Source organism: Protopterus annectens, chromosome 3.part1, assembly GCF_019279795.1.
Source record: "Protopterus annectens isolate FY-2018-M chromosome 3.part1, PAN1.0, whole genome shotgun sequence".
NCBI classification, from domain to species: Eukaryota; Metazoa; Chordata; order Ceratodontiformes; family Protopteridae; genus Protopterus; species Protopterus annectens.
In genome coordinates, this window is record NC_056732.1 from 830,206,710 (window position 1) to 830,278,798 (window position 72,089).

Consider the following 72,089-nt stretch of genomic DNA (forward strand, 5'->3'; position numbering starts at 1 on the left):
CAGTGCAAATGTTATGACCGCATCTAAAATATCAAATAAGCAATTCAGTATTAAGTGTAATTATAATATATATATATATATATATATATATATATATATATATATATATATATGCATGCACACAAACAAACCACAGTTAATTATCTGTCTATTCAGGGAACTGTATTCGTTTAGACCTAAGGAAGCTTGGGCATTTAATTTCAGTTACCACAATAGTTCTCTCTCCACTCACCTTAATGGCCAAGCCCCCCCCCCAATGTCTTGTTGCACTTGATCAATAACCATATACCAAAATTCATGATCAGGGTACTCCATGACATGTCTAGCCAGGGCATTATTATGATTGGCTTTAGATATAATGTAATGATCTTCATAGATGCATTGTTTTACACAATGTTCCATTTTTCCTATATAGAAACTTGGGCATAATCTTTTACTAGGGGTATGAAAAAATGTGGGCACTGCCACTATTGTAAATATATAGAAGTTACTACTAAATTTAAAATTGGTGGCAAGATTTTTAACATCAATGGGAAATATACATGTGAAATAAAAGGTGTGGTATATTTGGCTCAATGCCAATTATGCCCAAGTTTCTATATAGGAAAAATGGAATGCTGTGTAAAACAATGTATCTATGAACATCAGTATGGCATCATTAAAAATAAAGGATTTTCTGTTTGAGAAACTCAGGGCTCCTGTGACTGAGTTGTTTCCTTGTTGTGCATGCCAAATGTACCCCGTATGACTTAGAGAGGTTTGCAGGTAAGAGGCGATGGCAGTAATAAGGTGCAACCTTGTGGTTCAAGCAAAATCGTCTAATCAGTTGGGGAACAAACTAAAATAGAGAATGGCACTCCTACATCACCAACGGCCATGGGTACAGCAGATAGAGGCAGACCGAGAGAAAGAAACATTTATACATGGTCTGCAATATATAATGTTTGCAACTAGATGTATCAGGATGGTTTATTTTCATCTATATAAATGTAAGATTGGCTATATTATATGTCATAATTTAATAAAGTTTCTTGTTTAAATAAAAAAGCACGATCTTTACTAGATAAGAGGAAACAATATGACTACTTTCACTAAACTTTGAGAATTACCATATAAAAAGGTAGGAATATTCCTTATAATATTAACTGAAACTGCCAGCAAATTCCTCTGTATATGTATTTAGATAGATAGCTAGATGTATTTTTATATCATTACTAGTAGTATTTTTATTATTATTTATTCACTTTGCTTTACTGAAATTCCAGTAGCTACAAGGACCTTGTGTGACTCTGCAAAGGTAGCTACTAGCTATTTAAATATGACTAATACATCCTTCTTCCTTCTATTTATTTTTATTATTCTTTTTTCATGTGACCAGCTCTTCAGAATTCCCTGCCTTAAATACCATGGAATTCAGGGTTCCCTATTACATGATGGAAACCTTAGGTTATCGAACACCTAAAGGTCGATCACTAAGTGTCGAAGTCTGAAAATTGCAAACAGCTGTTTCCACACAGGGAAACAATTTGTTTCACCATTACACAGAGTTTGTTCTTTCTCCGCTGTAGAGCGATCTTGGAGTTGGTATAGTTAGTTAGGGGGGTGTGGGGGTCAAAGCCCCCCACTTCATTCCTGTTTAAAACTTTTTTTTTTGGCCAACGACATTGTTTCCCTATGTGGAAATGGCCATTTTCAATGTTAAGGGTTTGATATTTCATGATCGACCTTTAGGTGTTTGATAATTTAAGGTTTAGATTATGTAATATAGACCCGGAATTCAATATCTGCTATCAGCCTTACTCAGGATGATGGGACTGTGATTTCACATTTATATACCCACCCTCTGGCATTCTCAGAAGTCACAGAAAGGAATTGATGCAAATGAATACTAAGTTATTTTTATTTATTTTCTCTTGTTTTTACAAAAAAAGAAATTGTATTAAGTGATGTGCCACAAAAAATCAACTCATGACAAATAACTGTGTCTTTTTCACTAGTCCTAACTAGGGATTTCTTCCCTACTCAGATTCCTTCACTTCCATCTTAAGTGTTGGACATCCAGAGCTAATCTACAATCCTGGTGCTTTCTGTCTGTCAACCAGGATGCACGTTAATTCTACCACATACTTGCCCCACATGTCAACAAGCCAGGTTAGCCACCAGCTACCAACAATTTTAAAATCGCCTCTTTTCAGAGAATTTCCTTTACACTGCTTTGCTCAAGGAATTGATAATAGTTAAAGTTTTCCTCATAATACAAATAAACATGGTAAAACTATACTGTCATACACTTTTGACCCCTCCTTATCCAGGGATTATTAAAACTTCTACCTATAAAGCTCATGAAGCCTTACGCTGTTGTTACCATTACTACCCAGTAGTCTTCCATTATCCATTTAATGTTTCTGTGTGTGTGTGTGTGTGTGTGTGTGTGTGTGTGTGTGTGTGTGTGTGTGTGTGTGTGTGTGTGTGTGTGTGTGTGTGTGTGTGTGTGTGTGTGTGTGTGTGTGTGTGTGTGTGTGTGTGTGTGTGTCAGGAGGTATGCACAGCAGATGGCATCCTATCAAACATAATGACACACACCCTAGGAATGTACGTTATGCAACAATATGGTAAGAAAGTAGCCTCTGGGCTTTCTTCCAAAATGGTGAAATACCAGAAGGATGACTGTTTGGCAAGTAAAGGATCATGGCTATGCTGAAAACAGAATCCAAACCTGTCAACGGCATGCATGATATCAATATATGTGTCACCCCTTTCCTCTCAGCCATGTTACTACAGTTACCCACTATAGCCATGGCTAATGACACCATATAGAGCCCCATGAAACTCTACAGAGGATGCATATAACAGACCACACACTGCAGCAAGAAACAACATTGAGTGTGTGCTTGGAGTGCTGAAATCCAAATTCAGATGGCTTGACACATGCTGGGATGCACTGCAATATACACACTTGAAAAGGCAATGCAGATGATTACTGTGTGTGCCATGCTACACAACATGTTAACAGCAAAACATGGAAGCTTGCCAGCTGTAGGTGTAGGTAATTTATCCCAAGAACTCCAGATGTCTGAAGATGACATTCCACAGCTATCAGAGGAGGATTAGATCATGGGGGTGGGGGTAGAGGTGGTTGGGGTTGGCATGGGGGATGACGGATGTGGATGCATGTCCTAGCTCAGCAACATGGCAGCATCTAACACACACCTTTGAGTCATGACTGACCACAGGGACATAAGTACACAGCATAAACAATGATATTCATGTGTTGCCTCAAAACAGCAGTAGAGTTTACAACTAATGGAAATCACCCATCATTTGTACAAAGTGAACATCATGCATAACCTAATCTTAACTTATAGCACCATGAACATATGCAAAACACTAAAAGAAAACAGCAGTCCAGGAAGACTGTCTGCAAGGAACATCACCAAAGAGAACATACAGACAAGTGTGGGATGCAGGAGGTGTTCACAACTGAATTACTAACTGGGCAAGTAGGATATCATTATACAGAGTAATGCCATAGAACATTACATGTCCAATAGGCACATTCACAAGAAAACAAGGTCCATCACGTACATGGGAATGCATCAGCAAATGCATACACAAAAACACTAGCTGTACAATAATAGTGCTGCCTCACCTGCATATGGTATTATTGCAATGTAGTTTGTTTCCATGTAATATATGTGCGCACATGCAGAGCAGCAATGACACTGACCACACAGCATACCTGCAACATACATCTGTGTAGTTGATATAGCAACACATTTACCTATTCATATACATCCAAATTCAGATATAAGAAGGCACCAATGGGAAATAAAAGTAAGCATTGTGATTGAAATGGGAAAAGTTATTCAGAAAGGTATTTAGTTCTAGTGTTAGGTGTACACAGGGTGATATTAAAATGCCATACATGACATAGGTATGTATGCAGAGGCATAGTTGTGCGTGTATGAATGACACAAAAAACAAGACAAGGAAAACAGCAATCATGTTAGTTCACTAACAAAGATGCAAACATTAAAGCAGGATGTCACATAGCACATTACTACTGCCAATATCATCACTAACATGTTAACTAGATAGTACATATCCACAAATGATTCTATCCATGTATGTCATAAAAATATATGACAAACCTGTGGCATTATGCATGTCAACAACCACAGACTAATTTCTGTGTCACTGGTCAGTACAGTGCTCATCATTGCCACAGGGTCAGAATGACACAACAGAAAACACATTGGATCAACTGTTAGTATTACTCTGCTCCTTAGGTTCATAGGTTCATAGGTTCATAGGTTCATACTAGGCTATCTGCCGTAGGGCATTTATAAGCCTAGCCAGAATGTGTTTCGCTTTCGCCACCCATTTTAAATTAATTTTTCTATGCCCATTTTTGAGGTTAGTATATTGTGCCTCTGTCTAACAGTGACACAGAAGTGATACCCGGGGTAAACCTACGATCTCCCATCCACTCATCAAGATTCCTCTTGAAGATAGTCAATGAGGGACTCTGCCTAACCTGGACTGAGATTTTATTCCAGAGTGAAGGGAGCCTCTGGGTTATGAATCTGTCCCTCCAGTATGTCCTATTTATTTCAGTGCTGATGTTCAAGTCTCTCGAGCATGTAGCTCGATGGGATTTGGATTTTCTGAGGTGCAGCATGTCCATTAATTCCGGGTTGGACATGGCTTTATACATCAGGCACAGATTGCCTCTGAGCAGGCGGTATGCCACTGAGTAGAGCTGGAGTTTCTTTAACCGGGCAGCATATGGCATCTGTTTGAGCCCTTTGATCCTCTTGGTGAGGTACTTTTGGGGTCTTTCCAGTTGCTGCAGGTGTCTGGTAAGGTATATCCCAAAAGGGGCATTGTACTCAATTATGGGCCTAATGAGGGATGAGTAAAGAGGCATGATGACCTCCCCTGATCTAGATGTGAATCCCTTCATGATTAGGTGGGCTATATAAAATGTTTTTCTAACCACTTTGGCCACGTGGTTGTCAAATGAGAGATTGCTATCAACTTGGGTCCCCAGGTCCCTAATTACTACTTCTGTACTTAATGGATTACCACCTATGTGGTAATTTGTGGGCACTTTGTTTTTGCCAAAGGGGATGATTATACACTTTTTGGCGTTTAGCTTGAGGCCATGGCTCTGGCACCAGTTGTCTGTTTCTATGAGGCCCTTTTGGAGGATGCTTGTGTCGGCTGGAGAGTCAATTATGGCGCCCAGTTTGCAGTCATCTGCGAACTTGGTCAGCCACAGTCCTTCCATGTTGGCCTGTACCTCCGAGAAATATATACCGAACAAGAGAGGTCCCAGGACTGAGCCTTGTGGGATGCCACTTGTAACTGGTTTGGAGTCTGACATGGCTCCAGCAATTCTAACCATGTGGGTTCTGTCCTTGAGCCGGTTTGCATCCCATCTAGTGACATAGGGGTTTATATTTAAGCTGGTGAGCTTATCTATAATGCCCGAGTGGGGTATTGTATCAAAGGCTTTTGCGAGGTCCAGGTAGGCTGTGTGGACCACCTTCCCCTCATCAATGGCCTTGGTGACTGTTTCAAAGAAATCGACCAGGTTTAAGAGGCGGGATCTGCCCTTAACAAAGCCAAACTGGGTAGGATCCAGTGTCTGCAGGTCCCCAATATCTTTATTTATGAGGTTCATGATGATCATTTCCATAGCTTTGCAGACCAAGTAGTCAGGCTTATGGGGCAATAGTTTCCAGGATCCATTGAGGCACCACCTTTGTCGAGAAGGACCACTGTTGCTGTACGCCACTCTTTGGGCACATATCCTGTAGTAAGGCTGAGATTGAACAGTATTTTTATGTTTGGGTTTAGCTCTTCTTGGAGTTCATGTAGGACGCAGCCCGGGACACCGTCTGGTCCTGTTGATGCTGTGTTTTTTGCTTTGGAGAGGGCAGCTCTTACCTGAGCATCTGAGATGTCGGGGGGGGGGCATCACTCTGCTGGGATAGATATTTGCCCTTTTGTTGGGGAGGGAGAGGAGAAGTTTGCACTGAACCTGTTGGCAATGTCTGTGGGTTCAATGTATTTTTTGTCATTTTGGACTAATTCTGAGCATATCTGGGAATTCCCACCCAGGTTCCTAACATAACTAAAGAAAGCCTTGTGATTATCCTTAGTGTCCTGTGCAATTTTTCTCTCGAAGCTGGCCTTAGACGATGTTATGAGTGCCCGTAGTTTTTTGCTAATACTGATCAGAGATGCCTTCCCTTTTTGGGAATTTGCTCTATCATGTAGTAGCTTCCTCCTTCTATTGTATAGTTTGTTTATGGCTGGGGTCCACCAGACAGGACGTCTGCCTTTGGAGGATTGGGTCTTGGTTTTATTTGGGATTGCATGATCCATGCATTCCTGAAGGTGTTCATAGAATGCGTTTATAAAGGATTCTGCGGTCTGGGACGTATTTTCCAAAGGCTCGGGGGCTTTGAAGGATTCCACCTTGGTTTTGAGGAGTGTGAAATTTGCTTTAGAGAAGTTTTTCACTGTGGTTTTCTGGGCAGGGGGTGGGGTCGGGATGTGAATATCCAGTGAGATTAGTTTATGGTCTGATCTTACCAATGAGGGATACACGTCTGGTCTGGAGCATAGAGTCCCCATGTTGGTGATGATCAGGTCCAGTATGTTTTCCCCTCTTGTGGGAGTGGTAACAAGTTGTTCCATAGCATTTGAGTTTATAAATTCTAGGAACCTTTGGGCTAGGGGGTTGGAGCAAGAGTAATGCTCCCAGTCTATGTTTGGGTAGTTGAAGTCGCCCAATATGATGGTGTTTGGAGAGACCTTCATATTTTCCAGTGTTCTCAGGAAGGCCGAGTGGGGTTCCTGGGTTTGGGAGGGTGGTCTGTGGCAGGCTATAAACTGGAAGGCAGTTTTACCCACTGTTAGTTGCACATGGATAGTCTCTGATGCTTCGTGCTGTGCCACCAGCCTGGAGGTGTGGGTATCTTTGACGAATATTGATACTCCCCCTCCTTTTGTGGTTCGTTCCAAGTTTTGGGGCCGAAAAGCATGGTATGAGGTATAACCTGGTAGTGCTGGGGTGCTCTTGGGAGCCTTGAACCAGGTTTCTGTTACTGCACATATATCGATGTTCTCCATGCTAAGGAGAGTTTTGAGTGCGTGCATCTTGAGGTTTAGACTTCTGGCGTTGAGTAGCATTACTCTTAGTTTCTTATCCCTTGTGATACCTATGGAGGTGGGTTTATCTTTTGAGCCTTGCCTAAAAAAGGCACTATGGGGAAAGCAAGACCCTTTGCCAATATCTGAAAGCCCAGGGGTGACAGGTGCAAGCCGTCCCTAGCGAAGCATCGTGGCTTGTCGAGCATGTCATCCCAGGCTGACAGGCATTGGATCCCCTTTGAATGACACCAATACTTAAGCCAATTGTTGAAATTGATCATCTTGAATTCATATTGTGGCATCATTCTAAGATGCTACTCAAGGTCAGGGTCATACCGGCCTGGGCTACATGCTCAGAGAGCTTCTCTATGTCTCTTTTCATGTAGTCCAGGGAAGTACGTCTCAGGTCATTCACACCAGCATGGACAATGACCGAGTTATATTTGTACTTGCCTTGGAGTGACCTGAGTGCTTGTGTTATGTGGCGGATCCTAGCGCCCAACAGGCAGCTCACCGTGACCTTCTCCTTGTTCAGCCTGGTGAGCGGGACCTCAGTATGCCTGACGATAGAGTCACCTATTACAAGTGTATCAAGTGTGTTGTTTAGCCTTACGGGCTGTGACAGTTCGGCACACTGGCTTTGTGAGCTATGTGTTGCATGTGTTTTGTTTTGGGGTAGCGGTTGTTTGGGTGTCTGCTTTGGAGGTCTCTGCTGCTTAGGCAGATTTTTATTTAGAGCCTTCGAGTATGTTTTTGTGTGTTTATGTATTTGGTTTGCTGTCGTGGTAGGTCTATGTGAGACTGGAATTATAGTGAGTGTGGTTTCTTTCTCTTCCTGACTGGTTACACCAGTACTGAGTTGAGAGAGCTTAGCCTCCAGTTTGGCTATATGGTTGCATCTCTCACATATGTTGGAATTTGTTGGGAGGAGGAAAGGGTTGTCTGTGTACATGAGGCAGTTGTAACATTGCCTCAAGTTTCCCAGATTCACCAGCTGGACTGGAGAGGAGATTGACAACTGACCTTTGGACATGCTAGAATAGTATTGGGAATTCCTTTCTAATTGAAAAAAAAGGGCCAATGGGGAAAAAGGTACTCAAGGGGAGTTTGTGAGGATGTAGTGCTTTTAATTTTTTAGTGCTGACTTATATAATTGCTTTAGTGAGCAAGTGCCAGGTAACGTAAATGCAATGTGTTACAGGTAACTTAAATGCAAAAATGACAAACAGTAACTTTCTTTCAAGTGAAATAAGGAAATAAGTACAGTAAGTAATACAGATATCACTAGGGATCCACAGAAGCACTGAAAAGCCACGTTTTAGGTGGAATTAGCGTTTCAGGGAAATAACAAGCAAACAAACAACAAGCATACAAACAAAGCTAGATTCAGCAGGCCTGGATCTAGTCTATGCTACAGCAAACAAGGTGCACCAATTTCAGTAAGAAGCTGTTCAGATATGCAGGCACTATAAGCCTTTAACCAGAAATTCCTAGCTCAGAAGGGCAGAGTCCAGCATCTCCTCCCACAAGAGTGCAGACCACGAACCCTCTTAATGAGAAATAACTGGCCTGAAGCCCAAGTGCTTAAACCAGAATTAATACACTTTTAGAATAACAGACACTGAGCCCTTAGTCAGCAGTTCCCAACTTAGAAGGATGTAAGCTACCTGTTCTGCCACTACAGTGCAGACCACAAACCTTCTTAATGTAAAACAACTGGTCTGAAGCCCAAGTGCTTAAACTAAAAGGCTTAGAATGAGTTACACCAAGCAGTAATAAATACATGCCATGTCAGGAAACACTTGGACCATGTTGCTCAATAGAGGAGCTGGATGTGGTGACATTTGCAGGTGGTGCAGTATGTGAAGTAGCATGACTGTGATGTGACCATCTAGATGAACCTGCTGCGCTCAAAGTGGAATGGCTATCAACAGATGTGCTTGCACACTGTAGGAGAGTCATCAATGTCCGGTGGCCAAGTGTGAACTTAATGAGAGGAGGTCAGCTGCTGCCCAATAGATAGGTTCATAGGTAGGTACTAGGCTATCTGCCTGAATGCATTTATAAGCCTAGCCAGAATGTGTTGGCTTTCACCACCCCCTTAGAATAGTTCCCTGTGCCTCTGTCCAGCAGAGCTACTGAAGTGATCCCCGGGGTAAACTTTCTGTTTCCCATCCACTCATCAAGGTTTCTTTTGAATAGTGTTAAAGAGGAGCTCTGCCTAATGTAGAGTGGAATCTTGTTCCAAAGCATGGGAGGTCTCTGTGACAGGAATCTATCCCTCCAGCACATCCTATTTATTGCTGTGTTGAGGTTTAGATCTCTAGAGCGCGTGGCTCGAGGGGATAAGCTTTTCTTTAGGTGGAGCATGTCCATCAGTTCTGGGTTGGACATGGCCTTTGCCTATGTCAGGCAGAGATCACCTCTGAGTAGGCGGTATGCAACCAAATGCAGCTAGAGTTTCTTCAGTCAAGCTGCATAGGGCATCTGTTTGAAGCCAGTGATCCTCTTGGTGAGGCACTTCTGTGGTCTTTCCAGCTGTTGCAGGTGTCTTGTATGATATATCCCAAATGGGGCATTGTACTCTATGAATGGTCTGATGAGCGATGAGTAGAGGGGCACAATGACCTCTTTTGATCTGGATCCAAAGCCTTGTGTGATAAGGTGTGCCATGTAGAAGGATTTTCTAACCACTTTGGCAATGTTATTATCAAAGGAGAGTTTACTATCTACTTGGGTCCCCAGATCCCTTATTACATCTTCCGTATTTAGGGGACTACCACCTATGTGGTAGTTTGTGGGTACTTTGTTTTTTCCAAAGGGGATGATTATGCACTTTTTGGCATTTAGCTTGAGGCCATGATTTTGACACCAGGTGCCTTCTCTGTGTGGAAGATTTTCAGTCCATATATCTCTAGTTAATCACTGTATATTAATCACATCAGACAACAGTAGTAGAAGTAGCGAACTTAAACTCGTCTTACATAAAAATAAATAAATAAATAAATAATAAAAAATATGTAATTGTACAGAATTACTAAGTATTCGAAAGTAATCCAAGCAAGGCAGGCAGTCTGTTTCCAGTCGAAAATCATTTATTAAGTGCATAGACAAGCGATCCAAGTAAAACAAAAAGAGTAATAGTTTCCTCACAAGCTTTCTAAATATATGTATACTTTTTATCAGGCAAGGGAGAGGTTTATTGTGCTGTAAAACAAAGTGGAAACAGACTGCCTGCCTTGTTTGGATTACTTTCGAATACTTAGTAATTCTGTACAATTATTTATTTTTTATTATTTGTGTTTTGACTTAAGATGAGTTTAAGTTCACTACTTATACTACTATTGTTTGATCTGATTAATATACAGTGATTAACTAGAGATATTTGCACTGAAAATCTTCCACACAGAGAAGTATCTTTGACATGATCTTCAATACCGACGTAATAAAGATATGAAATGTCTTACCATGTATGTCATTCCTGTATGGGGACTGTATCATCAGTGGTATTGTAGATCCTGTAGGATGATAAGGCACACTAACTTCGATATATGGGATTTTTCAATAGTCATGACTTCAGGGAGAGGTACATGCCAACCACAGTACAAACTAACAGGATATTGAGACACTCATGTTACAAATGGTGAACATGTTGTCCAGTTGTTCCTATGTATGGCAACAAACATCATGAATAACATACATCACAGTTGTGCTTAAATTGCTTTACCTTATAAAAAGGTGGACAACCATACTAGGCCTGTCTCTAGGTGCATATTCATAGGCCATGTCTTGAGATGATGCATCTATACTATGCAATGGCATACAGAAATTAAATTGTGAGCATAATCCAATGTCATGACAGGTGACAGCTTACCTTTGTACGTAACTGGAAGGCAGCTGTACCTGAGATTGACTGCACATATGTATGCTTTTAAATACAATTTGCACCATACATTATTAACAACCTTTATTAACCTTCAAGTTTTGGAATCCCATTTGCTTATGACCACATAACTTTCTGATATTCGGTGCATTAACCAATAGCTCAGTGCAACGGGAAGGTACTCCATGCAGCCACCCAATAGGTATCAGTAAATTAGACTATTTCTGTCACAAGCCCAGTGCACTCTAATAGTCTGATATCATCTTATTTGTACCAATTTTAAAATGTGATTTTGATACATGTACTGGTCTTACCATTGCTACCTGCGAACTGAGCGGGGCCTTTGTTAGAATTTTCAGAAGGCATTTTTGAGGATAGTTCCTACATCAGTAGTGAATATATCAACTGTGTTGAGGCTTTGGAGTGTCAGAGCATCAAACTGGATGGAGGAGACCACCCAGATGCTCACTGTATATTCTGGACTTGAGCAGAGGATGTGAGAATGCCCCAGGAATTTCACTATGATTGAGATAGGGAACCAGATGGTGAGTGAGCACTACCAGTGGACTGGGATTTTCCAGACTGGTGTGCAAGTCTGTCACCACTACAATGACCTGTATTAGAGGGACACTGAGAATCTTCACTGGATGGCTGCAGAGTTCCAATGTCAGCTTGTAGATGTCTATGGTGAATTTCATCCACCACAACTTAATACCTACCTTATAAACAAGTATGTGTGTGTGCATGGGAATGCTTTCATTTCATTTCATGGCTGCCTGTAATGATACTACTAATACTGATACTAATACTAATACCAATACTAACACTAGTACTAGTACTAGTACTAGTACTAATACTAATACTAATACTAATGCTAATACTAATACTAACACTAATACTTATACTAATACTGATGCTAATAATAATGCCAATACTAATGTACTTTAATATTATACACATACAGCTGTGAATGTTATGCCATAAATACTCTTATTATAAGCAGGACTGAACAGTTATGTCAGTTAGCTCAACTGATTAAGCAATCCCAGGGACTGATAATCTCTTATGTCTGGGTTCAAAGCAATGCCAGGTAATCTTGTAAATATTGCTGTTTATGTAGTTGATATTGAACGTAAGCAATTTAAGCCCTCTATTGACTTGGCATGCATACAGTACATCTTTTCTAAATATATAGAATGGCTGGGTTTTAATGACTCCTATAGCACATAGGCCTTGGATGACTACGCATTCTCCATTTTCTGTAATGGTTCGACTAGCATAACACAGTATACGTCTATATGTGTGAATGCTGAGGAATACACACATACATTATTAGTATCTGCATTATAAAACAATTAAACATTGGTACATAGTACTACTATATGACAGAATATGTTATAATGCATTAGAAATAATGCTGTAGATTCTAGTTCATCGTGCTGTCTGCTTGCTCAGACTGTTGAGTTCCATGTCAATGTGAATGTTTTAGGGATACATCTGGGTTTAATTCCTGTTATTGAGTATTTGTATTTCATTTTGATACTTACTTATTGGAGAAGAAATGTAATTTAATTGCTTGTTCAGATATGCAGTATAGCTTTTTACTTATCTACAAATCAGGTGGTGCACTGACACCTATAATGCCTTGGCCCCAGATGAATACTTATTTTTCTGTGATCTATTATATGTTACAAATATTTCTCAGTAATCCTTCATGATGGAGTGATTTTTCTGTCACCTAGCTTAACCTATTAAGCAATGGTCCAATCGGAATGTCTCAGTGAGAAATGTGGATTTGAATTATTGAGGTTATGTCTATATTTCAGTAAACACAAAATAAAAACAGACATGTCAGATACTAGTTTGCTCAATTATGCAGTATGGCTTTCTTTTAAACATCAGGTATGCATGAGTACATTAATACCTATAGCACTTAATTAATGGATAACTACACATATCTCTGTTATCTGCAATTTTTCTGGAAAGTTTCCTGTTCTGTCAGTTTGGCTGCATGTGTATCTGATTGCTAATATATAAATATATATAGATAGATACATATTTATATATAGATATAGATATGGATATTTTTAGCTGTACATCCCTATTGGCACAACATATTCAGTACTATTTTGGAACTGATTAACCCACTACATAAATGAAATGGTTGCATATGTTCCCATTTCCAACAGTGATGTACATGTTTTTTTGTTTATATACATCTGTCAAGTGCTCACACAGGTTCTACTGCACTGCTTGAAAATGTGAATCTGCAATATTACAGGTTTTATTTAGTGCTGTGACTAGTGTGATGACATTCTCTCAGGATTGCATTTTCTATTTCAAATGCACATCACATGTTTAAAGCTGCCCTTTTACCTCAACATTACTGAACCCCATACCTCCAGATTTTTGCATAATGTCCAGATTTTTGTTTTATATTTTTTTCATAAAATTGCAGTTTTTCAGGCAAATCATGGAGAATTGAAGTCAGAAAATAATGACAAAGATCTCAGTTTCAGGCTTTGAATCCATCAGAAAATTCATGCTAATACAACACATGTTACTCTATCAACTTTCTAAGTTTGTAAGAGCAATATTTAAAAAATGTCCCAATTTTTGGGCCTTTTGTCCCTTCATTATTTATGGCTTTGTCCAGATTTCTTGCTGTAAGAGGTTGAGAAGAATATTGATCCTTATCCGTGAATCTTCCCTGCATAGTCATACATTTTTATTATCTAAGCTACATAAACCTATGCTGTCACAGCCTTGATGGATTAGTTAGTCAGATAGGTGTCAGTGTGTGTTCCTCCTTTTTGTAGATGTTACTCTTCATGTGGGAAGCAGTGACAAAGCAATTAGTGAATGTGAAAAATATGAACTTGTGTGTTATGTCAAGACTAAAGAACATGTGGCGTTCTGTATTCTCTACTGTTAATTCTGCAACAGCAAATGCTATACAATCAAATGATAGAATCCTTCTATTCCAATAAAAACTTATTTTTTTATTTTTCAGGCAATGATGACAGAGCCAGGTATTAGACCCTATGCATTGAGCAGATACACGGGCTGGAGAAGCAGTCTAGGGAGAGGGATATATGTCCTATCTATGAACATTAATTTCCCCAAAACAATCATAACATTGTTAAAATGCTGCTTTTGTTTGAAGAAACAGGCATACTAATGTAGCTCCCACTGTATTTCATGTAGAAGTAATAGGCTGTAGTTTTCCATTACACCACAAGGTGGAGGTCCTTTTTAGGAATATAAAAGACAATTTTGAAAGTGAAAGGGGAGACTGGAACACTAGCTGAAGGAAGGAAGACTGAAACACGTAGCTGAAGAGAAAAGGACTTTGCAGCATGAATGGATTTTCTTTTCTAGTGCTTTGGGACAAGGAAGTGAAGTAGCAGATTGTGTCTGTCTCTGGCTGAAATCCTGGATGATGGTATTTTGTGGAATCAGGAGAGAAGTCTGAAACCAGAAGCTCCACGCCTGCTATGATTCAGCAAGAAAAGGAGTTCCCTTGGGCCTATAGGGGTGTCACCAGAGTCAGGTAGGAAGAAACCCATATCTCTTCAGCTACACCTGTGGTTGTGCTACATTTGGGGGCTCGTCTGGGATTTCTTATACTGCCTTGGACTCCACCCTATTCCCCTGTATGTGTGGAAAACAAATCCAGCAGAAACATGAACCCAGAAGTAGCCGCTAAGTGGTGCAAACAGCACAATGCTCAGTTAGAGCTTTGCTTAGTTGTGGTGTTGCCAGGATCACATGGACTAATATGCAAATACATCAAGTCACAGGATCCTTGCCAGTTGTGGGGCATGGATTTTTGTTGGACAGCATTGTAAACCTTACCCAGCTGAGCACATTGGCTATATTAGAATGGAAAAGTCCTTTAGTGTATGAACATATACCTTTGAGTGTACACATTTCAGGTAAGAGTGCAGTCTGTGTGGTAATCCCTGAGAAGTGCACTACCTCAGCAACAGAGAAAATACCTGTGGAAGCTATCCAAGTAGGTCAGAACCTTACACCAGAAGCTGAAGTTTCACTGCCCGTAAATACTATAGGGTCTGAAGTTTTGAATGCTTTGGGAAGTATTGTAGAAAAATGCTTAAAGTCTACACAGCCATTCACTGGGTTTGGCTACTGCAAATTGCATTTCTTTTCTGGCAAACAACCCACACCTCAGGGAGAGGAAGATTTTGAATCCTGGATGGATCAGGCTTCACAAGCCCTAGAGGAGTGGGATATCCCAGAATCTCTGAAGATGCAGCGGATAGCTGAAAGTCTAAAGGGATTAGCTGTGGATACCATACGCAACCTAAGGATGGGTAAGCAAGATTGCACAGCCAGGGACTATTTAGGAGTACTGCAGGATATGTTTGGAAGGACCGAGAGGGCTGCTGACCTACTATATTAGTTTGAACATAAATAGCAAGAAGATGGTGAGAAACTATCTGATTACATTAAGTGATTAGATAAAATGCTCCACCAGATCATCCTAAAGAAGGGTGTCGATCTGAAAGTAGCTGACCAAGTACGGATCAAACAAATTTTACAGGGAGCTCAAGCTATGGACCTCATTGTGTGGAAAATGAGGATGAGAAATAGGGAAGAGACTCTAACTTATTCTCAGTTGGTTAAAGAAGTGAGGGAAGAGGAAGCCCTGTTGGAAGCCAAATCTCAGTGTTCAACAGCAACTAAAACAGTGAGTGAACACCAGCAGGAGCCTATAGCCATGCTCACTACTCAAACAGAAGTCATAGCCCAGAGTTTCCACAATGTGGAGGTGTCACAGTTGCAGATGCAGGTGTCTTCCCTGAATGACATCATAGCTCAAGTCACCAAGACAGTCGCAGAATTGCAGAAAGCCGTGGTAACTTTAGCTGAAGGGAAGAATATATCACCTAGAACCTCCATGAAAGACCTCAGCGAGGAAGAGAATCAGCCAGTGCTCAGAGTTCCTACTGGATTTTGTTTTTGCTGTGGAGATGCAGGGCATATAAAGTGAAAGTGTCCTAATGCAGATAACTTGAAAAGAGTGAATGAACTATTATTGGCTAGTGCAATGCAGGGAAGCTTCAAAGGGCCTCAGTGAAGGAGCTAGCTGAGTGCCCAGTTACAAACAGCTCCATAAAATCTAACATCAAGAGACAGCATCCTGGATCTCCTTTCCACACTGACCCTTGTAATAGGGGAGAGAGACTACCACCTATGGACACTTCTAGCTCATCTGAGGTGAACAACCAAACTGAAATGCCATCTCAGCCAAAATCTCAGCATCTCAGACTGCAAAGCATTACTAAGTAAGAGCCTTATCCGTTAAAATGGTGAGGTCAACCAGCGGTACCTCAACCACATGCTGACTGTCGTACAGCTGAACAGCACCAGAAACAGAAACTACCCGATGGCCTACTGGGACCGTCCCCTGTCATGTCAGTAAAATTAGAAGGAGTGTATATTAAAGCACTGTTGGATACTGGTGCACAAATCACCATTCTGTACAGAGACTTCTACCAAAAATACTTAAAGCATTTACCACTTGAAAAGTTAGAAGATTTGGAGATCTGGGGGCTAAGTGACACAAAGTTCCCTTATGATGGTTATGTCTCACTCAAGTTAGAATTTTCCACTTCAGTTGTTGGGTCAACAGACGTTTTTGAAACACTCGCTGTTGTGTGCCCCAGGCCAAAAGGAAAGGATTCAGCATCTATTTTAGTGGGGACAAATACTGACCTTGTCAGAAGAATGCTAATGCCTCAATTGACCCAGGAACACCCAACACTACATCCTCTCCTGAGACCAGTTTTCTGTGCCCTTCAAAGGGAGAAGGATAAGAAAGATGAAATTTGTCATGTGTGGACCCTGTCTAGGAAAGAGCATATAACTTCCCGGTCAGGCCACCTGCTTGAGATCCAAAGTGAGGATGTGTGGACAAACAGTTTCCTCTCACCTCATGATGGAAATGGATACAGAAAGTGACTTGTCACCGGGGCTGGAACTAGTCCCAGAAGTTTGGCCTGCGGACAAGTTAAATCATTCTGATGACACCTTGACTGTGGGGTTGAAAAATAAAGGAAGTACTTCCATTGTCCTGCATTCACAGGTGCGTTTGGGAAATGTTTATGCTGCCACTCCCTTACCTGCTTCTGTGTTGACAAGGAATGAGAGCAGACCCAACGAATTGAAGCTGGAAGGTATTGAGATAGGAGGTGATCTCTTGCCCCCTGAGTGGCTAACCAGAGTTAAAAAGCTACTAATGAAAAAGAAAAAATGTTTTTCTACTACTGAACTAGATATGGGCTGTGCAAAAAGTGCAGAACACTGAATAAGAGTAAAAGAGGACCGGCCCTTCAGGGAACGTTCCAGAAGAGTAGCCCCAGGAGAGCTGGAGTACTTAAGAAAACATTTGGAAGAATTAAAAGCCGCAGGGATAATTCGAGAGTCAAGAAGTCCATATGCCTCTCCCATTGTCGTTGTCAGGAAAAAGAATGGGTCAATTTGCATGTGTGTTGACTATCGTACTCTGAATCAGCGAACCATTCCAGACCAATACACAACTCCTTGGACTGAAGATGCTCTAAATTGCCTGGTGGGCAGTAAGTGGTTCAGTGTGCTAGACTTAAGAAGACAAATCCCTATGCACCCAGAAGATAAAGAGAAGACTGCTTTCATCACTCCTTTGGGATTTTTTGAGTTTGATCACTTACCTCAAGGTTTATCAAGTGCACCAGCAACTTTCCAGAGAATAATGAAAAAAACAGTTGGAGACATGCATCTCCTGGAAGTCTTAGTCTACCTGGATGACATCATTGTCTTTGGGAGGACCCTAGAGAAGCATGAAGAAAGACTGTTGAAGGTATTAGGCAGGATTGAGAAGGAAGGCCTGAAGCTGTCATTGGACAAATGCAAGTTCTTCCAACCTTCAGTGACCTATGTGGGACATGTAGTGTCTGCAAATGGAAAACCCACAGATCCCAGCAAAGCTGAAGTGGTGACATCTTGGCCCAGACCCAAAACTATCACAAAGCTGCAATATTTCCTGGGGTTCTGCATTTACTATAGAAGGTTTGTGGGAGGATTTTCAAAGATAGCAAGACCCCCTCAACCATTTGCTCTGAAATGATGAGAATGTATGATGAAACAGATGAAGATATCCTTGTGAAAAAGCCTAAGGGACCGAGAGGTTCTAAAGAACTCATCAAGAGTTGTTGGGCTCCTGAGTGCTAATAGTCATTTGAACAGCTTAAGCATTGCGTCACACATGCCCCTGTGCTGGCATATGCTGACTCTACAAAGCCATACACTTTACATGTGGATGCTAGCAGGGATGGCTTAGGAGGAGTCCTTTACCAGGAGTATGACAAGAAGCTGAGACCTGTGGCTTTTATCAGTCGGAGTTTATCCCCCACAGAAAGAAACTACCCTGCACACAAGTTGGAATTCCTTGCCTTAAAGTGGGCGGCAGTGGACAAGCTACATGACTATCTCTATGGGGCTGAATTTGAAGTGCAGACTGACAACAATCCTTTGACATACATACAGACCACTGCAAAGCTAGATGCTACTGGCCACAGATGGATGGCAGCTTTATGCAACTATAATTTCAGTTTGAAATACTACCCAGGACATGAAAATGGAGATGCTGATGGTCAGTTCAGAAGACCTCAGGGATATTTACACCCCAACGATGAATGGGTGGAAATTCCAGCACCAGGGGTGAGAGCTATGTGTCAGATTGCAAACTGATATCAACATACTGAATGTTGTGCCCAGAAGTTCGGTCTGTCTGCAACAAGCATACCCCAACCTTACTGTAATCTGTTCACTTTGCAGGCTTCATCTCTACCAGCTTTGAGTAACAGTGACCTCAGGATAGATCAAAGAGAAGACCCCTTAGGTCATCTGGTGGTAGCTGCTTTAGAGAAGAAACAAGTTAATATGCTTTGCATGGATATTCATCCTCTGGCAAGACTTTTGGCCAAAGAATGAGACAGACTCCAGGTACAGAATGGGCTAGTGTATAGGAGATCTCCTAGTACACTCATCAGTGAAAAATGGCAATTTTTGCTTCCTCAGAAGTATAGAGAAGTAGTATTCCAGTCATTGCATGATGAACATGGTCATCTTGGTTATGACAGAACTATGGGTCTGGTACAAGACAGGTTCTACTGGCCATGCATGAGGCAAGATGTTGAGGATTATTGTCATACATATCTTTGTTGCTAAATAGAAAGACTCTGCTGACCAGAGCTGCCTCATTGGGTCAAATGGAAAGTAGTGGACCCATGGAACTGGTCTGTATAGATTTTTTGTGCATTGAACTGGCTGAAGGCGGGGTCAGTAATGTGCTGGTGGTGACACACCACTATACCAGGTACGCTCAAGCATTTCCTACTTGCAATCAGAAAGCTATTACAGTGGTGAAACTACTAGTTGAGATGTTCTTTGTACACTATGGCCTGCCAAAAAGGATACACTCTGATCAAGGATGTGATTTTGAGAGCAAGCTTGCCCATGAACTACTCACTCTGTTGGGAGACCAAAAAAGCTGCACCACTCCTTATCATCCTCAAGGGGATCCTCAGCCTGGGCATTTCAACAGAACTTTACTAGACATGTTGGGGACACTATCTGCCGAGAAGAAGAGTCAATGGAGTAGACATGTAGCCACAGTGGTGCATGCTTACAGCAGTACTAAAATTGATGCTACAGGATTCTTGCCTTACTTCCTAATGTTTGGAAGAGAAGCTCTTCTTCCTGTTGACGTCACCTTTGAAGTCACAGCTGATGATACGCCAATGCGATCTCACAGCAGTTATGTGGAGAGACTCAAGAAGAACCTCAGACAGGCTTATGAGCTTGCTGAAAAATCAATAGGACAAAGACATTAGTGAAACAAGGATCACTATGACAAAAAAGTAAAGATGCATGACTTGCAGCCAGGGGACAGAGTTCTTTTGAGAAATTTGGGACTACAAGGAAAGCATAAACTAGCTGACCACTGGGGATCTGAGATTTACATAATTTGTTCTCAGCTCCCTAATATCCCTGTCTAGCAAGTTTGCCCTGAGGGGAAAGAAGGACCCATAAAAACCTGGCACCGAAACAACTTAATGCCTTTGGCAAAATCAGTGAGACTCATGAATCCAGAACCCAGAATGGCTCAGCGGAAGCATAACTCAAGGCAATCCAGAAGGCTAAGGCAGAGAGGAACTATCCTGTCCAATATTCATGAGCCTATGCTTCCTCCTGCTGAAGGAGAGGAGGAGAGTGATAATGACTGAGGTTTCAGTCGGCTTTTTTTATGAGGATGTTCATGACCCCGTGGGCTGTAATCTCAGTGTAAATGCACTGCAATTCATTCCTTGTCATTTCGAGCAGCCCAAACCTAACAATAGACTAAGTAATGTTTCTGTTCCTCTTGCAGAACCTGATACTTATGGAGGCCCTGCTATGCAAACTTCAGAAAATAGTGCTGAGGATAGTCATATCATTATGGAAAATGAAAGTGAATTTATACAAGAAGAGATCTTAGAAGTAGACAATATGCCTACTGAAGAACTAGACATTGAATGTGATGTGAGTGACAAACCTTCTGAGCAAAATTCCTTAGCTGTCTCGTCCGAACCAAAACTGCTGAGACTGATTCGGCCCCCACAGAGACTTACCTATAACAGTTTGGGACATAGTACATAGGAACCTGTGACCACAGCTCATTGGAGGGTCTGCGCTCATAAACCCTATGCCTCCTACTCTAGTGGTAACACCCCATCCCAAGTTAAGCATAAGGCTGATAAACCTTGGTGGAATGTACCTTTTGAATCCAAAAATATTGTTCAGTTGATGGTGCATTAGTGTTTGTAAATATTTTCTGATAATCTACCTTTGACTTGGGGGGACCCAAGATTTTCATGTGGGGGGAGAGTGTAGCTCCCACTGTATTTCATGTAGAAGTAATAGACTGTAGTTTTCCATTACACCACAAGGTGGAGCTCCTTTTCAGGAATATAAAAGACAATTTCAAAAGTGAAAGGGGAGACTGGAACACTAACTGAAGGAGAGAAGTTTGAAACACGTAGCTGAAGGGAAAAGGGCCTTGCAGCATGACTGGATTTTCTTTTCTAGTGCTTTGGGACAGGGATGTGAAGTAGCAGATTGTGTCTGTCTCTGGCTAAAATCCTGGATGATGGTATTTTGTGGAATCAGTTGAGAAGTCTGAAACCAGTAGCTCCATGCCTGCTATGATTTTGCAAGAAAGGGAGTTCCCTTGAGCCTATAGGGGTGTCACCAGAGTCAGGTAGGAAGGAACCCATATCTCTTCAGCTACGCCTGCAGGTGCACTACACTAATATTAATGCAAGACTATCCATACTAATATTAATGCAAGACTATCCATAATGTATCTGACAGGTAACTGTATTAATCATTGACTTAATGTGAGTAACAATATAGATGAATTTTGTACCTGATAAAGAAAAGGACATTTCAGTGTTGTGGAACATTCTGGGACAGTTTCAGGTCTTTTCAGAATCCAACATTAATGAAGATAAAACAAAAACAATACCATAAACTGTGTACCCACACAGGGTTTAGTAATACCCATATTTATTGGGACATAAGAAAATTAAGTACCTAGGAGTATGGGTTAAAAAGGATTCTGTTATGGCAGCTTAGGATATGTGGACATAGACTGAACAAAAGATAATACAAAAGATGAGAAACTGGAAGCTCTGCTTTATGGATATAGGTAGCAAGATACAAGTAGTGAAAATGTTTTTAGTCCCTTTAGTTTTATAAACTGGTCAGGAATATTTTTATTAACCAAAGGATAAGTTGTGGATGGTAATTAATGAAGAGCTAAAGGATTTTATCTGGGAGGAGAAGGGCAAGAGTCAAGTGGGGTAAGCTGATCCTTCCTGTAGAACTGATGGTTTGGAATTACCAGATTTGATGGAGTATTTCAGAACTACATAGTTAAGGCTCCCATACATAGCACAAGCAGAAAGACATAATTCAAAGAAGAAAAGAATGATGATGAAACAGGAGAGAATCTCAAGAAACAAGGAGATATTGGGATTTTGGATGCATATCCTTTAGGAGAATAACAATAACATACAGAGTATTAGCTTGTATTTTTTAACTTCTACTTTACTAATCTTCTGCTCTACATTCCCTCTTTGTGATCTTATTTTTTTGTATTGTAAAGTTTTTCATATCTGGATCCCTTTGCCTGTATTTCTTTTCAAATATCTTTGCAGCTGCTTTTTTGGTATAGATTAATTTGATAAACAAAAAAGGTACCAAATGCACTGTGAGCTGAGAAAATAATGTATTAAATGCTTTTGTCAATCAGTAAAATATGACTTCATTGATTATGATTAATTTGGCTTTTTCCTTTGCATAGATAGTATACCATATAAGACCCCTCTTTCTTTCCCATGCCCATATTTCTTTTTTATACCTTTAAAAAATCTCTGGAATTTGTTCTTTATATTTTCACATTTCCCCAGTCACTTCTTTTTCCAAATTGCCCAAGGTGTCTTGGTCTATATAATGTTTTTCATAAGTCTGTTGTATAAATGAACACCAATTTGTATTTGAAGCCTCTGAGCATTTTTTTGTGCAAGTATTTTTTCCTCTAATTTCTCTCTTAATCTTTTTGTGTATCTTCTGTCTGGAAATTCTGGGCTTCTTGCATAATAGTAACAATACACAATTTCTTTCTTATCCTCAATAGTCTGCTCCATTGTCTTAATGGATTTTCTGGCCTATCAAGTTTTGTGATTTTTGTGGACTACTACTTCCTTCTAAAATGGGGGGCATCCACCCCCTGGGCCTGGCCTGGCCCCATTGTAGGAATGTTTTTGTGTCTTGAGGATTATACACTGTTATTTTTTCCATTCCTGGCACCAGTGCGCATACCAGGATTAGGCATTTTTTTTATACTGGGTCTTGTGCACCCAGTAATCTTTTTAATTTTTAACCTACTACTGTCCATGATTTATGTTAGATAAAATACAGTCTATATATCAATGTTGTTTTGGTGAGATTTTGTGAAAGACAGAGCCCACCTCATGAAGGTACTCACCAAGACTTGAGGATGAATTCAGTTCCAGCAATACTACTCTCCTTTGCTTGCTGATTTATCATCTCTACATTTGAACAATGACTGTGTCGAATACTTTATGTGATTATAGTACTTGCAAATGAAAATATGTCAATATGGTTTGTTTCATTTATATAATTGTATGATTGCCTATGTCATAAGTGATAATTCAATAAAGGTGTATCTTGTTTAAAAAATTAACATTACAGATGTAATGCAAAATATCACTTTTGAGTTACAAGCAGGGAATGTTTGAGGAAACAATAAATTTTTAAACACTATCTAAATGACATACATATTTGTTTAACTATCTTAGTGCCTTTACCTGGATTGTTTCACACATAAGTTATTGAACTGTTACCTGTTTGTGAGAATCTGTTGAAGGCAGACTTATTTGTGCAGCAGTGGTGCTCACTGACTGTTATATTGTGCATAGCCGCCTGCCTATTCTGTTGCTGAATGGGTGTCTACTGTTTCAATATTCGTTAGGAGACTGGCAGTTGATTTCTGGCATGTACTTCATTTTGACATATAGGTTCATAGGTTCATAGGTAGGTACTAGGCAATCGGCCCTAGGACCCATACAAGCCTAGCCAAAAAATGTACCCTGGCTTTCGCCACCCAAGAAATTTATTTTCCTGTGCCCCTGTCGAGCAGAGCCACAGAAGTGATCCCAGGGTGAATTTCCCATTTCCCATTCAATCATCAAGATTTTTCTTGAAGAGTGCTAATGAGGAGCGCTGTTTGACATAGATAGGTAGTCTGTTCCAGAGTATGGAAGTCTCTGGGACAGGAATCTATCCCTCCAGCATGTTCTGTTTATTGTGGTGACAAGGTTTAGGTCCCTAGAGCATTTAGCTCAGAGGGATTGGGATTTCTTTAAGTGGAGCATGTCCAACAGCTCTGGGTTTGACATAGCTTTGTATGTTAGGCAGAGATCGCCCCTGAGTAGGCAATATGCGATGGAGTAAAGCTGTAGTTTTTTGAGACAGTCTGCATAGGGCATCTCTTTGAGGCCAGTAATCCTCTTTGTGAGGTATTTCTGTGGTCTTTCCAGTTTTGTACATGTCTTGTGAGGTACATACCAAAAGGGGCGTTGTACTCTATAATGGGTCTAATGAGTGATGAGTAGAGGGGAACAATGACCACTTTTTTCTGGATGAGAATCCTTTTGTGATGAGATGAGCCATGTAGAAGGATTCTCTGACCACTGTGGCGATGTGATTATCAAAGGAGAGACTACTGTCCACCTGTGTCCCAAGGTCTCTTATCACATTTTTGGCATTAAGTAGACTACCAGCTATGTGGTAGTTCATGGGTACAGAGTTTTTACCAAAGGGGATGACAATACCCTTTTTGGCATTGAGCTTCAGGCCATGGCTTTGACACCAGGTATCTGTCTCAGTGAGGCCCTTTTGTAGTTTGTCCACATCGTTAGGAGTTTTGATTATGGCTCCTAGTTTGCAGTCATCTGCAAACTTTTTTAGCCAAAGACCTTCTGTGTTGGCCTGCACTTCAGAGAAGTAGATACCAAACAGGAGAAGACCCAGGACTGAACCCTGTGGTACTCCACTTGTCACTGGTTTGATGTCGGATTTGGAATCCACTACTTTCACAGTGTGGGTTCTGTCCGTGAGCCAGTTAGCAACTCACCTTGATACATAGGGATTTATACCTAGTTTAGTGAGCTTATCTATAATTCCAGATTGGGGGATGGTGTTGAAAGCCTTGGCGAGATCTAGATAAGCTGTGTGAACCATTTTACCCTCATCTATGGCTTTGGTAACTGCTTCAAAGAAGTCAATCAGGTTTAGGAGACATGATCTGCCTTTTACAAATCCAAACTGGGTAGGGTCCAGTGTTTGGAGATTATGTCTTTGAATATGAGTTCTCATGCATTTCTGTAGCACACAACTGTGATGGATTGTTTAATGAAACATTGACTAACATTTTCTCCAACTGTGCCCAGAGCTACTCTTGTTATTATTTCATATCTCCTCTTAAACTTTCCACTGATCAATATTACGGTGTTTGCATTTCTTGATCTGCCACTGTGTTGACGATTGTCAGTTTTTTGAGGTGATGTATTGCATTCTAATTCTCTGATTTCATTAGGTCAGTCATTAACCATGATGCTTTGCTTATCTCATTTACATATAACTTTTGATATTTTTACTGCTTGTTCATCATAATATCTAGTGTTAAAAACATTTTTATTCATGGGATGTCTGAAATGACTCTTTATTTGCACATAAACCTCATTTACACTTGAGCTTACCTCTGCTATGGACACCTCACCTCAATTGTGTCATGCACACATACAAATAATGGACCATAGAAAGGGTGATTTTTCTGATAGGGTGCATGACTATGTTATTAGGCATATGTCAGGGTTTTAAATCACTGGCCCCTTTCAAAATATTATACTGTCAGTGTCATTGCTTGCTTACAGTATTGCAATTTTTTGACTGTAGAAACATGCTATTTCATGACACAGCATCATGTCATGCTTATCTTTATATGTCATAGTATGTATCTATATGTATATCTACATATAATAGATGTAGATGCACACACACACATGTATATATATATATATATATATATATATATATATATATATATATATATATATATATGTGTGTGTTCTGTTCGTTCACATGTTTGTTTTTCAGGCATACCGATGGCTATTTTATAGGGTCTATATTATATAGATGAAAAATCAAAATGTTGAATGTTAAATGCAGAAATTTGAAATTGCTATTGTGAGGGACTGTGCCTCCCCCCACTAAATATATATTCCAACTCTGAGATTGTACTACAGTGAGGAAAGGGCAAATATTCCAATCCTCACTGTACTGCAATCAAAAAAAATAAACATGGAATTTCTGCATTTGCGCTCATGTGAGCATTCATCATTTTGACTTTTCATCGATCTAAAGTAGACCCATTTCATACTTGCAAGTAATAGCATTTTCTCAGATAAACTTTGTATGGCATGAATTGTAATGCACTGGGGTGAATGAAGAACTTTTTATGATGTGCATAGTGTGCCACACATGGTTTTGTATTGATTGATATCATCCATACACATTGATATTAGGACCTTGGGAATGTTGAATGATCCCAACCGTACACCTGCTACCCTCAAATACTTATATTATACAATGTATAATATGTACATTATGGAACATTGGCAAAACACAAGGATGCAAAGCTAGGGTAAAACGGTGATAACTTTAATAAAAACAGCTAATAGAAACAAAAAAATCAAAGGATAAACATGTTCACACCTATACTGACACTTCTTCAGATCCTTTTACATTAATCAAGACAAACATTTAAATAGTTACAGAGCACCAATCAAAATTAGACAAAAAATACATCACTCTGAATAAAACAATGCTCACCAGTACATGCAGCCAATAGTAATTCAGTAAATGATTGTACAACCTATCAGGTTGTTGCTCATATTGCATTAAAACAGGTAAAGCATCGACCTATGAAGTGTTGAATCATGAAAATAATTAACAAAATCTGACAAACAAATACAAATTTCATCCAATAATACTCATTCGCATACAACCTATTTCATATTCCCCACACTATTTTAAAACAGATTAAGCATGCACCTATCAGATAGCAGATAAATAAAACTGAGCCAATAGGAAGCAGAATTCAGCAATGCAGTGATAGGTTGATATTGTTCGCATGTACTAATGAGCATTGTTTTATTCAGAGTGATGTATTTTTTGCCTAATTTTGATTGGTGCTTTGTAACTATTTAAATGTTTGTCTTAATTAATTTTAAGAATCTGAAGAAGCACCGATATAGGTGTGAAAGCGCTTATCCTTTCTTTTGATTTTTTTGTTTTTATTAGCTGTTTTTATTAAAAGTATCACCATTTTAGCCTAGCTCTGTGTCCTTGTGTTTTGCCAATTTACTTGTTTTCAGATGTGATTTTCAACCGGTTTTTAGTTTGTTCAGTTTACATTATGGAACATATCGTGTGCTAAAGATCTTTAAATGACACCTATATTGTGTTGTGATATACCTTAGACAAACAAGTCACAGTTAGAGTCATATTATTTTCCCATGTTACCAGCATGAAATATGCTTTTCACAGTTTGCAGTTGACCATAACATAGCATTTTATGACAGGGATATATTGCACAGGTATTAATAACTGACAATGCCTTTTCTTACATATGTAGTTACAGTTACATACAGTCATACATTACTGTGTTGTGGTATAAATAATTGTTGCAACCTATAGGTCAAGTTAGTATATTTATGTTATATAGTCCTAAATCTAGGTACATGCAGATTCCATTTATTTTTTTTTTTGGTTAAATGTTGACAGAGCATAGGACCCATGGAAGCTCACCAACTGGATGACAGATGAGATGATGCGCCAGATGACTGGCAAGCAAATCTGAGTCAGAAGATTAGACAGATAGCAGGATGGATGACGATGGTAGACTCAGATCTGCATATGCCATTGTTTTTGCTGCTCACCACTGAAGACAAGAAACACCATAACAGGAGGATGATTAATGGAATCAGATCCAGGAGATGATGACAGACTGTCGTTCAGATGCAGATGAGGGACCTGATGGGGAATTTATGGCACAGGCCATGCGTGACTCCTTCCAGGAGATCACTAGGGAGATCATTTGTGATGTTCGACCCCATCAGAGTGGGGCCTCAGTTCCATAAGTATTGTCCATGTGATGCAAGTATGTAATGCTGCATGTGTATGTCTGTACTCCTGTGCATACAGTGCAGCATTGTATTATGTCCAATCACTGTGGCCCTGCATGTGACAGTGGCATCACAGGGCAGACAGGACTGTGGTGTGAGCTGTCAGCATGGGTGCCCTTGACTACATTAGAGTAACACTAACAGTTGATCATACCTTTCAATCTCATAGCATAAGAAATTGGGATGTATGATTGAGCATGTTTTTTGGGTGCTGAAATCAAGATTCAGATGTCTGGACACATCTGAGGGTGCACTACAATACACACCCAAAAATGTATCACTGATGGTTACCATATGTGCCATGCTACATAACATGATAACAGCAAAAGTGGTGGGTTGCCCAGCTGCAGGTCTCAGTGACCTACCCCGACAACCCCTGATGTCTGATGATGATGCATCAGAACTGTCACAGGATGATCAGGAGAACACAGGAATGAGAAGAATTAGGTGTAGAGAATGGAGGATTTTTACATGCCTTAGCTCAAGCAACACTGCACACATTTTTGAGTCATGACAAGCCACACATACAAGTGTACACAAATTAGGCACTGATGCTGACATATTGCCCTGTAACTGCAGCACAGAGCATGACTAATGGATAGAAACCATTACTGACCACAGTGAACACCATACACAGCAGAAGCATAAGGTATATCAGTATGAACATATGCACAACATTCAGCAAGGAACACATCTGGATGTATACAAAGGAAACATTACTGCAGGAAGTCTCGCTGCAAGGCACATCACCAAAGAGGATTATACAGGCAAATAAGTGGGAAACAGGAGGTGTGCACAACAGAAGGTGTCATTGGATAGGTAAGATATCATCAAACAGATAACTAGCATGGGAAAATAGTCACAAAATAGCCAGTGCCACAAGAAATCTAGACCCATGCAGTGTATGGGAGTGTATCAGCACAAACATAACTGATACATCATGCATAGCACTATGTGATTTGTAACAGTGTGGTACAAAACAGTAAACAACATACAGCAGCATGTGTAATTAGAAACATTGCAAGGACCAGCCAAAAAGAATATAAACACAAAGAAGCCTCACATCAGATGCCTGGCATGGAATTATGTCACACAGAAGGCAATGCTTCAAAGCACAGGTTATTGCTGTTATTGCTGTTACAGGTAATAATATGTTCAAGCATACAGAGCATCAATTACAGTGACTTTACAGCAGACATGGAACATGCGTTATTGTTTAGAATACAGCAACATGGGTAAATACATGTGCAGAATCAGTGAGATATGGGAAGATAGACACGGGAACTACATGTCAGCATGGGGATTGAAAATGGAAACAGGTCCACAGAAGGTCAGTGAGTGCTGAAGATGAGGCATGTGCAGCACCATATTAAAATGTCACAAGTAACACAGGTATGTATACAGAGGCTGTACATGTGGGAATGGCAGACAACAAGGAAACTTGTAATGTAGCAATCAGTGATGGATGACAAAGATTGAGTCTATATTAGATTTTCAAAAATTTCGTAGAGCGAATCACTATAGGTCGACACCTAGTGATCGATCTACGAAATAATCGAAAATCTAAAAAAATGAATAAATAAAAACACAGAAACATAAAGTAAAGGGTGTATGCAGGGGGGCAAGCCTCCCTGCACCCCCACCCCCCACTACTTAAATATACCAACTCCGAGATCGTACTTCAGTGCAATACAGTGCAGAAATGGAAGATTTCCCCTGCCTACACCATTTACTTTGTTTCTGTGTTTTTATTTATTTATTTTTTAGATTTTTGATTATTTCATAGATCAATCAATAGGTGTCGACCTATAGTGATTCGCTCTATGAAATTTTCAAAAATCTAATATAGACCCACAAAGATTAACATGCTGCTAACCATGTAAATATGAGATCTATACATAGCAGCATGGAGATAGTCACATACAGCATTGCTGTTGCCCCTATCCGCACTAGCATATACCAGTGATAAATAAGCATTACATATCACAACTTGAAACTAGTCACCTAGGTCAGATAAATAATCAGAAAAAAATTTGTGGTGTCAGACATTTGAAAAAACACCTACAGGTAGATTAGTCACTTGTTAGCACAGCAGTCATCATTGCCACAGGTTCAGAATGACACAAAAGGACACCCATTGGATCAACTGCATACTTGTCAACTGACCAGATTTTTGTAGAATATACATAGTCTACTTCATATTTTTGATGTGTTCCTCATAAAATTTCTGTTTTTCTGGCAAATCATTGAGAATTAAAGCCACTAAATATTGACATACATTTCAATTTCAGACTTAATAGCTATCAGAAAATGCATGTTAACAAAAACATTTTATTATAACAACTTTCTAAGTTTATAACAGCAATATTTAAAATCTGTCCCTATTTTTGGGCCCTTGTCCCTCCACTATTTTAGGCATTGCCCTCATACCTCTAAACCTCTAAAAGCAAGAAATCTGGTCAAAGCCATAAATAAAAGTGGGGCAAAGGCCCAAAATTAGGGACCATTTTTAAATATTACTTTTACAAACTTAGAAAGTTGATAGAATAACAGATTTTGCATTAGTATGAATTTTCTGAAGGATATGAAGTCTGAAACACAAATGCCTGTCATTTTCTAACTTCAATATTTAATGATTTACCACTAATTTGCCAGAATATTCCAATTTTGTGAAAAATTGACCAAAAATATGAGGACAAAATCTGAATTTTCTGTGAAAATCTACATTTGAGAGGTATTGTTGTCCTGATTTCTTATGCTATGAGGTTGAGAGGTATGATCAGCTGTTAGTGTTACTGTAACACAGTCTAGGGCACCCATGCTGATGGCTCACACCACAGTCCTGTCTGCCCTGTCACATCCAGAAACACTCAGTCCACAGTGTTGTATCGAGGAGTTGTATGCAGCAGCTCTAGTATTTGGGACACAGTGTGGGTAGGAGCAGTACTGCAATGTGACAGTCTGGACAGTACTGCAATGCAACAGTCTGGATGAGACTGCTTGACTTACAAATGAGAGATCACCATCAGATGTGCATGCACATTGCAACACATATATTGATTTCCAAGAGCCTACTGTGGGTCTAATAAGAGGAGGTCTTCCTCTCCCTATTAGAGGTAATCTGCTTAGTACAGTTAGGGAATGTACCACCACGTTTGTACCATGGCACTTCTCTACCACCACTGTAACAAAGTTTTCAACAGAGCATGCAACAGATCACACACTGTCAGGCTATGCAGTCAGTGCTGCCATGACCTCTCCATGTCTGCACTCCTGGCCCTCATGTAATACATGCAGCTGGTGTGCTATCTGATTGGTGGCACAGGCATCTGCATGTAGGTCAGAGCAATGACCTCACTGTGAGCATTCATGTGCTTGTAATAGCAAGTAGATACCCTCTGACATGGATCCATGTACATCAGCTTCACTCTCTCACATGTAGTCTGATGGGCAACATCAGTCCATCTTGGAGAATAGTCAACATCATTACCAGACACATACCTGGTGTGTCAACAGTCAACACCATGTCCATCACCTGATGTCTCCACATCATCAGAATATCTGGTCACATTATCCTCCCTGTAGAAGGCTACACCATGAAGCACATGGCTGCCCCCTTCCAGGTCTGATAATGTACTCAATGTAGTGGCCTGTATGCTGTGGGCATGCTATCACAGTAAGACCCACCACATTCAACCTCATGACCAATTCACAGACTACTGGAGGAGGCAGGTAGAGGCCATGCTACAAAAAGAGACAGATAACACATGTCATATACATTCACAAAAGTCAAATAATGCAACATAGGACTGAAATGTGGGGTATCTATATATCTACAATGGAAATGCTGATATGGTCTTACCAGGTCATCATAGCTGTGGGTGGTTTAATGACTCTGTATAACAAAGATAATACCACTTGAAGAAATCCCCGTTAAGTCATTGGCCTCCATAAAAATATGGCAGGTTATTCTGGGCTTCTTGCATAACAGTAACAATACATCATTTCATTCTTATCCTAGTAGTCCACTCTATCATCTTTATGTTTTTTTTGACCTGCCAGTTTTTGTATTTTTTTGTGGATACTACTTCCTTCTACAACAGGGGGGGCATCGTCCCCCCTGAGCCTAGCCTAACCCCATTGTCGGAATGTTTCTGTATCCTGAGGATTCTACACTGTCCCTTTTTCCAGTCCTGGCACCAGTGAGTCTATGAGGATTGTGCACTTTTTTATCCTGGGACTTGTGCACCCACTTGTGTCATTTTTTATGTTTTAACATACTTCTACCCATGATATATGCTACATTAAACACAGTCTATATATGTCAGCGTCATCTTGGTGAGATTTTGGAAAAACAGAGTCCACCTTATGAAGGTACTCATCAAGACTTGACACATTTAATTCTAGTAACACTACTCTCCTTTATTTGCTGATTTTATCATCTCTCCATTTAGCCCCTGTTATTCTCCAATAACTATTTTTAATTTTGTCTGTATCTGTAGTTCACTATGACTGGTTTGCTTTTATCCATACAATTACATATGGGGAAAAACTTTGTTACTGATGGATCTGTGTCCATATGTATTGAAAAAAAAACTCCTGTTGATAACACCAAAGGCAACATTCAGCTTAAAATTAAGTAAACATTAATGTTATTCACAATAAATACTAAGCATTACACTTACCTTGCAGAGACATTATGAGAAGTCTGACACAAACAGTGTCATAAGACTATACATCTAAATCTGAGGATTTAAATATGTTAATAGCATTTATCTAGAACTAAAGGCAGAAACTGATAAAATATATCCCTCTCTCTCTGCTGCTTCTCACTTTCTTACTGAAAGTTCTGATGGGCTTGGATAGCTTCTGTACATACACTTTGTGCACAATATAAGATTTCTGGCATGGTATTCATCAGTTACTAAAAGGAAAAGATGATGTATTCCAGCAACCAAAGGATTACTTAAGTACACAATGAGTATGTACAAAAACAGTACAGTGATTATTTCATGTTAGCTGGCATTGACATACAGTTTCACATATTCATTCATTCATTCATTGATGTGTCAGTGTTACTACCGTGCTTATATGAGGATTACTGCAGAGAAACAGGGAACTTGACTCAAAGCTACAACTATCACCTGTGGTTACACTACCAAACAGAACTCTATCTGCGTAGCTAACCAATCTTGGCTGTATTTGATATCCATTGTGTATTGCAATGATGGCACTCCCCATTTTGGTGTTCTCCAATACACACCTCCCATTGGTCATGTTCATTCTGGTATGGCTGTCACACCGTTTGCAACATCTCAGCAATGATTTGTGCATTGGTCCATATGTATTTTTTACACTGCACCATTGCTGGTATGCACCCCTACCCTGTTTGTCAATTTTCCTTCCCCTATGCAGTATAGTCTGTATGTGTGCTATATGTATATTTCCAACCATTGTCTGTCATGTCTCGTGATATTTGTTATATGTTTATACCTTTGCCATCTTTTTCTTACTGTGAAATTTCTATTGTCATAAAAATGAAAATGGGACCCATTTTCACCAAAATAAATGTTCATTTCCCATTGCCTCTTCCTCTCCCTCTGACCTTCCTATTCTGTCATACCACTTGTGTGTCCCTCTCCTTAACTCTTATTCCACATCTGCTTTTCTAGCACCCTGTTTCCTAGAGAGTGTGCATTACTTGTATTCCCACATGTGTCCAGCACTCATATTGTTAGCAAACGTTACCCATGGCAATATGGCCTTGATTTCCCTTCACCTGACTTTTTTTTTTTTTTTATTAAACATTTTGTAGATTCCTCTGGATTCCACAAACTGTGATGGATATATTTATATATGTCCTTCTATAATTTATGACAGTATCTGTAATTTTTTTGTGGATATTTGTCTCCTTTCGGACAATGGCTGATGTACAAATCTTCATCAAGTAAATATCTGCTATTACTGAAAGTTCTGATGGGTTTGAATAGCTTCTGTAGATGTACATTGATAATGTACTTTAAGAATGAGTTTTCCTGGAATGCAGCTTTACCATGTTTGATTGTGATAGATGGTTATGTCGGCTTTGCACTGAGGTATTCTCTGTAGGCAGGAGCATATTTGCATATTACTTGCTTAACTGTAATTCTTGCATGGAACTCTGCACAATCTGCTGGATTCTGCAAACTTTATGATACTTGACCCAGTGGTCTGGGACTGGCTAGAAAGGAAAAAGTTAATTTAAAATAAATGTGGGGTGCTCAGTAAATAATCAATAGAGGAGAATGAAAAAAAAAAATATGTGAGAAGTTTTCTACTTGTTTGTAATAAATTTATGTAAAATAAGTGGTAACAATCATAGGAGTTGGCATGCGTATGACATGGGCATTTTTGATTAAGTGTTTTGCCAGTATGGTATCCTTTTCCATATTATTAGTAAGAGCAGAGTTTGAGAAGATGTGCATAATAAGTTATTTTATGCCCTTCCTGACAACTATGATGCCTAAGAAAGCTGACTCTATGCTATTTCAGAATGTTGATTTAGTGGCATTTGTGGCTAATTAGCAGCTTGTTTTAAAATCTAGGTATTTCTAGTTGTTTTGACAGAAATGCTCATTTGTTCACTCATTGCAGGCATTATCCTGTTCCTAAAGTTGAATCTTCGGATATGACATTAAGCAAAGGTTTTTATTGACTCTAATTCATCTGCTCCAGATAGGGAATAGTCTTTCCTTTATTTGTATTAAGAGGTTATAAAAGCTGTATAGAACTGAGATAGGGTCACTGTCGACATGAAAAAAATACTAGTTCATCATGGTAAATGCAAATAGGAAGACAGGATCATAAGTTCGTAAAGTTCATAGAGTTAATACCTGTGTTCAAGCATGACACAGACTTCACAATGTCTGAAGAGTAAGCCATATCTTTTGCCCCCTATATCTAGATGCACTTCAAAGGAAATGAGTATGTGTGAATTGTGAACATAAAAAATGAACCTATTGCAAATTCTTGGTATTTGGTAAGATGCAATTTGTTTCTACAATTCTGACTTGTAGGTGCCAATGCAGAACTGTATGTTCCTATGCCTGTGTTTATTACTACGGGCGTTATGTTTCAAATTTAAAACTTCCTTTAGCTCTTCATTTCTAAATGCCTTATATGTTAAAATAAGGATACCTTGAAGTAACAATAATGTCTTTAAGATAAACTGAGATTTTTACATCTCTCTATGTGTTTCAAGTGATTTTTTGATAATATTCCTATCTGTTCTGGAAAGATTCTAATCATTTAAGTTATCCTGAAGTATAATTAAAAAAAGGAATTGTTATATTCCAAAAATGACCTAATGTTAATCTTATACAAGTTAACTGTGTAAAACTCATCTCTTGTAGTGAAAATATTCAATAATAGACTGGCTTTCCACATCGCACAATTAATGATAGTGTTTACATATTTTGCAAATTGAAATGTATTGGAAGTTGTTTTTTCCTAAATCCCTATACTCCTTTAATTGCCTTTAAGGGAATTCAGTTTAACCAACTCAGTAAAAGAGGATTCACCAGAAAACTCGACTTTGCTTTGATTTGTGTTGAACTTTAACCCGATGTGTGAGGCCCACTCTAAAACTGAAGATAAGTATGTGTTATTATCCTCAAAATTCTATTTACTTATGATTACAAAACCTATTTTACAATAATCAGCATATTTGTTTATCCAGAATGAGGTATGCCTAGGTATACTTGCAAATACCAGATTAAATTAAATTGGACCCAGAAAGGATCCTTGTGCACACCTGATGAGCTACTGATAATATGTGATTTATGAGTCTAGATAACAAAGCATTGGTGCAGTCCATTCAGCCATTTATCTATCCACCTTTGCAAATATGGATTGTATCCATATTTGATCAAAAGTCAGTAATCAATGAATGAGGAAGGGAATCAAGGGTCTTAGATAAGTCCAGAAAGACAACTCTACAGTTAATTCCTGGGGTTGGGGTTCCATAGTGCTTAAAGCATTTACCTCACAGACACAAGGTACAGAGTTTGATTCTCACCCTTGAAAAAGAAATTGACTAGGTTTAAAATGGCCTACAAAGACATCTAGCCTAGTACTAACCTATGAACTTGAGTCAAATGCCAAAGTGACTTATTCATAAAAGTCAATCATGTTAGAGAGTGTTGAGCAGTCCTTAACAAAGCCATGTTAGAATGTATCAGTTGCCTTTATGGTGATCTTTCTTGTCTCCATGATTTCAAGCAGAAATTTTTCAAAGCAATATTAGGGTCTGTATTATGTCTGCATTTCAGTGAATGGCTCTTCGCTGAATGATAACCAACGAAATCTAACTCCCAAAAATGGCAGATTTTTTTTCCCAGGGGGAAAACTCTTGGCCATCATCATGAATTTGCCCTTTCCCCCTCTGTAGTGTGATCTCAGAGTTGGTATATTTAGTTGGGGGAATGGTTTTAAAGTTTGCCTGGTTTTAGGTTGGCCAAGCATTTTTTTCCCCTAGGAAAAAATTCACTGGAATGGTCGTTCGAGGGAGTTAGATTTTGCTGGTTATCATTCAGTGAACAGTCATTCACTGAAAGAGCTTTTCATGGACATAATATAGACCCTAATGTTATACTCTTTGTTCTATATTTTTTTCATCCTCAGTTTTATCCTTCTTATGGACAGGTGTTGTATAAGATAATGTCCATGCTGCTGGAACTATTGCTATTATTAACAACTTATTAAACATGGACTGAAGGGGATAACACAGTTCTGCTTTGAGCTTAGTCAGCATTTTAGCTGAAAATTGTCAGGACTGGTAGATGTAATCTGTTTGATTTTTCCCAGTATAGTACTGACCAGTTCTTGAGTAATAATAAGACAGAAGTCATCCGAGAGTAAGTTGAAGTGAACTACTTCTGCAGGTTTATTTTACAGTGAATGGCAGAATAGTCATTAAATGCACAGACTACTGTGATTTGTTCTGTTAATGTAGTTTCATCAGAGGAAAAACGTATTCCTGAGAGTGTGCATGATTTAAATGAGTTTATTTGTTTATAATATTCCTTTTTATTTTCAACCCTGGTAAGTCTATTATCAAAAGTGGCTTTCTCTTGAGTGATTTGGTTTTATAGAACTTTTGTTATTTTATTTAAAATAGCCTTGTTTCTTTTAGCTGGGTGTCTTCTGTATACATAGAAACGTTTTTGCTTTTCTTATAACAGTTTAAGGTAGTAGCATTCATCCATTTAGGAAACATATTAAGATGATATATGACTATTTAAGTGGGAGAGTAGATGCAAAGGCCTGAAGGCAAGTGGGTGAGGAAGGTGGAGGGGTTGATGCATATGGAGATGAACAGAAGGTGCTAAGAGGGCACCTTAAGATGCAAGGAGTCAGGAACTATGACCTTTGTGGTCCAGTTATTAATTATCGAGTAGAGATGAGTGTGGCAAAGCTAAGGATCTGAGATGATGGCGGGATGAAGAAGGTTTAAAACATTATTGTAGAAGGAGGAAAAGGCAGATGTATGGATTCAAGTAGATGTGGGCAAAGTTTACCAAAAGTAGATGGGATACTGTATTGGGCCATTATCAGTACAGTACATAAGGAAGGCTGAGGAAATTGACAAGCTGAAGGGACTGGGATAAGAAAGATTCCTTTTTTTTTTTTTTTCAATAATAATTCTTTATTTTTCTTTTTTTCTAAATGTTAATACAATACTACAACCTATTTACAATATATACATGAATGCTTCCAACAGTTACATAGAGTCATTATACATAACTATACACTTCTAAATAGATATTACAGAAAAAAAAGAATAAAAATCTAGTATCAATATAAGGCTTATCTATAGACAACTCCATAGTTAGTCTGTATTTCCCGGAGAAAAGTGGAATGGAACCTTAAGCTAAGACAATGTTAAAGATTTGCTCCCATATTCTTGTATTATTTACACTTTTCTTATGATCACTAATTAATAATTTGTGTGCTAAGATATGTTTTATCGCTACACTCTTGAAATTTTCCCATGAAGTCTGGGATGGATTCAACCAATTTGTAGCTATATACAGCTTCATTAACAAAAAAATATTTACGAGTATGATCCTTTGGGATCTATCCAAATTAGAATAATAAACTCCCAAGAAAGAGTAGACTGTTGATATCCCATTTTTTGTAGTTGGAATTTCAAAGAATTCCAGAGTTTAAAAATACATTTACAACTCCAGAACATGTGTGAAAGGTCAGCCATTTGATCTATACAATATGGGCATTTGGGTGAATTTTTTGAGTTAAATTTATGTAAAGTGAGACGCGTATAATACACATTATTAGATATCATCAACTGAGTAAATAATAACTTTTGAAGGAACACTGATTTTAAGGTTAAGTTAATTGCTCTCACTATTTTACTATCTTCAATCGTTAACAATTTATCCTTCCAGTATTTTGATAAAAGTATTTGGTTATTGTATTTCACCTCTTTCATCAAACTATATGACGCTGTTATATATTTACATTCCTGTGTTAAGTTTTGCTATAAGTTTAGGCAAATGTTTAAATCTTCTTCTTTAATTTTGAAATTCCTATTACTAAAATAGCTTATTGGCTTAATGTCTGGTGTCATTCAAAGGGGATCCAGTGTCTGTCTGCTTGGGATGAAATGCTTGACAAGCCACGCTGCTTCGCAAGGGACGGCTTGCACCTGTCACCCCTGGGATTCCGGATACTGGCTAAGGCTCTTGCCACCCCCATAGTGCCTTTTTTAGGCAAGGCTCAAATTCTAAACCTACCACCCTAGAAAACAAAAATGGGAAGAAACTGAGGGTAATGCTGCTCAATGCCAGAAGTCTAAATCTCAAAATGCATGCACTCGAGGCCCTTCTCAGTATGGAGAACATCGATGTCTGTGCTGTAACTGAAACCTGGTTCAAGGCTCCTGAGAGCACCCCGGCACTATTAGGTTTTACCTCATATCATGCGTTCCGCCCCAAAACCCGGACCACACCACAAAAGGAGGGGGTGTATCCATATTCATAAAGGATACCCACACCTCCAGGTTGGTGGCAACGCACGAAGCTTCGGAAACTGTCCAGGTGCAACTAACCATAGGCAAAACTGCTCTACAAATTGTAGCATGCTACAGGCCACCCTCTCAAACTCAGGAACCCCACACAGCCTTCCTGAAGACACTGGAGGGTATAAATGTATCTCCAAACACCATCATATTGGGTGACTTCAACTACCCGAATATAGACTGGGAACATTACTCAAGCCCTAACTTTCTAGCCCAACGGTTCCTGGAGTTCATAAATTCAAATGCCATGGAACAGCTAGTCACTGTTCCCACGAGAGGAGAAAATATACTAGATCTCATTATCACAAACATGGGGACAAAATGCTCCACACCGGAAGTATATCCCTCATTGGTGAGATCTGATCATAAACTAATCTCACTGGAAATCCACATCCTGCCCCCACCCCAAACAAAAAAGACCACAGTGAAGAACTTCTCTAAAGCAAACTTCACACTACTCAAGACTGGTGTGGTATCCTTCAAGGCCCCTGAGCCAGTGGAAACCACAGTCCAAGCTGCGGAAGCCCTTACAAATGCCTTCTATGAACACCTCCAGAACTGCATGGATCAGGCAATCCCAAATTAAACCAAGACTCTTTCCACAAAGGGCAAACGTCCAGTCTGGTGGACCCCAGCCATTAACAAACTTTACAATAAGAGGAGAAAGCTATTACATGATAGAACAAAATCCATAAAAGGGAAGTCACCCCTGATCATTATTAGTAAAAAAATACGAGCACTCATAAAATCAACTAAGGCCAATTTTGAGAGAAAAATTGCCATGGATTCAAAGGACAATCATAAGGCCTTTTTCAGCTATGTTAGGAACCTGGGTGGAAACTCCCAGATATGCTCAGAATTAGTCCAAAATGATACAAAAATCACTGAACCCACAGACATTGCCAACATACTGGCAGACAGGTTCAGTGCAAACTTCACCCCCCTCTCCCCCCCTAAAGGAGAGATAACTATCCCAGCAGAGTGTAGCCTCCCAGACATCTCAAATGCGCAGGTGAAAGCTGCTCTCTCTAAAGCTAAAAACATAGCATCAATGGGACTGGATGGTGTCCCCGGCTGTGTGCTACATGAGCTAAATGAGGAATTAAACCCACACATAAGGCAGCTGTTTAATCTCAGCCTTACCACAGGATACGTGCCCAAGGAGTGGCGTACGGCAACTGTGGTCCCACTCCACCAAGGCGGTGCCTCTATGGACCCTGGTAATTACCGCCCCATAAGCTTAACAAGTCTAGTCTGCAAAGCTATGGAGAGGATCATAATGGAGCTCATAAACAAAGATATAGGGGACTTGCAGACATTGGACCCGACCCAGTTTGGCTTCGTCAAGGGCAGATCATGCCTTTTGAACTTGGTCGACTTCTTCAAAACAGTCACCAAGGCAATTGATGAGGGAAAGGCAGTCTATACAGCCTACCTTGATCTTGCAAAGGCCTTCAACACAATACCCCACTTGGGTATTGTAGAAAAACTTACCAGCTTAAATGTAAACCCATACGTCACAAGATGGGTTGCAAACTGGCTTAAGGACAGAACCCACAGGGTTAGAGTTGCTGGCGCTATGTCAGACTCCAAGCCGGTCACAAGTGGTGACCCACAGGGCTCGGTCCTTGGCCCCCTATTGTTCGGCATCTACTTCTCAGAAGTACAGGCCAACATGGAAGGACTTTGGCTGACAAAGTTTGCAGACGACTGCAAACTGGGTGCCATAGTGGAAAGTGCATCGGACACGGATATCCTTCAGAAGGGACTCACGGAAACAGATAGCTGGTGCCAGAGCCATGGCCTGAAGTTAAACACCAAAAAATGTATAGTCATACCCTTTGGGAAAAACAAGGTAACCCCAAGCTACCATATAGGTGGCAATCCACTAAGCACAGAAGAGGTTATCAGGGACCTGGGGACCCAGGTTGACAGTGGCCTTTCTTTTGACACTCACATTGCTAAAGTGGTTAGAAAGACCTTCTACATTGCCCATCTGATCATGAAGGGATTCACATCCAGATCTAGTGAGGTCATTGTTCCCCTGTACTCTTCACTTATCAGACCAATGATCGAGTACTATGCCCCATTCGGGATGTATCTCACCCGACATCTGCAGCAATTGGAGAGACCCCAAAAGTTCCTCACCAAAAAGATAAAGGGACTCCAAAATCTGTCATATGCTGCCAGATTGAAGAAACTCCAGCTCTATTCAGTTGCATACCGTCTGCTCAGAGGTGACATGTGCCTGACATACAAGGCCATGTCCAACCCGGAATTAATGGACATGCTCCACCTCAAAAAATCCAAATCCACCAAAACCACTAGAGCAAGCGACTTAAACCTTAGCACGGATATAAATAGGATGTGCTGGAGGGATAGATTTATCACTCAGAGACTCCCTATGCTGTGGAATAAAATCCCGATCCATGTGAGGCAGAGCACCTCGCTGGCTCTGTTCAAGAGAAATCTTGACCTGTGGATGGGAGATCATAGGTTTATCCTGGGAATCATCTCTGTGTCACTGCTGGACAGAGGCACAACAAACTAATGGGCACAGTATTTTTTCATATAAGGGGTGGCGTAAGCCACAAAAATTTGGGCTAGGCTTATAAATGCCTTAGGGCAGATAGCCTAGTATAAACCTATGAAACCTATGATAAGTCCTTTAACTGTCTTATTATAATTAAATACGAGTTAGGGAGATCCATCTCTCTTAGTATATTATAGGGTGGTACAGTGGTACAGTGGTGCAGTGGTTAACATTGTCACCTCACAGCAAGAGGTTTTCTGGTTCGATTCTCGGCTGGGATGCCTTCTGTGTGGAGTTTGCATGTTCTCCCTGTGTTCGCGTGGGTTTCCTCCGGGTACTCCGGTTTCCTCCCACATTCCAAAGACATGCATCTGAAGCAATTCTCCCCGGGCCTCCACTGAAAACAGGCTCTCTGGAACCTAGTCGGACATTCCTGGTCAACAAATGTTAAATAAATAAATAAATAAAATAAATTATGTATTGAGATACCTAGAAAGGGATATAAATCGAGTATGGTTAAATTACTTATAAGTGGGAATTTCTTAAGGTCTATCAACTGATTACCAATTTTCAAATTCGGGTTTTTATGAAATGGTTGAAAAATCATCATATATTGTAAAAGATTTAGTGAGTTAAACAGACTTTGTACTGATATTATATATATATTTTGATATGCTCCATCAAAGCGTACATTTTAAGGGTATCTTTGTTTAAAAAAGGTAATGCCTTACAATTAATACCCAGACCAGCAACATGTTTATGATTTAGAATCAACCACTTAGGAGCCCATTTCGAATTGATCCTATCAAAGTTAACTACTCTTAGAAGTCTATTAGCATTTATTATTAAATAATATGTTTCAAAATTCGGTAGTTCTAACCCACCCCTATTTTTTGGAGTCATCAGTTTGTCATAAGATATCCTAACTTTTCTAGGTTCCCATACAAATCTAGTTAATTCTGTATGAAGTTGTTTGAAGAATTTCCTGGAAATTTGAACTTGAGTAGCTCTAAAGATATATAGTATTCTGGGAAATATGTTCATTTTAATAATTGAGGTCTTTGCCATTATTGGTAATTTCAGATTATCCCATCTTTTTAAATCAGAGACTATCTGTTCCCAAATTAACTTGACATTATTTACGTAAAAGTCTCTATTATCTGTTGAAAAAACAACCCCTAAATATTTTATTTTTTCTTCGGATTTTACCTGCCCTACCAATGGTAAAAGTGAGAAGGGTGTAAGCATCTTTAATGGGAATATCTTGTTTTTTTTTAATTTATTTTGTAATTAGATATTTTTGCAAAGTCTTCCACAGCTTTTAATATTTTCTTAATATCTGAAACAGGTGTTGTGCAGTAAATATTCAAATCGTCCGCAAAAGCAGCCATGGAAATCTTCGTACCATAAATTATTGGAGCATTGTGATAAATATTTTGTTTGATATGTAAAAATAATGGTTCTAAATATAAATTGAATAATATAGGAGATAACGGACATCCTTGGTGGGTACCATTCTTAAACTGAATTCTTTTTGAGAGATTCCTATTAATAACTAGATTTGTATAAGGATTGTTATATAGTTTTTTTAAAGTTAAAATGAATTCTTGCGGTATATTAAAACATGCTAAAATATCAAACAAACATTCTAAGTTCACTCTATCAAAAGCTTTTTGTGCGTCAATTATGAGTGCATATGCATTAAAGTTCCTGTGAGTGGCATAAGAAATCAGTGTATGAAGTGATAATGTATTATCTGTAGTTTGTCTGCCATTTATAAAACCGGCTTGTTCTTCTGATATTATCAGGTTAATTACCTTCTTCAATCTATTAGCCAAAATCGATGTCATAATTTTCATATCTATATTCAAAAGTGAAATAGGTCTATAATTATCCGGGTTATGTAAATCAGTATTCTCTTTTGGTATAAGAATAGTTTTCGAAGCATTAAAGTGCGGGTCAGTAATTTTATTGTTAGTTATATAATTAAATACCTGTGGAAGTATTTTCCCCAATATATCACTAAAAGTTGTATAGAATTCTGTGGTCAAACCATCCGGTCCCGGAGCTTTATATGGCTTCAACTTCTTAATTGCATCAGTTATCTCCTCTGAAGAAATTGGTTTAACTAAGTTCATATGAAGCTCATCATCAATCTTCGGAAAGATAATTTTCTGCAGAAAATCATTATTACTCTTATTTATATTTACTTCTTGTTGCTCACCATATACTTGTGAAAATATTAGTTCAAATGCCTTCATGATATCTTCAGTATTGGCATATGTTTTATTATTAAAGTGTATTTCAGAGATTTGAGAAGGTATTTTCGATTGATTAATAATATGTGTGAGTGCTTTTTAAGGGGTCTGTATGTGATTGGCGTATTTTACCAGCATTTTCTGCTCATAAAATGATAATTTACTGTTTTGTAGTAAAAAAAGGTCCTTCTGACATTTTAATAACTCCGTTTCAGTTTGTTTACTATAATTCCCAATTAGATCCTGATCCAGTAATTTAATTTTAGTTTCCAATTCTTGTATGTCTCTCACTTGTAATTTCTTGTAATAAGTAGCCTTTTGGAGAAACATTCCTCTAATTTGTGCTTTGGTAGGTGCCCATTCTATGTCAGACAGATGACAGTGTTCCGAAAGATTAGCTAGTAATTGGTTAAAGAACTCCTGAACTTCTTTTATTACATCTTCTTTATGCAATAGATATGGATTTAATGTCCAATTATAAGCTCTAAAATGTATCTTACGACTAGTGTCCTTAATGAAAGTTAATGTGATCCTAGAATGATCTGACAAATGTCGAGCTTGTATGTATATATAGGGATCAAAAAACATTAGTGCGTCTGAAATTAGAAAGAAGTCGATCCTGGACTACATTTTATGACAACTTGAATAAAATGTAAAGTTATTTGCATTCATTTGATTCTTATTGTATTTAAATGGATCATATAATTTAAAATCTGTTTTAAATTCCTGTAGTGCTATCACTGCTTGGTTATTAAAGGACCTACGGGAGCTTGATTTATCTAATTTAGGGTCTTGGTATGTATTCCAGTCACCTCCTATTATTATATAGTAATTATTATATTGATTCAGGATAAAATAAAGTGATGTTATGAAAAATTGTTGATTGGTACATGGGGCATATATGTTAAGAAGTATCACCGGTTTATCGTAAAGTTTGGATACAAGAATCACATAACACCATCTTCCCTCTTTGTCCATTTTAAAATCTTGGATTTTCCCTTGGTACTGACTTTTAATAATAATCGCCACCCCTGCACTATTAGTTGTCCCTTCCGAAGCTATCACCTCTCTGATCCATTTCTTATTTTTAAGGGCAGTCCATTGATCGTTAGTCAAATGGGTTTCTTGTAACAAAATAAAACATGCTTTTGACTGGAGGAGTAAATGAAAAAATAATTTCCTTTTTTTCAAGTTCTGGAAGCCTTTAACATTCAATGAGTCTATTATCCACATACTAAGATTTTTAAAACTTTAAAGTATATTTTAAAATTGAAAGACGATACTAGATTCAGATGTATTAGCACAGTATATAATATCTGGAAGCAATCTTGACGTCCTATCCCTAACCAGTGCCTATCCACTATTCCCCTGGACCAGGACATACATAGGTTTTTTACACTGTATAAACTTCTATTGGTACACATCATTACTAAATATCTGTTCTTTATCTTACAAAATAACACACTAAAAACATGCAAAAAACCTATAATAACTACATCTAACTCTACAAAACCTAACCAAAACATTCCCTACTAAACACTGGTATCTATCTACAGCTCTTGAACACATTATTTAGTTAACACAAATGATATTCCTTACATGCAAAATTACTATTCTACCTCTCTAATAGTTAACATATATTATTAGTTCGATAATTTGGTTATATTACCCTAGCATATCTAATTATCTTATTTAAATCTAACCTAAACAGATATATGACAGTACTCCTATTAAACAGTAATGTTATTGACTTCAAGATAATACACTATATGTTTAATTTATATTTAAAGCATTAAATTTGACATTGTTTATCTAATCTAATTTATTTAACATTGTGATGACAGCAGCATTGGTGGATACAAGTAGCATTAACTATGCTTAGCAGATACTATATTTAAATATATAAACAATATCTAAATAGCACAGTTCCCAAAACATTCAGAACCACATCAGAAAAATAACCTTCATTTTCCTAGGAATACCAGGATATATTATGTGCTTTTAATTTACTAACTATCCCAGCATTAAAACCCCTTTGTATCTAAACATTTACAGTATTAAAACACAATCTAAAAGCAGGAGACTAAATATTGCAGTATAGTACAATATTATTGGCACATCCACATTCAGGCAAACTACCTAGGAAAATAGAATAACTATGATAACTTTATGTTACTTCTACCATATTAGTTAAATGACACATTTTAACCACTACATTAATATTCAGTTTAAATTCTACCTGAATGATTTCACATTCCCTTTTACATAAATAAAAATTGAAACATACATTAAAAGTCCACGAAGCCTCGTTTTACGTTCCCAGTAGGTTCCCCTTCTTCCACAGAGCTCTATCTACTTCCTGGTCATGAAATCTTGTCTTCGAATTCGCGAAGGGGGAACCATTACACGGACAGACTTCCAGATGTGCCACAATGAAAGCAGACCCTCAGCAGCATCTAAAGGACTTCCTGTTGCCTCACGAAGGAACATAGTTCATAGAAGCTGTAAAAGTTCGTGGAATCTTCGTAAACAAGCAGGACCTGCAAAAAAAAGCTAGTTAATTATTAACCAAGGGGCCTGGTGAAGAAGAAAGAACAAACAAAGGATTTTGGAGCCTCAAGGTATAGTAGGCATGGAATCCCAGTATCCACGTTGTTGTAAACAGACTGAATGTTCCAGTTAAGCTTCCGAAGTTGGGAGGGATTTGAAAATCTTCAAAAAGGTAAGTTTTGCTTCTTTTTTTGTCGAACTGGAATATTTGGATCCATCAACTGTAAAAATTAATGTGTTAGGGTATTTCATCTGGAATTTAATATTCTTTTCAATAAGGAACTTGTAGTATGGAGCTAATGCTTATCTGGCTTGTCTTATTTGCAATGGTAAATCCTGTCCCATAGAAACTCTATTGTTTTGCCACATAACATAACCTCCATTCTTTTTAACAGTTAGAATTATTTTATTTACATCCTGGTAATTGAGAATTTTGACATAAACTGGTCTAGGAATATTTGAGGCTTGTGTTTCTCTGAGAGCTCTATGGGCTCTTTCTATAACAATTTGCTTAGCCATATCAGAGTCCTTGAACAATGTTTCCAGTATTTGTATAATGGTAGACATTAAATCATTATATTGAATAGTTTCAGGAATTCCTCTAATAATTATGTTGTTCCTTCTGGATCTTGCCTCCAAGTCCAGAATCTTGTTTTGCATAGATTGAATGTCCAGGTCATGAATATCTGTTTTTTTTGTAAGCAATGTTATTCTGTCCTCATTTTCGGATATCCTAGCTTCTGATTTATCTATCCTTTCAAGAATTTGACTGCATGTGGCACCAAAAGAAAGTAATTGGTTTGAAAGTTCTTTTAAAGCTTCTTGTATGGGCAACAAAGCAGTTTTGATGTCTTCCATGTTAGCCAGTTGATCCAGTTTATTTGTCATTCCAGCTTTTAAAAGTTCCTGTTGTTTTACAGTTTTCTGCCTTTTGATTGTTGAATCTTTTTCTGGTGACTGCAGTGCTGATAATTTGGTTTTAGTTGTTGTTGTTTCCATGCTTTTTTCCTCTTTTGACATCATGAAACAGAAGTCAGACAGATCCTTTGTTTAATACTCTTTTCAGAGTCAGGCAGACAATCAGCTCTAATCCTGTGAATTTAATTAGTTTTCTTCTGTTCTTTTACCTCTCAGGCAATGTTTGATTGTAGTAGAATAGTTATATCCAACGATTAATACAAAAAATCTTGTAGTATAATCTCAGGGTTGATTTTTATTCCGAGTATCTGGAGAGCTGTAGATGTACAGTGTCTATGGAATGGCGGCCATCTTTTATATCTGAGAAAGATTCCTAAGAAATCTGTATTGCTACAGGTGTCTAATGAAGAGCTGGGTGAAGTTTTTGAGAGGTTATGTGCTACATGGCGTAAAGAGAGGTCTGTCTTTGGTGGAAATTTGTTTTTTTGAAGAAGCATGAGAAATGATTGCTAAATAAAAAATAGGGCCAATGTATAATAGACAATCATTGTTATTAAACTGATAGTACAGATCACCACAGTAGATAAAACTGAAAGGTCGGTGGGAAATGGAAGTTTACCAGAGATGAAAAGAAGAACGTATTAAGAACTTGCATACATGGGGTTTTTGTTCAAATTTAGGCCATTATGAAGGATTTTGTACAAGTGATAAAGAGTAATATATGAAACAGTGGGAAAAGATGCTTGGGCACTCTGTCTGTTTGGAGTAAAGCTAGTGTGGGGGAGGGGCAATACTTAGATGGTGACTGGTATGCTCAATATCAAAACAACACAGAGCTGGAGGATAGATTATTTGTCACCATTGGCTCCGAAAGTATGGAAAGCATAAGTGGCAAAGGTGGGTAGGGTTTGGCAAGATGTGGCTGGAGGTAGGATATTGATGAAGGAGTGGCTAAAGGGATGGAGTAAGTTAGAGGATGTGGAATGACAAGAAGGGAACAGTGTATATTTATTTATTTAACATTTATTTACCGGGCAAGTCCGACTTGGAATGAAGCCAATTTTCAGTGGAGGCCCAGGGAGAAAAGCTCCATATATATAGCATGGGTGGTGGTTAAATGAATATGATGATACAGGATAGATAAGGGCCCAAAGATGTAAGGTCTGTCCATTCTGTTGAATATAAATATAAAGTAGTGAAAAGGGAAGATAGGCATTGAGAAAAGCTATGATATGTGGGCAGAAATGTGCAGAGACTGTTATTGGTCAGCATAATAGCACAGAAGAACAGTACATATGAAGGGAGTAATAGGACTTAGCTAACATGATTTCTTTCTTTCTATATAAAGTGAAGCCATATTATTAAGGTGGGAGAATCTATGATGGCATATAGTAATGTGCATGGCTTTAGTTTGACAATGTGTTATATTAGGTCAGCAGTTAGTACCTACATTTAAACACCTGCTTGTTGTTTCTCAATAAAAATGATATAAAAGCGATCAGATTTAAGCTCATGACTAAGGAAGAGCGTGCCCTGTAATATGGATGAGCAATAATTCGGGAGACTGCCCATAGGAACCTGCAACTTTCTCAGTTCCTATCATAACTACCTCAGTCTTGCTGCATTTAAACTGTCAGTAGATTGTGAGCAAAGTTGATCACACTAATCATGCTCGACTCAAGAATACACTCAACCAAACAAATGCAATATTAGCAATTTAAGCATGAATAATTGCATGAGTGATAACTACTTCAGTAACAATGAGCATTCTGAACTGAAACACAGACTGATGGCAGAACAAAGATCATACAAAAGCAAAACAAAGTCAGAAACAACATTCAAAAAGAAGTGGAAATAAAGTAGATGAACAATATGTCTAATCCCAGGAATTTATTAAATGGTACAAGGAACCCGCGATTGCTCAGTACTAACTATGGCCACTGTGTTGGCTGTGGAGAGTGGAATGTTGGAGGCTTAATCACTTAAGGAAGTGGTACAGCAGGTGATCAGAATAGTGCAAATAGTAAAAGGGCCAGAGTCCAAAACTGACATTAATTTTTCAAGAAGTACACCAACACTTAGTAATGGAGTTCCCATGCACTTTTGTTTTGCAGTTAATTTCAATTGAAATTTTCTTGGACTTATGCATCTTCTAGCTGGGGTAGGCTGCTGCTCATGATTGAATTTGCTTACCTGCATGCATTATTTCAGTTCGAGTGAGGTAAGCGTGGCAGCAGCAGTGATGCAGTGGGAGAGGGTGGGAGTGTAGACTGGGTCACCAGCTGGGCAGTCAGTTTTAGGTTTAGGGAGCAGAAACAGAATTTTATCATTAGGGAGTGAAAAGGGAATCTTTGGTTTAGGGAGTGAGAAGGGAGTCTTAGGGTTAGAGAGCAGAAGAGGAATTTTAGGTTTAAGGAGTGGGAAGGGAGTTTTATGCTTAGTGAGTGGGAAGGGAGTTTTAGGGTTAGAGTTGGGGTTATGGTAGAGCCATTAAATTTTATAGGCTAGGGTGTTGGGAAGGCTACTTAGAAATGGGAGATGAGGATAGGGAGAGTTGAAGTACTTCCTTTTTTGAGCAAGTGGCAGTGTGCAAGTTTGTCACAAGCCACTAGCATGGGAGCACCTGTAGTAAACCTGATTACACTACAACATCATTACATATGTTCATTTTAAATTAAGGTATCCGACTTGCAAAAACTAGTCAGCAGCTTGTCTTTCTAGGAAAGATGGCTGTCCAATTAATGTATTTAGCATGGAGATATTGTAGTCAATGCATTAACTTTGACAGTGAGGTATGTTTGGCCTTGTGTTTCATTTTATCTTGGAAAGAATTTTCATTTGCAAGAAATTTTCACCTCAATAAACTGAAATACAAAAAGTACAGAATTTTCTGCATCAAAACTGTAGAAATTGGTACTGAGTATGGTAGGGAAGATACAACCACCTACTTGTTTTTTATATACATTTATTTAAAAAAGTGCAGAAATACACTGGGAACTTCATTAAACTATGTGTGAAATATATCAGCAGAAAAGGTTGCTTCCAATCATCTTTCACAGAGCAATAGAAAACATAATTTCATGTCCTCCATATAATAAAACAGTAAAGGGAATATTAGTATTAGAGTCTAGGTTCCAGCCAATATAACATACTCATTTCCTATCATTAATGCCTCAAGTTTTCTCCATTTAAAATGCCTACAGATCTTAAATGATTGCACAAATCATGGTAGTCCTACAGGAGGACACCTGATAAAGCTCAAAGAGTACAAATTAGAATAGTTGCAAGAGAGACAGCTGCACAGATTAATATTACCACCCTGATGTTAAACACAGAGCTGGGATTCACAGAGATACATTTCAAGGGAGTATATGACTTTTACTACTGCAAACAATGCACTGTTATGAAAAACAGAAATGCATAACTAAGCCTGGACATATTCACTGGGTAGGCAAATAGCTGTGCTTCAAGGAGGTATATGAGGCAGAATGGAAGTTATGTGTGCAAAATACAATGATCTAGCTGATAATATACATGTACCTCTCAACCTCCTAGTGTATAAACCTTGAAAAAGCTAAAAATAATGGGGAAACAATGGGTCAGAAATAGGGACAGATTTTAAACACTGTTCTTGCAAACTTAGAAAGTTATTAGAATAATAGGTTTTGTGTTAACATGCATTTTCTGAAGGATATGAAGTCTGTAAGTCAAATGTCTGTCATTATTTAGTGACACCAGTCCCCAGTGGTTTGCCAGAAAACTTCAAATTTTGTGAGAAACAGAGCAAAAATATGAGGCAAAAATCTGGATTTTTTGTGAAAATCCAAACAGTTGAGAGGTATGACTATACACAGAAGGGCAAAGCAGGTCTCTCACCATCTGTCATATGAGCATTGCAAGAACATGTGTGAGAGGCAGAGAAGGTAATGTAAGTAGGCACCTGCAGTGGCAAATACCTTTACACGATGCATAGCAACAACAGACAGCAAACAGTAAAGACTACTCAGTTGGTGACCAGCCAGCAGGACACCTTAATGGGTGCATGAAATGGGTGGAAATGAGAGTGCAGGAAAGGAAGAAAGGAGAGAATTGCAAGGAAAGAAACATGAAGTAGGAAGAAATAAGGTAAAAGCAGTCTTGAGGGAGGTAAAACATAAGTATATTTGTAGGAATACTTTTTTGGTTTTATTTATATATTGAATGAAAAGAATATATATATATATAATATATATATAGGAAGAAAAGATAAGAGAGGAAGAATGAAAGGCAAACAACTGGAGGACAGGACAGAAAAATAAGGGTAGATTGCATACACTAACAGGGGAAAATATGTGGTCAAACAGCTGTACAAACATAAGGAAGCAATGGCCAGAGATATGCTTCTGGACAGGAAGCACACCAGAGATGTTACTAGGATGCAGTACGTGGAGACCCTGAGTGCAGTTGGTGAGTGGAATAGATCATAAAAACCTCTTGTGGATTTATGACATGGACCAAATGGTCTAGAGAATCTGAAATCTGTTACAGGAAGGGTTGAAGTTCAGCACCCCAAAATATCACCGCTCAATCAATCTCCACCTCTCCCACCTGCTACTACACCAGCTGAGCCAAGACAGGGAAATGGGGTAGGTTATTGACAGTGATGTGCCAGAACCCTCCTAGCAAGGCACTCTCACCCAGTTCACCCACCTTATCCTCAGCTTTGGTTATGGCAGTAGTGGATGACAATTGACACTGAGGAGCCATCATAACCTGCTGAAAGGAGACACAAAGGAAAGGGTGCTGTTTTTGATAATGAGTCACAGCTAATACATGATGCATGATGTGGCTTATTATTTATTTATTTATTTATTTTTTGCTCTTCACTTCAGTGTGGGAGGATAGAAGCCAGGAAGCATCTGTCCCCTTTATTGGCAAAGACATTGTGAACTCCAAATCTGATACACCTACAAAGCAAGAAAGGAAAAACAGAGGAAAATAGGAAGGCATAATTGAAAAATGTTAGGAGCCAAAACAAGAAATTCCACTCCCTATAAGTTTTTCCCACCCTGGAGGATAGAAATGCCTATGCAGTCATGGTTTAAAATGGAGGAGAGCACTCTGGCTGTGTAGGACTATAATGCCTTCCATACTTTTAGACCAGCTACTACAAGAACGGAAAAAATGTAGAGATGCCGCAGTCTTCATCCAAAAGAGATTCAAATCAAGCAAAGCTGCATAATGCACTAAACCTTCTTCACGTCACATAACCATCAGAGAGGTCCTATGCATGATACACTAAACCTTCTTCATGTCCAAATAACCATCAGAGAGGTCCCGTGCCATACATTAGCTAGCTATATAACTCACTCTAGCCACTACACCTAGTTACATGAACTGCAATCAGTCAGTATTAAACCCAGTACCATTTTCCTATGTGATCTAAATTATCCAAATATAAAATGGGAAACCTATACCACCCATAGCGAACAGTAAGAGAAATTCCTGAACTTTGTTAATACAAACTACCTGGATCTTGTTGTCACTAATATGGGGGTATATTACACTATCCTTTGGGTATCTTCATTTCTTGTTGGGTCTAACCATGAAATCAGCTCCTTAGAAATAAATTTGAAACTATACACCCATTCTACCCAAAGTATGTTTAGAAATTTCTCCAAAACAAACTAATCCTAACTGATAAATTGACAAGCTTCAAATCCCCACGAAAGTCAGTTAATTCTGATTAATATGTGGAAACATACCACTACACCATGCCAGCATAAAAACAGCTGCATATATGCAGTTGTACACTACAGAAACAAGTGCAGGGCAAGCCCCATAAGCAAACCCCATGGTGGAACCAAAATAACAACATACTTTACAATTAAAGGAATAAAATTTTGAGCAAAAGAGCAATTGTCAGAATGATAGAACACTGATCATTGAAATAAGCAAACAACTCAGAGGTTTATTAAAATCCACCAAAGCCAAGTTTGAGTCAAATAAAGCCTTCCAAGCCAAAGGCAATCACAAGACCTTTTCCTAGTTATGTATTATGTTCATAATCTCAGAAGCATAATGCAGCAATACACTTAATGGACTGTGAATGATGTTACCTGCATTGAAGCTGAAGATATGGTGAAATTACTGACTGATAAATTCAGCTAAAACATTATCCTGCTCTCCCCTCAGTCTAACCTACAATATATACCTGAAACTGACTCTCCCTCAGCTATCATACAAGACAAGTCCTAAAAGAACTATCAAAAGATAAAAATACAGTACTGATGGGTCCTGAAATATCATTGGATACATCTTAAATAGCATGAAGCATGATTTATCTACCAGAGTAATACAACTGTTTAAATTCAGCTTCCATAAGGCTTTTTATCAAGTTAATGGATAACAGCCACAGTCATACCCCTACATAAGGGAGGACCTTCCACAGAACCAGACAATACAGACCCATAAATCTGACCAGCCTCATATGCAAAGCATGGAAAGACTTATCATGGAGATAATCAATCACAACATAGGGAACCTGCAACACTACCCATGTCCCCCTTTGAATTTGTCAAGGACAGGTCATGCTTAGTCAACCTGATGAACTTTTTAACAAGGTCACCAGAGCAACAGAGGAAGGTAAAAGGGTACACACCGCATACCTAGATCTGGACAAGGTTTTTGATACAATCCTCACAGCAGAAAAGCTAAATAAGCTTGGTGTAAACCTCTACATCACCCACTAGATTGTCAAATATCTCACAGACAAGATGCAGCAGATCAAAATAATAGAAGCTACTTCCACAAAAAGACCAGACACCACGGGATTCCCACAAGATTTGATGCTGGGACCTCTCCAGCTTGATATCTACTTCTCCGAAGTAAAAGCTAATAGCAAAGGGCTTTGCCTGACTACGTTTTCAAAAGCCTGCAAGCTAGGAGCAGTCATTGAATCCCCAAATGACTTAGCCATCCTGCAGCAAGGTTTGTCAAAAAGAATAACTGCTGCCAGAATCACAGACTGAAACTAAATGCTGAAAAATATATTATTGTATCCTTTGAGACGTCATTTGCTGCTGGGTGCTACTACAATGATAATACGCCCCTGAGAGTTGACCTAGTTGTTTAAGATTTGGGAACATACATGTAGATGGACAGTGACCTAACATTTGACCAACATGTGTCCACTGTCATAAGATCCTCCTTTTATATTGTGCAGCTTATAAGCAAAGGGATTGCATCTAGATCTAGAGATGCAATTGCCCCCTTTATGCAGTCTTCATTAGGTCAATTATTCAATATAATGCCTCCTTTGCCATGTATTTGTCCATATACATGCAATGACTGGAATGCCCACGGAGGTACCTTATTAACAGGATACAGATGTAAACAGCACATCCTACATTGAACAACCTAAAGCCCTTTCACTATACTTGGTATCCTATAGATTAGTAAGAAGTGACCTGTATCTGGCATACAATGCAACCTCTCAGCCAGTACTGATGGACCTAATGCACATCAGTAAATCAAATGTCATCAGAAATACTCAGTCCAGGGATTTAAACCACTTCTGCATCATTAAAAGAATGGTTTGGTTGGACAGGTATATCTCGCAGGGATACTACTGCTGCGGGACAGACTTCTAATCCATGTAAAACAAAACCCATCCCTGTCTATTCAAGAGCAGCATGAATCTATGGATTAGTAATAGAAAATTATTTACCTCCGGAATGCCCCTATACTAATGGACAGAGACATCTCCTAAATGTTTTATTCCATGCATGGGTCTCCTCAAATTTCTATGGCATGATCCCTGTTACTCTCACTAGGGATAACATGTAATTATTGGCCATGGGATGGATAAGGGCAATCTAACACCAAATGGGAAAGGTTAATTCAAGCATCAAAAAGGAAAGTGGCTAGGTTTAAAATGGCCTGAAAGGGCACCTAACCAACTACTTAGCTATGAACCTACGGATTACTCTGTGATGATGCACAGCACATAGGGAACATGGTAAGCATTCATAATATGGTACTGGAATGAACAATAATCAACAGTTAGAAAAACAGCAAGCTAGCACATTCTGTATAGGTCCTCAGAAAAGAAGAGTAGAATAATGACTGAAGGTGTTAGTATAAAACCAAGGAGCATTGACTGACATGGACAGTAAACTTATTGCATGTCAAACAAGGCTGTGTTATAGGCAAAACCCAACAAGGCTGTGTTATAGGCAAAACCCCATTGTCATATTCTAAAACCAGGGCTGTGTTACAGGCAAAACATGATTGACATATTCTTCCAACAGTGCTATGTTATAGGCAGAACATAATTGTCATATTCTTACACCAGGGCTGTGTTACAGTTAACACTATTGTCATATTCATACACCAGGGCTGTGTTATAAGCAAAACATCATTGTCATATTCTTACACCTGGGCTGTGTTACAGGCAAAACACCATTGTTGCATTAAACTAGCTCTGTGTTACAGGCAAAACACCATTGCCATATTCTTATACCAGGGCTGTGTTACAGGCAAAACACAATTGTCATATTCTTACACCAGGGCTGTGCTATAGGAAAAACACAATTGCCATATTCTTAAACCAGGGCTGTGTTACAGGCAAAACACAATTGTCATATTATTATACCAGGGCTATATTACAGGCAAAACACAGCTGTCATATTCTTACACCAGGGTTGTGCTACAGGCAAAACATAATAGTCATAATTTTACACCAGGGCTGTGTTACTGGGAAAACGCAAATGTCATAGTTTTATACCAGTCTGTCTTACAGGTAAAACACAATTGTCATATTCTTACACCAAGGCTGTGCTACATTCAAAACTCAATTGTCATATTATTATACCAGGGCTATGTTACAGGCAAAACACAATTGTCATATTGTTACACCAGGGCTGTGTTACAGGCAAAATGCAATTGTCATATTCTTATACCAGGGGTGTGCTGCAGGCAAAACACAGTTGTCATATTCTTAAAAGAAGGCTATGTTACACGCAAAACATAATTGCCACATTCTTACACCAGGGCTGTGCTACAAGCAAAACATGATTGTCATATTCTTACACCAGGGGTGTGCTGCATGCAAAACACAGTTGCCATATTCTTAAAACATGGCTGTGTTACAGGCAAAACATAATTGTCATATTCTTATAACAGGGTGTTCTAAAGGCAAAACACAATTGTTATATTCTTAAACCACGGCTGTACTACAGGTAAAACACCATTATCATATTCTTTCACCTGGGCTGTGTTACAGGCAAAACACAATTGTCATATTCTTACACAAGGGTTGTGTTACAAGCAAAACACAATTGTCATATTCTTATACCAGGTCTGTGCTACAGGCAAAACACCATTGCCATATTCTTACACGAGGGCTATGTTTGAGGCAAAATACAATACTCATATTCTTACAGAAGGGCTGTGAAACAAGCAAAAGGCAATTGTCATATTCTTAAACTAGGGCTGTGCTACAGGTAAAACATATTTGCCATATTCTTAGAACCAGGACTGTGTTACAGACAAAACACAATTGTCATATTTTTTGACTAGGGCTGTGTTACAGGCAAAACACAAATGTCATATTATTATAAAAGGGCTGTGCTACAGGCAAAACCCAATTGTATTATTATTAAACCAGGGCTGTGCTACAGGCAAAACACAATTGTCGTATTCTTACAACAGGCTGAGTTACAGCCAAATTACAATTGTCATATTCTTATACCAGGGCTGTGCTACAGGCAAAACACAATTTTCATATTCCTAAACAGGGCTGTGTTACAGGCAAAACACAATTGTTATTTTCTTATGCAATGGCTGTTCTACAGGCAAAACACAATTGTCATATTATTACACCAGGGCTGTGCTACAGTCAAAAAAAATTGTCATATTCTTATACCAGGGCTGTGTTACAGACAAAACACAATTGTCAGATACTTACACCAGGGTTGTGCTACAGGCAAAATCACAATTGTCATATTCTTAAGCCAGGGCTGTGTTACAAGCAAAACACAATTGTCATATTCTTACACCAGTGCTGTGCTACAAGCAAAACACAATTGTCATATTCTTAAACCATGGCTGTGTTACAGGCAAAACACGGTTGCCATATGCTTACACCAGGTCTGTGCTACAGGCGAAATCCAATAGTCATATTATTACACCAGATGTCTGCTACAGGCAAAACACCATTGCCATATTCTTACACCAGGGCTGTGTTAAAGGAAACACATAATTTTCATATTCTTAAACCAGGACTGTGCTACAGGAAAAACACAATTTTCATTTTCTTACACAAGGGCTGTGTTGCAGGCAAGACACGGTTGACATATTCTTAGCTAATGCTGTGCTACAGGCAAAACATAATTGCCATATTCTTGCACCAGGGCTGTGTTACAGGCAAAACACCATTGTCATATTCTTACACCAGGGTTGTGTTACAGATAAAACACATGAGTCATGTTCTTATACCAGGGTTATATTACAGGCAAAACACCACTGTCATATTCTTAAACCAGTTCTGTGTTACAGACAAAACACCATTGCCATATTCTTAAACCAGGGCTGTGTTACAGGCAAAACACAATTGTCAGATTCTTACACCAGGGTTGGGCTACAGGCAAAACATAATTGTCATATTCTTAAACCAGGGCTGTGTTACAGGCAAAACACAATTGTCATAGTCTTACACCAGTGCTGTGCAGCAGGTAAAACACAATTGCCATATTCTTACACCAGGGCTGTGTTATAGGCAAAACACAATTATCATATTCTTACACCAGGTCTGTGCTATAGGCAAAACACTACTGTCATATTATTTCACCAGGGCTAAGTTACAGGCAAAAGACAATTGTCATATTCTTACACCAGGGCTGTATTACAGGCAAAACCCAATTGTGATATTCTTACACCAGGGCTGTGCTATAGGCAAAACACAATTATCATATTATTACACCTGGGCTGTGTTACAGGCAAAACACAACAGTCATAATCCTACACAAGGGCTGTGTTACAAGCAGAACACAATTGTCTTATTCTTATACCAGGACAGTGCTACAGGGAAAACACCATTGCCATATTCTAACAACAGGTCTGTGTTACAGGTAAAATACAATATTCATATTCTTACAGAAGGGCCGTGTTACAAGCGAAACACAATTATCATATTCTTACACCAGGGCTGCTCAACAGGCAATACACCTTTCCATATTTTTAGAACCAGGGCTGTGTTATAGGTAATACACAATTGTCATATTTTTACACCAGGGATGTGTTACAGGCAAAACACAATTCTCATATTATTATACCAGGGCTGTATTGCAGGCAAAACACAATTTTTATATTCTTACACCACGGCTGTGCTACAAGCAAAACACCATTGCCATATTGTTACACCAGGGCTGTGTTACAGACAAAACACAATTTTCATATTCTTACACCAGGGCTGTGCTATAGGCAAAACACAATTGTCATATTCTTAAACCAGGGCTGTGTTACAGGCAAAACACTATTGTTATATTGTTACACCAGGGTTGTGCTACAGGCAAAACATAATAGTCATATTTTTACACCAGGGCTGTGTTACTGGGAAAATGCAAATGTCATAGTTTTACACCAGGCGGTCTTACAGGTAAAACACAATTGTCATATTCTTACACCAGGGCTGTGTTACAGGCAAAATGCAATTGTCATATTCTTACACCAGGGGTGTGCTGCAGGCAAAACACAGTTGTCATATTCTTAAAAGAAAGCTGTGTTACACACAAAACATAATTGCCATATTCTTACAACAGGGCTGTTCTACAGGCAAAACACAATTGCCATATTCTTACACCAGGGCTGTGCTACAGGCAAAACACCATTATCATATTCTTACACCTGGGCTATGTTACAGACAAAACACAATTGTCATATTCCTACACAAGGGCTGTGTTACAAGCAAAACACACTTGTCATATTCTTATACCAGGACTGTGCTACAGGCAAAACACCATTGCCATATTCTTACACCAGGGCTGTGTTAGAGGCAAAATACAATACTCATATTCTTACAGAAGGGCTGTGTTACAAGCAAAAGACAATTGTCATATTCTTACACTAGGGTTGTGCTACAGGCAAAACATCTTTGCCATATTCTTAGTACCAGGGCTGTGTTACAGACAAAACACAATTGTCATATTTTTGGACCAGGGCTGTGTTACAGGCAAAATACAATTGTCATATTATTACAAAAGGGCTGTGCTACAGGCAAAACACAATTGTCATAGTCTTACACCAGGGCTGTGTTACAGGCAAAACACAATTGTCATATTCTTATACTGGGCTGTGTTACAGGCAAAACGCAATTGTCATATTCTTACACCAGGGTGAGTTACAGCCAAATTACAATTGTCATATTCTTACACCAGGGCTGTGCTACAGGCAAAACACAATTGTCATATTCTTATACCAGGGCTGTGCTACAGGCAAAACATAATAGTCATATTTTTACACCAGGGCTGTGTTACTGGGGAAACGCAAATGTCATAATTTTACACCAGACGGTCTTACATGCAAAACACAATTGGCATATTCTTACACCAGGTTTGTGTTACAGGAAAAACAGAATTCTCGTATTCTTAAACCAGGGCTGTGTTACAGGCAAAACACAATTGTTATATTCTTACACCAGGGCTGTGCTACAAGCAAAACATGATTGTCATATTTTTACACCAGGGGTGTGCTGCAGGCAGAACACAGTTGTCATATTCTTAAAACAAGGCTGTATTACAGGCAAAACATAATTGTCATATTCTTACAACATGGTGTTCTACAGGCAAAAGACAATTGTTATATTCTTACACCAGGGCTATACTACAGGCAAAACACCATTATCATATTCTTTCACCTGGACTGTGTTACAGGCAAAACACAATTGTATTATTCTTAAACCAGGGCTGTGTTACAGGCAAAACACAATTGTTATAGTCTTACACCAGGGCTGTTCTACAAGCAAAACATGATTGTCATATTCTTACACCAGGGGTGTGCTGCAGGCAGAACACAGTTGTCATATTCTTAAAACAAGGCTGTGTTACAGGCAAAACATAATTATCATAGTCTTACAACATGGTGTTCTACAGGCAAAACACAATTGTTATATTCTTACACCAGGGCTGTACTACAGGAAAAACACCATTATCATATTCTTTCACCTTGACTGTGTTACAGGCAAAACACAGTTGTCATATTCCTACACAAGGGCTATGATATTTTTGGACCAGGGCTGTGTTACAGGCAAAATACAATTGTCATATTATTACAAAAGGGCTGTGCTACAGGCAAAACACAATTGTCATATTCTTACACCAGGCTGTGTTACAGGCAAAACACAATTGTCATAGTCTTACACCAGGGTGAGTTACAGCCAAATTACAGTTGTCATATTCTTACACCAAGGCTGTGCTACAGGCAAAACATAATAGTCATATTTTTACACCAGGGCTGTGTTACTGGGGAAACGCAAATGTCATAATTTTACACCAGACTGTCTTACATGCAAAACACAACTGGCATATTCTTACACAAGGTTTGTGTTACAGGAAAAACAGAATTCTCGTATTCTTAAACCAGGGCTGTGTTACAGGCAAAACACAATTGATATATTCTTACACCAGGGCTGTGCTACAAGCAAAACATGATTGTCATATTCTTACACCAGGGGTGTGCTGCAGGCAGAACACAGTTGTCATATTCTTAAAACAAGACTGTGTTATAGGCAAAACATAATTGTCATATTCTTACAACATGGTGTTCTACAGGCAAAACACAATTGTTATATTCTTACACCAGGGCTGTACTACAGGCAAAACACCATTATCATATTCTTTCACCTGGACTGTGTTACAGGCAAAACACAATTGTCATATTCCTACACAAGGGCTGTGTTACAAGCAAAACACAATTGTCATATTCTTATACCAGGACTGTGCTACAGGCAAAACACCATTGCCATATTCTTACACGAGGGCTGTGTTAGAGGCAAAATACAATACTCATATTCTTACAGAAGGGCTGTGTTACAAGTAAAAGGCAATTGTCATATTCTTACACTAGGGCTGTGCTACAGGTAAAACATCTTTGCCATATTCTTAGTACCAGGGCTATGTTGCAGACAAAACACAATTGTCATATTTTTGGACTAGGGCTGTGTTACAGGCAAAACACAATTGTCATATTATTAAACAACAGCTGTGCTACAGGCAAAACCCAATTGTATTATTCTTAAACCAGGGCTGTGTTACAGGCAAAACACAATTGTCATATTCTTACAATAGGCTGAGTTACAGCCAGATTACAATTGTCATATTCTTATACCAGGGCTGTGCTACAGGCAAAACACAATTGTCATTTTCTTAAACAGGGCTGTGTTACAGGCAAAACACAATTATCATTTTCTTATGCAATGGCTGTACTACAGGCAAAACACAATTGTCATATTATTATACCAGGGCCATGCTACAGGCAAAACAAAATTGTCATATTCTTACACCAGGGCTGTGTTACAGGCAAAACACAATTGTCAAATTCTTACACCAGGGCTGTGCTACAGGCAAAACACAATTGTCATATTCTTAAGCCAGGGCTGTGTTACAGGCAAAACACAATTGTCATATTCTTACACCAGTGCTGTGCTGCAGGGAAAACACAATAGTCATATTCTTACACCAGGGCTGTACTACAGGTAAAACACCATTGCCATATTCTTAAACCAGGGCTGTGTTATAAGCAAAACACAATTGTCTAATTTTTACACAAGGGATGTGTTACAGGCCAACAGAATTTTCATATTCTTACACCAGGGCTGTGCTACAAGCAAAACACAATTGCCATATTCTTAAACCAAGGCTGTGTTACAGGCAAAACACAGTTGCCATATGCTTACACGAGGTCTGTGCTACAGGCAAAATCCAGTAGTCATATTATTACACAAGAGGTCTGCTACAGGCAAAACACCATTGCCATATTCTTACACCAGTGCTGTGTTACAGGCAAAACATAATTGTCATATTCTTAAACCAGCTCTGTGTTACAGGCAAAACACCATTGCCATATTCTTAAACCAGGGCTGTGTTACAGGCAAAACACAATTGTCATATTCTTACATCAGGCTGAGTTACAGCCGAATTACAATTGTCATATTCTTCCACCAGGGCTGTGCTACAGGCAAAACACAATTGTCATATTCTGAAACAGGGCTGTCTTACAGGCAAAACACAACTGTCATTTTCTTATGCAAGGGCTGTGCTACAGGCAAAACACAATTGTCATACTATTACACCAGGGCTGTGCTACAGGCAAAACACAGTTGTTATATTCTTAGACCAGGGCTGTGTTACAGGCAAAACACAATTGTCAGATTCTTACACCAGGGTTGGGCTACAGGCAAAACATAATTGTCATATTCTTAAGGTAAAGTAAAGTAAAATCCACTGCTCAGCAAGCAAACGCTGTAGTTCCGTGAGGTAGATATAATGTAAGTCACAAAGGAGTACAGCAGAAGTAAGAACAAAACTCCAAATTTAATTCCAAGAATGTGCACTTATAACATACGGATCCGTTATGTTATAAGTGCACATTCTTGGAATTAAATTTGGAGTTTTGTTCTTACTTCTGCTGTACTCCGCTTCCTTTGTGACTTATATTCTTAAGGTAGGCCTGTGTTACAGGCAAAACACAATTGTCATAGTCTTACACCAGTGCTGTGTTATAGGCAAAACACAATTATCATATTCTTACACCAGGTCTGTGCTACAGGCAAAACACAACTGTCATATTATTACACCAGGGCTAAGTTACAGGCAAAAGACAATTGTCATATTCTTACACCAGGACTGTATTACAGGCAAAACACAATTGTGATATTGTTACACCAGGGCTGTGCTATAGGCAAAACACAATTATCATATTGTTACACCTGGGCTGTGTTACAGGCAAAGCACAATTGTCATAATCCTACACAAGGGCTGTGTTACAAGCAAAACACAATTGTCATATTCTTATACCAGGACAGTGCTACAGGGAAAACACCGTTGCCATATTCTAACAACAGGTCTGTGTTACATGTAAAATACAATATTTATATTCTTACAGAAGGGCTGTGTTACAAGCAAAACACAATTATCGTATTCTTACACCAGGGCTGTTCAACAGGCAAAACACCTTTTCCATATTTTTAGAACCAGGGCTGTGTTACAGGTAATACACAATTGTCATATTTTTACACCAGGGATGTGTTACAGGCAAAACACAATTGTCATATTATTACACCAGGGCTGTATTGCAGGCAAAACACATTTTTTTATTCTTACACCACGGCTGTGCTACAAGCAAAACACCATTGCCATATTGCTGCACCAGGGCTGTGTTACAGGCAAAACACAGTTGTCATATTCTTACACCAGGGTTGTGCTTCAGGCAAAACATAATAGTCATAATTTTACACCAGGGCTGTGTTACTGGGAAAACGCAAATGTCATAGTTTTATACCAGGCTGTCTTACAGGTAAAACACAATTGTCATATTCTTACACCAGGGCTGTGCTACAGGCAAAACACAATTGTCATATTATTATACCAGGGCTATGTTACAGGCAAAACACAATTGTCATATTCTTACACCAGGGGTGTGCTGCAGGCAAAACACAGTTGTCTTATTCTTAAAAGAAGGCTGTGTTACACGCAAAACATAATTGCCATATTCTTACAACAGGGCTGTTCTACAGGCAAAACACAATTGTCATATTCTTACACCAGGGCTGTGCTACAGGCAAAACACTATTATCATAATCTTACACCTGGGCTCTGTTACAGACAAAACACAATTGTCATATTCCTACACAAGGGCTGTGTTACAAGCAAAACACAATTGTCATATTCTTATACCAGGACTGTGCTACGGTCAAAACACCATTGCCATATTCTTACACCAGGGCTGTGTTAGAGGCAAAATACAATACTCATATTCTTACAGAAGGGCTGTGTTACAAGCAAAAGACAATTGTCATATACTTACACTAGGGCTGTGCTACAGGCAAAACATCTTTGCCATATTCTTATAACCAGGGTTGTGGTACAGACAAAACACAATTGTCATATTTTTGGACCAGGGCTGTGTTACAGGCAAAATACAATTGTCATATTATTACAAAAGGGCTGTGCTACAGGCAAAACACAATTGTCATATTCTTACACCAGGGCTGTGTTACAGGCAAAACACAATTGTGATATTCTTATACCAGGCTGAGTTACAGCCAAATTACAATTGTCATATTCTTACACCAGGGCTATGCTACAGGCAAAACACAATTGTCATATTCTTAAACAGGGCTGTGTTACAGGCAAAACACAATTGTCATTTTCTTATGCAATGGCTGTGCTACAGGCAAAACACAATTGTCAGATTCTTCCACCAGGGCTGTGCTACAGGCAAAACACAATTGTCATATTCTTAACCCAGCGCTGTGTTACAGGCAAAACACAATTGTCATATTCTTACACCAGTGCTGTTCTGCAGGGAAAACACAATTGTCATGTTCTTAAACAGGGCTGTGTTACAGGCAAAACACAATTATCATATTCTTAAACCAGGTGTGTGCTACAGGCAAAACACAATAGTCATATTCTTACACCAGGGCTGTACTACAGGCAAAACACCATTGCCGTATTCTTACACCAGTGCTGTGTTACAAGCAAAACACAATTGTCTATTTTTTACACAAGGGCTGTATTACAGGCCAACAGAATTTTCATATTCTTACACCAGTGCTGTGCTACAAGCAAAACACAATTGTCACATTCTTAAACCAAGGCTGTGTTACAGGCAAAACACAGTTGTCATATGCTTACATGAGAGCTGTGTTGCAGGCAAAACTCAATTCTCATATTCTTACACCAGTGCTGTGCTACAGGCAAAACACAATTGTCATATTTTTAAGCCAGGGCTGTGTTACAGGCAAAACACAGTTGTCATATTCTTAAACTGCAGGCCATTCATAAGATGCACATAATGCACTTACAAGACATTTATAAACTCATTGCTGCAGCTGCTACCGTGTAGTTATCCAAACTACTTACTACAATTAAACCACTATTTTTGGATCAGGAACATGCTTCTTTTTCTTTTTTCTTTTTTTTGGACATATTCTCTGAAATAGCTATCACAATTCAATCACTGTTTTGGTAGAACGTAATCTTGAGTCCATTCACATTTGGAGTAGTATATGTTATTTTGATGTACATATTCCATATAAAGAGTAAGTGTCACACCCTGCTATGTAAACTGACTTCCAATATAGAACAATTCCATCTACAACATTTCACCATTAACTATAAGGCCCTTAGCATGTAATTCTGCTACTTTCTTAGAACAGTCTTTGCACTGTGAATCATCACCCATTTTCATGTAGTTCTCAGGATGACTGTTAATCCATGTGAAAACCCAGGTACATTCATAGATCTGAAAGACTTTCATTTAGATATTGGCTCCGAAACATGGAATGGCATTCTGTTTACATATGCACTCATCTACCCCACTCTGAATTTCAGGAAGCATAAGGCATGCCTCTCATTTCTACATAGGTGTAGAACATATCACACTATAAGATTTACTCTCATTTCTGATGCAGCATTTCTACTCCAGTTCCTCTTTTTTCACACTTGAGTTTCAGAACTACCAAAAGGCATTTGGCTAGTGTTCCTAGGGTAGCATAACTAATGAAGATCAGTATTGTCTTTGCTCTTTGTACTATAGCTTCTTTATTCCTCATACTTTCCCAATTTCCTAACAGACCTCTCTTTCTTATATTCTATCATGGTCAGTCCCCTACCCAATGGCACTTCTCCTTTGACCATTATACAGATTTAGAGTTAGAAAAATTTGTAGCTGGGTATAATGGTTATATTCTACATTGTAGATCACATATTAATATTGTTTTGTCTTTTTCTGCATTTATATCATGGCTGTCAAATGGCTCAAGAGATCCAGACTAGTACCCAGTCCAAATAAATACATTAATGAGAAAATAAATAAAAATGCACTAATTCTATAATTCTATAACTTGTTTTCTGATGGATTGAGTAATGGTAGGTACTATTATGTGAAGGCCATGTTAAATTAATTAAAAGCTAAGATGGATGAGTTTTTTTATTTAACATTTGTTTACCAGGAAAGTTGGACTAGGACAGAGCCTATTTTCAGCAGAGGCATTGGGAGAAACACTCCAGATGCATGTCTTTGGAATGTGGGAAGAAACCCACTTGAACACAAAGAGGACATACAGACTCCTCACAGAAAGCACCTCAGTTGAGAATCAAACTGGAAAACCTCTTGCTCTGAGGCGACAATGTTAACTGCTGCACCACTGCACCACCAGATACGAGTCTCTTTTGCAGCTGAACATTTTCTTACATTTCTTTGAAACTAATTGTTTTTCTTGTCTGTGGGACCAGACAACATCCCAGGCTATGTACTACATGAACTACAAAATGAACTGGCACCTCACCTAAGTGTCATGTTTAATCATAGCCAACTGAGTGGCACACAGCTACAGTTATCCCACTCCACAAGGTGGGATCCACCTTGGATCCTGGGAACTACCACCCCATCAGTCAGACAAGCCTGATCTGCAAGGCCATAGAATGTATTATCATGGAACTTATAAACAAAGACATTGGCAACCTTCAAACACTGGAACCCACCCAGTTTGGGTTCATGAAGGGCCGAACCTGATTGACTTCTTCGAATCAGTCTCCAGAGCTGTTGTCAAGGGTAAGGTGGTCCACAGAGTCTATCTGGACCTCGCCAAGGCCTTCCACACCATCACCCTCTCTGGAATCATAGATAAACTTACTAAGCTGGGCATTAATCCCTATATCGCTCGATGGGTTGCTAACTGGCTTACTGACAGAAACCACACTGTAAAAGTAGCCAACTCCAAATCCAGCTCCAGACAATTGACAAGTGGAGTACCTCGGGGTTCAATCCTGGGACTGCTCTTATTTGGCATCTACTTCTCTGAAGTACAATCCAACACTAAGCGACTTTGGCTAACAAAGTTCGCAGATGACTGCAAACTGGGAGCCATTATTGAATCCCCAAATGATGTGGATATTCTACAAAAGGGCCTTACAGAAACAGATGCTTGAGCCAGAGCCATGGGCTCAAGCTCAATGCCAAAAAATGTATAGTTATCCCCTTTGGGAAAAACATGTACCCAAGAATTACCACATAGGTGGCAGTACACTAAACACCGAAAGTGTGATAAGAGACTTAGGGATACAGGTGGACAGTGGTCTCACCTTCAATAATCACATAACCACAACAGTCAGGAAATCCTTCTATGTGGCACACCTCATCACTAAGGGCTTTTCATCCAGAAAAAAGGAGATCATTGTCCCACTGTACTCATCCCTCATTAGACCCATTATAGAATACAATGCCCTGTTTAGTATGTATCTCTCAAAACATCTGCAACAACTGGAAAGGCCACAGAAATACCTCACAAAATGAATAACAGGCCTAAAGCAGATGCCCTATGCTGACCGTCTAAAAGAACTCCACCTATACTCTGTCGCATATTGTCTACTCAGATGCGATCTCTGCTTAACATACAAGGCCATGTCAAACTCAGAGCTGTTGGACATGCTACACTTAAAATACCAATCCCTCAGAGCCACACACTCCAGGGATCTAAACTTGTCATCACAATGAGCAAAACATGCTGGAGGGATAGATTCCTAACCCAGAGACTCCCCAGACTCTGGAATAGACTGCCCATGCATGTCAAGCAGAGCACCTCTTTGGCCCTCTTCAAAAGGAACCTTGACGATTTGATGGGAGATAGGAAATTCACCCCAGGGATCATGTCAGTCACCCTGCTAGACAGGGGTCCAGGGAAGTAAACATTGTGGGAAGAAATAGCCAGGGAATTGTTATTGCTAGGCTTGTATAGGCCTTAGGGTGATAGCCTAGTACCAACCTATGAAGGTATGTACCTTGTATCTGAGGTGATTCAATGGGGTTCTACTTTTTATCTTTTATTATTGAATTTTCCATGTTTTGCATTCAAAGTCCTATTTGATGAATTACAAAGTCATACAACTGATACATGGCAGTTTTCAATGAAATTAAAAATACAGACTCATCGTTTAGTATGCCTTAGTATCTTAAAATGAGAGATCCTTATTGCTTTATGTTTTAATTATTTTCTCACTGTTTTCTTTTGACATTATTCTAGATATGCTTGACTAACCTATGCTTAAATGGGATTTGCTGCATTTTAAATGATTTTACACTATTGCTGTTAAACCAGGCTAATCTTATTAAATCACCTCAATAAAAATACTTCACTAAACTGTATCTGATTCACTTAACAAGCATTATATAGAAATACTATGCAATTTTACTGTACAGACAGAAGAAAAAATTGTAATGGCATGCACAGTTATAAAATATGCTACATGGGCAATGAACACTGCAATAATGATGTCACTGATATAGCTTACTTGTTTAGCAGAGCAATGGCTTATAATTCTTTAGCTTTAGATTTAACAAAATATTTACTATGACAACTACTTGGCATACACACACAGACACACACACACACACACACACACACATATAGTTGTGTGTGTGCGTGTGTATAGATATTATGTCTACACACACACACACACACACACACACACACACACACAGGCACACACACAGAAACACACACACACACACACACACACACACACACACATATAGTTGTGTGTGTGTGTATAGATATTATGTCTACACACACACACACACACACACACACACACACACATACATATAGTTGTGTGTGTGCGTGTGTATAGATAGTATGTCTACACACACACACACACACACACACACACACACACATACATATAGTTGTGTGTGCGCGTGTGTATAGATATTATGTCTACACATACACACACACACACACACACACACACACACACACACACACACACACACACACACACACACACATACGCATGTATAACAGTATAACATCAGAATTATGTTGACAATCATTCACAATAATTTTTTTTTTTTTTTTTTTTACATCTGGCATTCTTTGAGCCATATCTGACATATGATATTTTAATTCTTGAAGATCAACAGCTAATGAATGTAAAAAATTGACTGGATGGTAATAACTTATTTAAACGCAAATCAGTTACTGTGTCAACAACAATCTGGGTAATAGTTTTGAAACAGACAGCAGAAAATTAATGTGTTGCCTTGATAGCAACATATGTGCCTAATTAGGCTGCTGCTTAACCATTGTCTGACACAATGGGCACTAAGCAGCATGATAGGAGTAATTATTCTGGGAATGCTTTAACATTCAAGAATGAAACAACGGGCAAATAAAATGCACTACAATTTGTAGAAAAACTCAAGAAGGGCCACTTTTGTGTATGATGGTACATGCAGCCAAGTAACCATTCAGTAACTAACATGAGATAGCATGCAGTGACCCTTTTCCTACCATGCACACTGGAAATAGCTTGGTACAATGTCTGCCCACCTAAATTCATTCTTGAAAGTGAATTCATGACAAATCTGGTGAGCTGCCATTGGGTAGAGTAATCTAGCTACACAATACTTTGATTTTGGAAACTTGTATACAAAATGAGGTCTCTCCAAGAGTGGCTAGATTAAAGTAACACAATCAGAAGGGCAAAATGTGAAAGGATTATATTATCTTCATATAGTAAAGGTTGAAGTCCATGTCTAATATGATTTTTTAATGTTCTGAGTATACAATAAAACAATATTTTGAAGGGATAAAGAAGGGGAAGCAAAATATACCTTATAGTTAATTCGGATGTATTGTTAACTACCTTAATTGTACCATCAGAGGGGGTATTCCTCACTGCCTTATTCTGCCATATGGAGACATCCTAGATAAAGTGCTGAATACAAAGGTTCCATTACTGGTCAAGGATCAGAAAGATATACTATGTATAGATCTGATCAAACAGTGTACAGTTCCATCTACTGATGGTGAATATGAATTTCTGCTTTGCCCACCCCCCCAACTGGAGTCTGAGTGGCTTATAGTGCATAGGAATTGGGTATAGACAGACATCTATAGAGCATCATCTGTTTGGAGGCACCTGCAAGATATCTACATTGATTCTTTTTGCATGCTTGATGCCTAAAATTTGGGGGGATTAGTAGATGGATAATATACAAAAAAGTCTGAGTGCACAGTGATATAGTGCCAAAGCATTTTGCATGTGTTTAGCATATAACCTGGATTAATATGATGACATATATAAACTCCTTGAAGTGTGTTCACAGGCTGCTCCTGCCCACTTGGGACACAGATGCCAAAACAGGGGTAAGTTTGCAAATTCCCATCTGTTAGTCCAAATTACATTTGAACAGGGTTAGGGATGAGCTTTGCTTCACATCGATGGGAAGCCTGTTCCAGAGAAGAGATAATCTTTGAGACACATACCTGTCCCTCCAATATGTTCTGTTTATGTCACAGAAAAGGTTTAGGTTCTTAGAGTGAATATTTCTGATGCTATTTGCTTTGCAGATTTGCAACAGATCCATCAGTCCTGGATCAGAGGATACCTTGCTAGCAAGGCATAGATAGCTGCACAGCAGTCTGTAGGAGACAAGTACAGGGATAGGGCTATGAAATGGCCTGCATAGTACTTTCTGTTTACTCCCTGTATTCTTTTTGTGACAATGCCTTGTAGGCTAGGCATAGATAACTCCACAGCAGTCTGTAGGAGGCAGTGTGCAGGGATAGGGCTTTGAGATAGTATGCATAGGACTTGTTGTTTATTCCCTGCGTTCTTTCTGTGGGGAACCTCCACTGTCTCTCAAGCTATTGCAAGTGTCTGGTCAGGTACGTGCTGAAGGGTGTGCTGTACTCAACAGTGTTGTCTGATGAGAGCCGAGAATAGGATAGCAATAACCTCCTTGGACCTGCAAACTATGTCCTTATCTGTACGTTGTGTGGCGTAGAATGATTTTCTCATCACATTAGACACATGGTGCTCAAAGGTAAAGTTACTGTCAATATGAATTACCAGATTGCGGAACACTGGATCTACTGATGTATTATCAGTGTGGTAATTTCCAGGGGTGGCGATCTTCCCAAAGGGTACGACTATGAATTTTTTCACAATGAGATTTTGTCCAAAGCCCTGGCACCAGCTGTTTGCCTGAGTCAGGCACTCTTGAAGGGTATTTCTGTCTTTAGGGGATTCATTAACCATGCCTAGTTTGCAGTTGTCAGTAAACTTGTTCAGCCATTTGCCCTTGACATTTTCCTTGACTTCAGGGAAATAAGTGCCAAAAAGGAGAGGCCCTAGTACTGATAGTAAGGAATCATTGTCCTTTTTCAAGTTCTTTCTGATGGCTTGTCTCAAGGGTTTAGCACAAAACCACATTCAATAGTGGGTTGAATCAGTGAGGAATACTCTGGTTCAGTGATCTCCCTGTAGTGACCAAGCTGACATCTTGAATACTGCACTAGGTTTACATTTCTATAGACCATCTTAGAATATGCTAGCATAGTTTATTAAAATATATATTTTTCTTAATTTGCAATCATCAGCATATTTGTTTATCCATAACCTTTTTTATGCTAGAGGAATGGTTAAAATAACCACCTCACAGAATTTGCGCTGTTCTATTGTTAATCCAGTGTTTTACTTTGGTATGAATTAACATTTAATGCTTTTACTTTTTGATCATTCAATGTGTGATAGTATTGAATACTTTTACAAGACCA